The following is a 72,089-nucleotide window of genomic DNA, read 5'->3' as shown; positions in this document are numbered from 1 at the left end:
TGGTTCGCCACGGTGCTGCTTGGCTCATCAGGCGGGCAGGTGGCGAGAATGCGGCCTGCCCTTGGATCGCCCGTCAGATAACCCATCATGATTACATAATGTTGTATGTAATAAACCTGCAGCAACTTTTTCCCAACATAACACTTGTGTCTTGTGTGTTATATGCGGGATTGTGGTATGTTGTTGGGCGGGGGGGGGGCCTGTCGCCATGATGTAACTAAGAGACCTGCTACAACCACAAGCATCCATGGGTGATGCTGTAATGAATTCTCTAGTGGGCATATCGCCCATTCGGGGTGACACTGCGGGCCTGTACATCTCAGGCAATCACCGTGGCTGCCTCAATCCAGAAAGGACCGCAAGACCTGGGACAGCACATGACTAAGTCATATTTCTGGCAGCAACCCACAGGGGTAGACAGGTCCTGACAAGCTGTCCTCGCTAGATGTTAATGGTGATCTATGAGAGTGCGCCACAGTGGCCGGATTCCTCTCCTGGGGTTACTTCAGTACCTAAGCACCAAACCCGAGGGTGGACGTGCAGAAGGGCCACCAGGGTGACTGTGCTAGCCGCGCGCCCACTGGACAGCCAGCGACAGTTGCGGTGTCACACACAGCGGTGGCTGGTAAATTTAGACTGCTGTAAATTAACGGCAGAAGCGGAGGGAGGTGGCAGCTGCATGGCATGGAGAGGGGAAGGTGAGAAGGAGGCCCCGGCCACACCACTCGCAAGTGTAAGGGGAGGATGGCTCACTTCTCGTACAGCAGCACATAGCGTCCTGTGAGGAGCCACCCCCGGCTGTTTCCTGCAGCGAAAGGGGCGCGGGCTGGGGGGACCGTTGCAGGGCTACACTTGCACACTTGTCGCGTAACAAACCTCTGTATTTTGGAAAGGAAGCCTATGGGGTTTGCAGCATAATCCTCTGAGATGGATACATATTTGCGTGGTGGCCCCTGGCAGGGATTTGGTGGCCTCCGGCTCTGTTCCACTTCCAAACACCCTGCCTCCCCCCCGCCCTCTTCACTGGCCTCCGTGCTCCGCCCCGACCCCTTCTTCCGGGGCCCCCTACCTACGCTCCCTGCCCAGGGCCGCCATGAGCCTAAAGCCGCCCCTGTGTGCAGGCTGGTAGAAACAACCTTTATCATGCATTGTTTTTGTAAATTGCTAGAGCGAACAGTAGATGTCTCTAAGTAGTGATAGAACATGAGGGAGGGAGGAGGCAACAGGCAGTTTTAGCCATTATTCAAGTGCACAAGCTTGGCAGAAGAGATGAGTGTTATGGCAACCACCGAACTTTTAGATGGCCTACCTCCCTGCAAAATACGAGTGTTTGCCAAGGAGGAACCTTGGCTCTGCAAAGAGCTACTCCCATACCATTTGCATTTTGATGGGAACATTGTGAATAGGCAATTTAGCAGTATGATGCAAATAATGTGGAAATGCGTTTCAAGGCCTTGAGGAAAACACCTAGGGCCAAAGGTGTCTGCGTTGGGGGAATGATTGTGTATGTGCAGGAAGGTATCCCTTCCGGCTCATAAACAATCCAGAATGCCAATTTGAAAGTCCTATGTATTGAAGTTTCAAATAGTCATTTTTTAATGATTGTTTATGGGCAGGAAGGTGCCCGCTGCAACACCCATCGAACGCCCATTTCACTATGTATAAGGTGAAAGGGGCCCTTATTTACAAGGTGGAGCAGCACCCATTGCACGCCCCTTTCACTAAGTATAGGGTGAAAGGGGCCTCATTTACAAGGCGGCGTCAAGTGGCTTAACCCGTTGACCGCAGTGCGAATTCCGCCACGGTGCAGGTTAAATAATGAGTGGGCATGGTTCGGACGGCCCCTGGCTGTCCTCCTCACGCGCCCACCGTGACGTCGGATGAGCCGTCCGACGCATCGACTGGGTTAAACCCCACCTTGTAAATAAAGCGAAGAGTTTATCGCCACAGGAACATCATGAAAAGTGGCGTTTCTGTGGCGATAAGGGCTTGTAAATATGCCCCATTTTTTTAAAGTCCAGAATGAGTTCGGAAGCACAATTTTGCACTATTTAATGTTTTTCAAAGTTGTATACCACGTTATACTATTTTATAGTATATAGTGTAGTGTAAAGTGTGATGTTTCCTTTTGCAGTGGTCCGTTGTTTGTGTTGCTGTATGATACTGTACCTCAAGGTGCGATATGGTGAGATGTGATATGTTGTGATATGGTGCACTGCGTTGCAGTGTGGTGTATACTGTAGCATGGATCGATGTGTTATGATGATATGTTCTGGCATGTTCTCGCGCCTGTCAACCTCTTGATTCTAAGATGATGATGAAACCAGACGTTTAAGAAGAAGGTCCTTTTAAGGTGAATGGAGATTTTTTAGGTCTCGACTTAAAGCATTGCTTTTAGCAATGCTTGTTTAGGGTCTTATGGGTCTGATGAGAGGGTGACCCCGTTGAAGTCTGTGGAGGCATTCTACTTCTCAGAATGGGTTTTGTGAGTGAAAAGATGGTCACATCATCCAAATGAGAAGGGGCTGAACGGCATGTGTATGGTATGGCACCACAAACATACAAGTCTGCAACATGCCACAGGAACAGCCTCGGGCAGACATAAAAAGTGTAGTTAGTTCCACGAAAGAATTTATCATCATAGGTACACGGCTCCGTAGAAAAATGCCTGCGCGCTGAACTCTGCATTTCAAAGCACTTTAGCTGCTCGTGCGCGCCAGTGGAACTCTACAAAGCTGTGGCCTTGCGCCCCCTGGTGGCTGGAGGGGGCGGTGCACCGGTGAAGTCACAGATCTCCAGGAAGGTGGCCAGGGTGCTGTCCTGTCAGCAGGGCCTGCTCCACGGGGATTTACACCGTCACTACTACGAGGTTTTAACATTCTCGGGCCCTACTGCCTATCGGTAAGATAACTCTTGCTGACATTAAATTGACTCCATGCACCTTTTGGTGGCCTAGCTGTCTTTGCTGTGCATGATTTATTATTTCTGCTCTCAAAAGAGCAGCACCGCCTCTTTATTGAAGTATTTCGTAAAGCGCTGTGTGTGAGCCGTCTTGCACTAAATTTGCTGCCCTTCGTATAATATGAGTATGTGAAGAATTGATCGAAGAGATAGTGAGCCATCGGGTGAGTCCACAGAATGCATCCACAGTAGCTACTTCTATACATGTCTCCCCGGCACCGGCATTGTCCCAGTCTTGGACTTTTCATTGTTAGACTTGTGCACTCTGGGAGTTGTAATCCCGTGTTAAATCAATGGACCCAGTTGATTAGCACACTTAGGGCCATATGTATCAACATTCCGTGTTGCGATTCCTAAATAGCGATTTTTAAGGAATCGCTATTTAGAAATCGCAAAATGGTATGTATGTAGAAAATCGCTTCTTTTTAGCGATTCCTTAAAATTCCTTAATTGCGATTAGCAAATTGCTAATCGCAATTAAGGAATAATTTCCCATTCATTTCTATGGGCCAGGAGGCCCAAAGGAATGAAGGGGAAATGTGCGATTAGCAATTTGCTAATCGCAAATTGAGAATATTTTCAAGGGTGCAGGGGTGTCCAAAGGACACCCTGCTGCACCCCTGAAAATGACATGTGTGCGCATGTGGCGCACATACATGCCCTAAGGGCATGTATGAGCGTCACATGGCACCTTTGATTTAAAAAAAAATGCTTTTTTAAAAGAATTCGCAACTTATCACCAACTAGAAGTTGGTGGTAATTTGCGGTTCCTTAAGGGCATTTTGGATTCTTTTTTCCTTGATACATTGCATTTAAGGAATCGCAAAATTTGCAATTCCTTAAATGCAATCGCAAAATAAGGAATGGCAAATTTTGCGATTCCTTATTCTGCACCAAAACTGTTTCAAACATACAGGGCACAAGTCCTAAAAGAAGAAGTGGGGGGACGCTGACGTCACGACAGGAAGTGACGTCACAAAAGGTGGCTTGCACCATCAGACTCATTGCCTCCCCTGGCTCCCCCCTTAGATGCGATTGCATCAGAGAAGCCAGCGCGTGAGCAGGGTTCTGAATGAGCTCCGATCTCGACCCAGAGAGGCCAAAGAATGAATGTGTGGCTCTAGTTATCGCGCTCCCGGTACAATAAGTGGGGGGACGCCGCCCACCCGCGTGGTACCCCGACTCGAGCCCTGCATACATACCATTTAGCGAAAATGGGTTCGTAAACGCCAACATTCTGCGAATTTCAACGTTTGCGAACCCATTTGGCCTTGATACATATGGCCCTTAATAACAATCAATTAACATACACATGCCCAAGACCGTGTACATGGCGGCCTGTTCCTGACAACACAGAGAAAAGCCACAGCCCAAGTAATAATAAAAAAAATGGACTGTGCTGAAATTCGCTCTAACGTCGCACGACGAGTCTTCTGCACAGCGTGGACTATTGGGCATGACTGCTCAGGATGACTCGGGCGGTGATCAGACCACGAACGAGTTAAGGCTTATAGAACAACCCAGTCAAGGTTTATACATTATTGGTTGTTCAGTGGGTTATGTACAGAGGACGGGAGGCAGTAAATCCGCCCCCACAGGCAGGGGAATGCATTACCGCCCCTTGCTGCTCGCTGCTGCAGAGACAGGGGAAGGCTTGAAGGGTCTTCTTAACCGCAGACCTCCTCTCCTGCTGATCCACAGGTGTGGCGTCAGCTGCAGCAGCAGCGCACGAAGGGGCTTGGAGGGAGAGAGGAACGTGCCCTCCCTCCTCACTCATAGCTGCCAAGGTTTCAGATTGCCATGTGTGACTTTTTAAAATTTCAGTGAAATTATGAGTGACATTCGAACGACTATGAGTGACACTTTCCTCGCGAGCAAAAATCATGCAATGAAGACTAGGGAAACTTATAAATATCAGAAATTACAGCCATTTGAGCAACAAGAAACTCCAAGAACTTCTTGAAACTGCTGCAGAGTACCAGAAATGGAAGGACACTAGTGGCAAAACACGCACCGGCATCCATAGTCTAAAGATAATACCTCTGCCTCAAGTGAAGTACTCTAGTACCCAAGGATGACAAGACAGAGCAGCCCTGCGCCTTCTGATACTGTGTCTCAAATAAATAATGATCAGATCAATGCGTGGTGCGCTCCGCGCTGTTTAGTACTCATGTTACAACTGATTATAGCGGACAGAGGGCCTCTGAGGAATGATGACACAAATCGTAACCCCCCCCCCCGCCTGCAGATTTAGTGGGATTAAATTCGATCTGCTGATAAACCAGGCTCTGAAGGATGATGAAACAGAGCAGCCCTGCCTGCATATTTTAAACTAACTTGATTGCGTGTCAGACTGAAATAATTCATCATCAGAAATTATGAGAGACTTAGCACGCCGCGGCTCCGCGGCGGCGCTAATGTCACAAGCACTAATGGATTGAAACGGAGTAGTACGTTGGCAAGTAAACAACTTACTTAGAGTTCAGATTGCTGCTGTCTCTGCGTCCTGGCCCTTCCTGCGGCCGCGGCCTCGCATGACCCCACAGGGACCCGCGGCCTCACACTCAGCACACTGTATCATGCACTCTTCTCCCAGCAGTCTGCAGAGTGACTCAATGACTCGTCCCCCCGCCCGGCCACACTTTGCACCAGCGATGCCTTTGATGCGCGGCGGCGCGGGCGGCCATCTGTCCTGTTGGTCATGAGTTAACCTCTCTGCTCGGTCCGGCAACTCTGCCCGGTTTCATGGGATTTAAATTGCGGCACATTTAGCAGCGGCAGCGCACGGAGGACTAGACTCTTAGTTTGAGTCTCCCGCTACTTTTGACCACAGTTCCTTTTCCTCCTGCCCAGAACGTGACACTACAGTCACATCCGGTGATTAGGCCCCGCCCTGGTGTGCCACAGCGCTAGCGCAACCACTCCTGAACCTGCCTGGGCAGGCCCCGCTCCCCAGTCTCGGTAATTGGCAGTGTGTGTGTCAATCTGCGTCTGGTGCGGGTGGTTTGTCAGAAAGCCGCGCGGCGCCGGCTGCCGGGCAGATTTAATTTGTAACAATTGTAGCACTCTCAGCCACTCGACTCCAGAGCGGAGAGCAAACATGATTAACTATTAACTTACTGCCCAGTGCCTGCAGCAAGTCTGTGGAGGAGCAGGTAGGTGACGGCGGCTCGCGCTGGCACCCTCGTAGCCAGAGTTCAGAGTGGCAGAAATGCGTGACAATGCATGTCAGTGCGGTGATGCGGATCATCGCACTGATATGCGTGAGCGTCACGCCTGTTGCGTGACGCTTGGCAGGACTGCCTCACTGTGTCCACCTGAGAAGGACCCTTCCCCTCTTCCTGCTCTCTTTCTTTTCATAAACCAGCACTCTCTCACTCCTCCCCCTCTGAGGCTTTCTCCCTCCCCTCTCTTTCTCTCTTTTTTTGCGGCTCCCCATGCCTGCTGCAACTGGCCTCGAGGAGCTTGGGAAAGGCCCAGAAGCCGATAGGCTTTCAAAACTGGCCGCCGAGGGCTCATTTCAGGTGGAGAAAAAGGCCTGTCAGGCCCCGGACGGAGGGACCCCGCTCCACTTCCCGGCACCTCCAAGGCGACAGGTGGCAGCTGCCTGGGCTCCAGCCTAGAGCACTCGGGCGCAGGGCAGGGGAAGTGAAAGCAGAGCAGGTATGCCTGGGGTGGGGGGCTGCTAGAGCAACAGCCTGGCCCCTGACTATAACTACATCCAAGCTCTACAACATGGGTCTAGTTGTTAACAGTGCAGCTGGTACAGTGTCATTGGCCACAAGCCTGTAGGGGCCCTCTCTACTCCAATGATGGCTTCATATCGATTCACAGTCAGAAGACAGAGGGACCTACTTACCATTCTTGCCTGGGTGCAGGGTGCCAAGGCTGTGCCGCACGCAGCACTATGACCCAGCCCTGAGCAGCGAGCATCCTTTTGGCTCATTATGCAGCTGGAGTGTAGCTACTCTTGGTGCAGTAGGGGCAGTGGCACCGGGCCCAGAGGCCTAAGGGGCCCAAAAAACCCTGATTGTTATTGTTTTTTATCATTCAAATACCAGCCAGGGGTAATGTGGGGAGGGTGGCATTTCCTTCCTTGCTCTAGGGTCCACCACACATTGGCTACGCTACTGTTGTGCAGCCCTGTGGTATGGTAGTAGCGTTTTTTCTGGCTTTATATTTTTGTGGGAAAAAAAATAGCGGTGAATAATGATTTTTATGCAAGATCCAATACACACATGCTGAATTAATATGATGGCAGTTGAAACAACTTTAATAAGACATATGGGTGTATGTTTATTAGCATGAATTAGTTGTGCCACAGTTGTACACAAAACCCGATCTTGGATTAAATGGATGCTGCTCTGATGTTGTTTTCACTCCTGTATTCACCACCTTCCATCTGGTCCTGCTACGTATCTTCTCCCCCCACAGGTCTGCAGAACAAAGACAAGCTGATGTATTTTTCCTGTTGTACTCTGAATGAAATTTCTAGTTTTCCTAACAGTAAACTGTTTCCAAGGCCCTCCCACTGTAGTTACGTTGCTCAGCATAGTTATTTTCATGAGTGCAAAGCTTTATTGTCTGAATGTTCATATTAGTCTGAACATCTCCAGACAGCAATAAGATGAATGATGCTGGATGCTTTCTTAAAAGGGGATAATTCTTATGAACTTTTCTGGCTATTCTGATTTGCCAAGTTATTGTTACCTGCAATCAGGCCATGAGGAGTTTTGAAGGAAGTGACCTGATTAGGGTCACTCGCGACCACCTCTCAGCCTTCCTCACAAATGAAGAGTCGGTCAGACAATAGAGAATACAAAGCAAAGATATTTTATTAAGGTACACTCGAGTGGAGTCCGGTCTGACCAGCCTCCTTGGATTGCTGCAGAGGGACTGACTTCAACAAGCATAGCAACACATGAAATACAGTTCAGAACTAATAATAACACGTCCTCACTGGAAATTTCCAGTTGGTAGCTGGTGAACAAAGGTGGTACAGAAGGATGGGTCTAGGTCCTGAGGCCGGGTTCATGCTATCTCAACGCCAAGGTCACTCTGCCTGTGCCCGCCGCCCTAATGGTGGGAGCAGGCCTCTCTACAGGGAAAGGTATGCACTAGCAAAGACAGTGTATTCATTAGCACAGCGAAGCTCAGGCTTGGAGAAACAAAAAAAACCTTTCACAGCTGCTTTCAGCTGAAGCAGACAGAGAGTGAGACAGAAGTTAGTTTCCATCATGGCTCAAAACGGCAGCTAATACAAAATGGTGCAGCGAATACTTACTTAAGTCATACAATGCATAAAGAATTCAGCTAAAAACATTTCTATTCCAACGGACCCTCCTTTTAGCATTTGCTAAAGTGTTTTGTTACTGTCTAAGAACACATAACCTCATACAGAAGGTGTGTACTGCCACTACAAGCTGATATATGCATTGCCAATATTCAAAAATGCCTTCATCAATCAACATGAGATCATTGATATCTTTCATCATCAAGCTAGTACCATTAGTGTCATGTACTGTAATTTTAGCTTAGGCTTCAGAGTATTCACACAATAGGCACAACAAGCAGAGAGGCAGTGTATGCAAAGAAAACATGTGAAGATAATACCAGCAATTACCACCAGAATGATAATAATCTTCCAACCCCAGGCTGTGAATATACCCCAGAAACACCAAGAAAATGGTCCAAGTACCATTTTCTTGGTGTATGTCAGATAAAAGCTTATACAACTTCTGTGTGGCAGCATATACATTGGGAGCGTGATCTGGGATGTACACACAGCAGTTACTGCCAATAACGCGGCAGGCCCCTCCCCCTATCAGCAAGAATGACGTCTAACACCATCCTATTTTTTAAGGTGATGAGCCTCGTAGCCTGGAGCTCAGCAGTAATATTGGTCAGAATTCCTGCTGTTGTATTAATAACCCCTTCTACAACTCTCGTGAGCCGACAGATGTTAAGACGGTTGGACATGGGGCCCCAAAAGGATATAATACCCTTCATGGCATCTTCAAACTGTTGCAAAGTGGTATCTGTCTGATTTATATCTTCTGTGTTAATAACCCTTTTAACTCGGTGCAAGTGTACACTCCGACGCTGCAGCCAATGGTCTTTGTAGGAATTTGACGGAGCAATATCCATGGGGGTAGGAGGAAAGAGAGATAACACATGCCTGATCATCCCTCCGGGAGGCATACATACCTTTGGGACCCACCAACAAAATAGACATTAGGGTGTGGTATTAAGGGCAGACTATCAGTCGTTCTTAATCTATATATGTAATTGCATCTGCTGTCCCCCATCTTTATACTCCCAGTCCCCTGGACACAGTAACTAGCTGTTGTGTTGATCACTGACAGTGGTATTGGCTTATCCTCAGTAACATTTCGAGCCTGGAATAACTGGAAATACTCTGACGTGTTGAACCCCAGAAAATCAGCTATTTCCATTCGAGACCACGTTCCATTTCTCACCCCCTTGTATGCATGCATTCAGGAGCTTAAGAAAAATCTACCAAACGGCTCTTGGCCTGTTGAAGCACGGGGGAGCCTTGTGCTGGAACTGTACATTCTGTATCATGGTGCGAGGATCAGTATGTGTTCTATCTAAAGGATCGAATTGGGGATGGGGACGCACCATACTGAGCAATGCAAACCAACCCTCGCAACTGCTAATATAGGACAGTGGCAAGGACAATAAGTGCTCACTTTTATGGGTCACTGAGGGAAGTTGTTCGTACACCCAACAATTAGGTGTGTTAGACACATTATTAGCCTGATGCAACATTTGTATAAACACATTATCCTTATAAGACTTTTGGTGCTCTCCTTTGTGAGGGGCCACAGTGACAAACATGTGTTAGGGAGGAATTAGCGTTGTACCAACAAAGGAATGCACACAATACTTCTTGTTTAGAAAATAGGATATCCCTAATACAATGATTAGTGCAATGACAACGATTGATGCAAAAACTATTTTATTTTTTGTGGACCAACCCCACTCTGGGCACAGAGGTGCAAATAGCTCTTCTTCCTCAGAAATGGGTCGACCAAACGGATACATTGTGAAAAAGATAAAAGGGGAACGCAGTAAACTGATAGCAAAAAGGGGGGTGGCAAGTGTTCCCAGTGTCCGTCTAAGCCTCACTGGTAGACTCCTATTGCTCATCAACATTGGCGCTTTTGAGCAACGGCGGAGGAGCTGCTCAGTCCTAGCTTGTGATGAATCCCACGTCGTCCAGGATACTATACACTCCTCTAGGGAAGCATGTCTGGTCTATCCCATCCAATGTCCGAACAATGCACCAATCTCGCCTCACCCTATGCTAACACTGTTGGTACTATAGGTAGAGTACACCATAACGTGTGCAGTCCATCCCTACTAATCTGACTTCTCCTTTGGTGCACTGTTCTTCACTTGGGGGCGCAAATTATACCTTGTGAATATGGGCACAGAGGGATTGGTGAAAAGGGGCTTGGGCACAAAGGGTGCTAGTGGGAAGGGGCTCCTCAATTGCTTTTATCTCCGGGGGTGTTGCTGCATTTAGTACTTCATTGTTTTAGGCCTCCGTTTGGGTCCACATGAGCTTGGCATCGGAAAAAGGGATGAATTGTGGAACCCTCTCACACTCCGAGTCCACGATACCATCCCTCACCCACTGGTCGTAGAGTAAAGGCAGGGGCGCCCTACGGCAGTGGAGGGAATGGATCCAGTTCTTTCAGCCAGAGACCTTCACAGCTGTGCGTGTGAAAAGGAGGACCTGCTCTGGTCCCCACCACCTAGGCTCCAGGCTCCATTTCCTCTGGAAGTTCTTGATGAGGACCCAGTCCCCAGGCCGAATATCGTGTCCAGGCCCCTCAGGTACTGCGGAAAGTGTAATCTGATCTGTTGGTGAATAAAACACATATTTTCAGTTAACTGGTACAGGTAATCAATCAGTAAAGGATACTCCTTCTCAGAGAATTTACGAGGTTGCGGGAAGCCCCAAACATTCGCCGGGCGTCCGAACACGACCTCGTAGGGTGACAATCCTGTCCTAGAATAAGCTGTGTTCTTGTGGACAAAAGGGCTAACGGTAAAGCATCTGGCCACTGCAACCCTGTGGTCTCCTGAATCTTTGCCAATTTCAGTTTGAGAGTACCATTGTACTTCTCAACTAAACCGGCTGACTGGGGGTGATTCGCAGCATGAAACTTCTGCCCAATGTGAAGCCCTGAGCAAACTAGCTGGATAACCTTGGCATTGAAATTACTTCCGTTATCACTCCAGATCAAACGTGGCAAGCCGAAACGAGGAAAGAACACCTTCAGGAGTATCTTTGCAGACGCAATGCCTGTGTTTTTCTTAGTGGGATAAGCCTCAACCTATTTACTGAATGTATAAACAACCACCAACACATACTTCAAATTATTGACCCTGTCGATGTCAATGAAGTCCATCTGGAGGACCTCAAATGGAAAAGTGGGGGTGCAAAATTAACTGGTGGTGTGGGGGTACCCTTGCCAGGATTGTACATCATGCACACCATGCAATATTTCACCAAATGGGCAGCTGTCCTGGGGATATTATCATTCTGCCACACGGGGTATAACAACTACTTGCAAATACCCTTAGCACTGATGTGAGCTGGCTCATGTGCCATTGTCACTACAGGAAGAACATATACATCTGGCAACATCCATCTCTGCTCTCTGACTTATCAGTATAAAGTGGTTCTGTCGGGTAGCGAGAGATTGCTTTAAAGGATGGCAGGCTCAGCTCAATATACATGTAAAGTAAACCCTCTCAAAACAATCAAATCAAAATGAAGTCTTTATATTATTAGAAAATCCCGATACACAGGAATTACTTCATTCTGTGATGACATCGCTGGCAGTATTCGCGCACGGACGTACAGCCCATCACTTTGCGATTCCTGTTTCACATCATCCAGGGGTTGCACCTTTTGGCCACCCATCAGGCAGTGATATCTCCACCTGCCCTTCATACTGTCCCTGTCTTGATAAAGACCCGCCGGGACCACCAACTGGGGCGCTTTAGGGTCGAAACGTCGACGCTCACCACCGGTCAAGATAACTCCAGGAGCTTGCACATTTACCCCTTGTCTCCTTGGAGTACGAACTTAACATACTGGCCCAGTTCCCCTGTATAAATTGTATATATGTGTCACTGGATTTAATGCACTGATCACTTTGTTCACCAACAGTCACGTTCACCACATGTTTTTCGTAATGATTTTACCATTTATTGAAACTTGTGTCATCACAGAATGAAGTAATTCCTGTGTATCGTGATTTTCTAATAATATAAAGATTTCATTTTGATTTGATTGTTTTGAGAGGGTTTACTTTACATGTATATTGAGCTGAGCCAGCCATCCTTTAAAGCAATCTCTCGCTACCCGACAGAACCACTTTGTACTTAACCACGCTTACCCAGGTTCTGAGGGACACAGGGTCACCCCTTTTATGTAAACCAACCTCTGACTTATCAATTCAACATCCCTCATCGTTCAAGCTTCCTGTACTTTCTTGCCACACCGCTAACTCCTCCATCATGGCTTCACTCTGTATTTCCTTGACATTCTTGAGTGTATCCTCAAACATTGAAGCCTCAGGCACTCACCTAGCGGGACCTGCTACAAACATTCTTTTCATTATAGTGCAGGCTGTCTCCTTAGCTGTCTTATGCAAAAGTGTTTCCCTCCCTCACCTTGTCAGTAACTTTCCTATGAGCACTGCACTTCACAAACGCCAATTTCTTAGGGAGTGTCAGGGCGGACAGATGCCTATATAAGAGAAGACCATGCTGAATGCGGGTCCCATGTGAGGTAAGGAACCCGCGCTCTGCCTAGAGCTGTCCAAAATTATGGGCAACTCTGAAGGCGTACTGGCTGTCAGTATAAATATTGACAACCAGTCCCTCATTCAACTCACAGGCTCGAATAAGGGCGACTAGCTCAGCTGCCTGAGCGGACTGATAGGGAACTCACGATGTCTCAACTATCGTGTGCAGCATAGTAATTGCATATGCTGCAGTGGTGGTGCCATGTGGTAATTTGAAACAAGAGACATTGGCATGTAGTTCCCCTTGGCGGTCAGATAAGGAAAAATCAGTCCAGTCTACCCATCCCTTGATCTCTTCCTATGCCCGAAAAATGCAATAGTGTATGTCAAGTTCCTAATTCTCAGAAGGGAGGGGTAGTAACGTGGCTGGATTTAGAGTGGCACAGCGTTTGATCGTGATATGCTTTTGGAAGAGCGTTAGCTTGTAACCGGTCAGAAGTGCACTGGTGAGGTGCTGTGTCCTTGTCTTATTCAAAAGAGCATCCACAGCATGGGGTACCATAACTGTGAGGTCAGTATCATGTACGAGTCCTGCCGATTGTCTTATGGAGACTTCCACAGCTGCGACCACTTTTAGACAGCTCATGAGGGCTCGGGCGACAGGGTCAAGTACAGCAGAGAAACAAGCACACAGCCGTTGCTTATCCCCAAATCTTTGTGTTAAAACAGAAAGCACACAACCAGCCATCTCGTGTATGTACAGCACGAACGGCTTTGTATAGTACAAAGCACTGGAGCCAAACAAAGTGCAGATTTCAATTGCTCAAAAGACTGCAGACACTCTGGCGTTCAAGCACGTCTTTAGTGGTTAGTGCAAGCAGAGGTTTTGTTAGGAAGGAATAGTTTGGGATCCATTGACGACAATAATAAGTAATGCCAATAAAGCATGCACATCTTTCTGGGTTTGCGCGACAGGCCTTTTCACAATGACACTGATGTGCTCAGGGGTCAATTGCCTACCCTCCTTTGACAGTGGATGACCTAAATAGGTGACCTCCTTTCTACAATACTGAAATTTGGAAAGGGATACCTTATAGCCATGGTCATCTAGATGAAGCAACAATTTGACTGTACTGTCTCTGCAACCTTGTTCTGTGTTTGAGGTGATGGGCAGCTCGTTAACATATTGGAGTAAAACATTGCCTGCGAGAAGCGACAAAGAATCCAACTGACCTTTCAAACCTGACTACAGATACTCAGACTCTCTGTATAGCCTTGAGGAGCACAACAGAATCTAAAACTTCTACCAGCTAGGGTAAACCTGAACAAGTACCTGCTGTCAGGATGAATAGGGATGCTGAAAAAGGAATTTTTCAAATCAATGACGAATTTAGCAGAAGAAGGGATCATTGTCAATAGAGTCATAATGTCAGGGACCACCGTAAACTGGGGAATCACTATTTTTTGACTTCGTGCAAATCAATCACAAAGCGATACACATTTTCATGATGCTCAGAGGGACCTAAAGGTGTCAGTTTGAGGATCGGAAGAATGGGGCTGTTACAAACATTAGCATTCGTCTCCTCAACCACTTCTTTCTCAATCAAATCCTGCACAATTCTGATCAAAGCACGCTCATCTGCCTGCGCTATTTTATACTGAGGAATGCGGGGTAAAATTACACCTTCCTTGACACGGATCGAAACAGGCGATATGTGCAACAAACCCACATCTGTGTCGCCCGTTGCCCACAGTGTGGGTGGCAAATCTTTAAATTCAGCAGGAAGAGGCACATCTTTTGACAGGCACTGCATAGCACACACACCATTCAGGCCCACTGTCATGTAGACACCCCCCGGGGAGCAATAAATAGGGGCATGCTATTTCTTCAATAGATCCAAGCCCTTCAAATTCTCTCCACAGTTGGACGTCAGCAAGAACAGTGAATCCACAGTTAAAGTACCAAGAGTCAACACAAGAGGTTTGGAAATGGGCCTCACAACCGTCATACCAGAAAATCCTACCAAAATATTATTATGGCCAGACAGAGCCACCCCAGGGACCAGGGAAGGAGACATAGAACTGTTTGTCGCACCTGTAACCACCAAAAAATCCTTAGTCGAACCAAGCACGTCCGCACCAACATACGGACTGCTTTGGTCTACAGGTATCAAAACTGGTCCCTCACCCTGTCCTCGCTGTCCTAACTGTAAGACATCCCTGTTACTTCATCCGTATCATAGTCATCGTGGCAGTACTGTTTGCCCTGAGGGTAGTCAAAGTAGTTCTGGTCAGATCCTGCAAGGTCTTAACTGACTGAACCCTCTCCATGTCACCGTCTCCACGTCCCCGTCCTCAAGACCCTCATCCTCTTGGGGCCGCAACCTTCTGCAATAGCACAGGACACTCTCTATACCAGTGTCCCTCCTCCTTACAGTACGCACACTCGTTCGGTCCCAACGGCGTAGTATTCCTGCCTGTTCGAGGAAGCTGTCGGGCCATACCGCCACGTCCTCTACCATTCCCTCGAGAAGCCTGTAGCTACAACACCTTCATCTTCAATTCTTTATGCTTTTTCTCCACTTTCTCCTTATCTTCATTTTCCCTATGCTCATAATATTGCACCATATTCAAAATAACAGATGGAGACGATGTGGTCCAGGTACTCTCGGAAGCGCTGTAATCGCGTTGCAATCTCGGGTAGAAAATTAGAAACAAATCTACTAACTAACAAACGCACACCACCTTCAATCGTCAAGTCCTATCTACTATAATCCAGAAAAGCACTTTCAAACTGGGTGAAAAAATCAGCCACACTCTCATCTTTCTTCTGGAGGCAAGCTTATAACTTGTCCCAATCAATCTTTCGGGGTGGAATAAGAGAAAGCATATATGTGATAAATCGACCAGGCAAAGCTAGTATCTCTGACTAATGGCTTCTCACCAAGCTTCCTCTCCTGGTCCCATGCTTTAATCTGATCCCAGGTACCACCCAATTCTACAATGTGGTCCTGTGTGTGCACCTGTCTCCAAATATCAACGGGAACCATTAAACCAAAGAACATCTCAATATTCGCAAGCGTCATTACTGTTGAAGAAGCTGCCTCAATCAATTCCTTATAATATGTATGCAGTAGGATTTTTCTTAGGGTCAGGTAGCTGAGTCTTAAGGGACAAAACCTCACTCCTTTTCCATGGTGTATACCCCCATTGCTCTTGGAAACGGGCCTCTACCCTTGGTCTAGTAACATCATGCTGATCCCGTAGCTCCTGTATTTCAGGGTCATATATGGGGTGCACTTCTGGGACACCATCTTAGGGCTCCCTTCAAGCAGCCTACTCCAATAAGCAACCAACGTTGCAATATTACCAAAAACCTAACCAGGCACCATATCAGCTACATAAACATGATCCCTAATATCATAGATAACCTGCGGTGCTGCCCCATTGAAGCACTGCTCCCAAAGCCCAATCAGAGTAGCCAACATGTGTTTAAGGGCATGCTGCTGCACAAAAGGCTCTTAATCTTTCATCACATTCCACACATCTTCCACACAATAAATGGTATTCCGGGCCCACTGCGCAGCCTGATTAGCTACTACCTGTTTTTCAGCCTCTCTCACGTCAGATCGTATCAACGTTCGCCGTAATCGGTCCTTGAATCTAGTCCAGTCTCTAACCTCAGGGCCACATACTGGTGTCTCAGTATTCTGCAATGTCGGGGAATGGAGGTAAATAGTGGGAGAGGTAACAGAGCTAGTGAGCATTAACGTCGCCGCTGCCTGGGTCGTGGGTGTAAGAGCTGGTGAAAGAGATGCCGAAGCAATAGGTGTTGACGGAATGCTGACAGTCGTAGTTGCCACAGACGGCGAAGACAAAGAAAGAACAGAAGGTGCCTTGGCCAAGGCAGATGGAGCAACAGTAGCAGAGACAGGAACAGCAGAGACAAAAGAACCGGGCAGTTGGGTCTGCGGGGTAAGTACGGGATATGCCCTCTGCGTGTGGTCGAGCATCTAGCAAATCTTAAACAAAAGAGTCATTTTCCTCTCAAACTGCATAAGACTTATCAATGTTCAGTCGGAACTTCCTATCTTCATGTTCAATTCCTATCTCCTGCTTCTCTCTATTGTTTGCTGCAGCTTTCTGAGTCAATGTCTGCATCCTCCCCTTCCGGGCCTCTTTCTCTGCTTTCATTCGTCTCTGTTAGCCACCTTTTGCCATGTTCTGAGGGGATCAAACATCTACTGCCTACTCCTTTTCGCAAACAATTTCTCCTGAAGAAAATACATTTTCTGTTCATCAAAAGTGCTCGTCAACGGCCACTGCAACTTGGCATTGTCGCTCGTATATTTGTGCCATAATGTACTAAACATAATAGAGCTAATGCCTTGCTTTACGTACATATCAAAATTTGGAGTGCCTTCCGGAGGCACTGGCTGACTTTCTTCCAGTTGAGCATCAGCAGAACAACAACGACAACAAGAAACCAAGAAGCGACTTAGGCAGGGCATTTTCAAAAGTAGGCCAAATTCGTTATGTCACCTAATGAAGTGTTCAGAAAAACCTCGTATCCGAAGCGGTCCTCAGGCTCTACCAAAGACAATTCAAAATTGGTCCTCAGACCATACCAAACACAAACCAAAATGGTACTATATCCACAAAGAGCCAAAGCAAACTCACCTGGTGCACACGTTAAACGAAATTATTTTCCACTGCCGACTCTTTGGACCAAACGGTCAGATCCAAGGGTTTCGCCATTCAGGACCCCAGTTGGGATGACCATTGGGTGAGGCACCAACCGGTCAGACAGACGGGGCAGCTGCCAGTTCAGGACTCTCTCATGCAGGGATATCTGGTCCGCCCGTCCGACCCAACCTCCCCACCCGTCCGCGGGCGAGGATGAGCCACCCGATGGAGTCCCTGTTCAGGCACCAACTAAAGGAAGTGACCTGATTAGGGTCACTCGCGACCACCTCTCAGCCTTTCTCACAAATGAAGAGTCGATCAGACAGTAGACAATACAAGCCAAAAGTATTTTATTTCAGGAGTCCGGTCTGACCAGGTTCCTTGGATTGCTGCAGAGGGACTAACTTCAGCAAGCATAGCAACACATGAAATACAGTTCAGAATCAATAATGACACGCCCTCACTGAACATTTCCAGTTGCTAGCAGGTGAACAAAGGAGGTACAGAAGGATGGGTCTAGGTTCTGAACCGGGTACATGCTATTTCAACGCCAAGGCCACTATGCCTGCGCCCGCCGCTCTAAGGTTGGGAGCAGGCCTATCTACAGGGAAAGATATGCACTAGCAAAGACAGTGTATTCATTAGCACAGCTAAGCTCGGCCTTGGGAAAACAAAATAAACTATCACAGCTGCTTTCAGCTGAATCAGACAGAGAGCGAGATAGAGGTTAATTTTGATCATGGCTCAAAATGTTGGCAGAATACAAAATGGAGAAGCAAATGCTAACTCAAGTCGTACAATGCATAGAGAATGTGGCTAAAAACATTTCATATCCAACAGTTTGCTGTTTTATTAATTTGTTAAAGACCATGAAAACAAGGAGAGGGGCCACCCTACTCAAAAGGGACAGGGCACCAACAGACTGAATAGTCAAAATCAATTCTCCCTTTAGAGTTTCTTTATCACCACACATTCATATACAGATATCCACTATTGTTTTATACAATCAGCAACACCTCATCAAGGGAACACACCAACTCAGGATGTCAAAGCACTTATATGATTATTTAATAAAACAATCCAACAATAATTTGATAAAAATATACAATAAAGTATTCCAAAGTACATACAATATACCATAAATAAAAACATGATGTATTACACTTTTAGAATTATAAAAATTCAAACAACCCCATGGAAAGGAATATAATAAGACACTCTAATTTCTCATTAAGTTGTTAATTTGCAATAATAGACAGCACACCACAGAGGGATTAAATCTCTGTCCTCGTTTGTTTCTGTCTTTTACAAATCTAACTGAAACTCCGGCATGTGGTCCCTTGATGAGGTGTTGCTGATTGTATATGAAAATAGTGGATATCTGTATATGAATGTCTGGCTGACGAAGTATCTCTAAAAGGAAAATTGTGTGTATGAATCCCTCGATTTTGGGGTGAGCATGGGACTTTTGATATTTGTTTTTTTACAGTTCGTTTCTTTTCCTGAATTTTGATGCTCACTTGGGACTTAAACTTATTTCAGATTTTGACTACTCTGTACAGCTCTGCTTTTGAGCCTTCTTGGCATTTATTCTGTACCACTTGATTTTGAGAGTTTTGTAGTAAAACCCTTGAACTTTCTGCTGATCAAGAACTCAATTATTGAGTGGCCCCAATGATTTATTTTGCTATTCTACTAAATTGATGTTGGTGAGTTTGCCTTTTTGCACAAGATCAACTTGGAGTTGAACTGCCTGAGGTAAAATTATGGGGTGATCTGAATTTTGCGATGTCCTAAATATTGGGGTACGGGGTTCTGCTTCCATAATACAAGAAACCATCACCAACAGAGTGCCCTGTGCTACGCATTGTAAGGAGCAATGTGTCACAGTAGACATGCCTCTGCACAAAAAACATCCCTCTGGCACAACGAGAATGCTCCCTGGTACACTGAGCATCCACTGGCACAATGAGCACAACCTGGACACAGCGATAAGCCCGTGGCAAACGAGCAGCTCCCTTACACTTGTAGAAGTTATCAGAAAATCACACAATTGCGGCGATCATGGAGAGCTTGGTTGCCAGTGCTTCCTAACAAATTATTGTAGGTGGAGATTCACTACAGTTAGGCAAGATTATGTCTTGGGCCAAATATGGAAGCTGTGGTCAAATATTAATGCTGTGCTCCATAGATGTAGAGTAGTGCATAATCTCAAGCCAGTGGTTTCCGGTGCGCAGCACAGTCACTTAATCATCAACACCGGCTCTATAGTTTCATAAGCACCAGTTAACCCTTTCATTGCGTCGGACAGCCGGGAGCCGTCCAACTTCATGGTGTGCGTGAGCGTTGGATGGCTCCCAGCCATCCTAGCACCCATCCACGGGGGAAGCCCTGGCGCTCCCCCCGTGGGCCACTCTTCATGCTGCCCCCCCCACGTCGTTAGATGCAATTGGATGAACTGGAAGATATTTGCTTCCAGTGCGTCCAAGGAGAAGCTGTGAGTTTCTCCTCGGGGAGGGGGGTAGGATTTAAAAAAGAGGCATCTGAGGAAAGGAAAGGGTTTTACTTTCCTCCGATGTCTCTTTTCAGCATTCCTGCTATACAATAGCGCATGGGGCGTGATTGAGCAGCAGGAATGCCCACTAGACCCCAGGGATTATTATTTTTTATCTTAAAATGGCTTGTGTTTCGGGGAGCGGCCCCCTGGGCAAGGGTCCTCCCCTTTGGAGAGCAATGTGTTTGGCTGTTTCTGCCCCACTGGGGGGACGGATCGGCCCCCAAAAATTTACTTGTGTGCCCACTAGGCAACCAGGGATTTTTTGGGGGGAAAATATGTTTTTGGGGAGTGGCACATTAGTCAAAAAATACTTATTTTACAAAGTGTTTGTTGTGGTTGACTTGTTTGACAAGTTTCCTTTATTAGTAAGAAATATGACTAGCCACAGAATTATTGCTCAGCAGGTGGTTGGTATGCTTTCTGAATCTTCCTCGGACCATGATTATGAGACAGACAATGCGTCTGAGGGATAAGAGGGAGTGCAAGATATTCTTTTAAAATTATTATTTAGAAGTTTATAGAGTGCACAGCTACCTCCCACGGAGGTGACCGGGCGCTGAGGCAGTCGAATCACACAGCGGCACTCAGAGGATTAGAAACGGTTGAAGAGCCAGGTTTTTAGAGCTCCCCTGAAGGCTGATTCTGGTTCTGACAATCGGAGAGGGAGAGGAATGGCATTCCAGAGTTTTGCAGTCCTGACTGCAAATGCTCTGCTGCCTACCCTAGCCTTATGAAAGCAGGGAATAGTGAGACACTTCAAATGGTTCGATCTCAAGGCCCTTTTGTGTTGGTAGTGTTGTAGTCTGGTTCTCAGGTATGCCGGGCCCGACACCTAGTGGCTCTGTAAGCCAGGGTGAGTGCCTTAAATTCAATTCGCCTACTGACAGGGAGCCAGTGGAGGCTTTTCAGTTGGGGAGAAATGGAATGACGGTAGGGCACCTTACAGATCAGTCTGGCCGCAGCTTTCTGAATCATTTGCAGTCTGCAGATCAGATATGCTGGAAGTCCCAAATAGAGACCATATGCGTAGTCCAGACCAGAGGTGACCAAGGCATGAACTACCGTCCTCCTACAGTCCAACAGGAGGAAATAGAGGAACTTCCTCCAAGCTTGCAGTTTCCAGAAGCAAGAGGAGGAGACTTGCCGAATCCGGGACTTACAGGAAAAATTATTATCAAATCTAAACCCCAGATTTCTCACCGAGTCAACTGGCTCAGGTGGGGGGATTAAGTTCTTGTGGCCACCAGAGATTAGAAGGTGGTGGTGCCCGTTGATTGTAGAAGAGCAACTCAGCTTTCTCCGAATTCAACTTTAGGCAATTTGGGGTCATCCAGGCCGAGATGTTACCCAGACACCTTCTAAAGTTGACAAAGACTGCCTCCGTTTGTTCTTTGAAAGAGAACAAAAGATGAGTGCCATCAGCCTTTGGAGATCACCTTCACCCCAAGAGACTCGACTGAGGCTGAGAGAGGGGCAAGGTTTACATTGAAGAGGAGAAGACTCAATGTCGATCCCTGGATGACCTCACATACAAGGGGCTTCTGGGAGGAGACAAAGAGGCACAGAAAAACTTGTTGTGAACGGTTCTCTAGGAAGGACCGGATCCAGGATGGGGCCATGCCCAGAATTCCCAGGTGTCTAAGTCTCTCTAGAGGAATCTGATGGGCAACAGTGTCGAAAGCCGCAGGCAGGTCCAACAGCACTAGCATTGCTGTGTTGCCCTGGCCAATGGTCTCACAAACACTCTCCACCACTTGTAGGAGTGCGGTTTCCATGCTATTGCCTGCCCTAAAGCCAGATTGGGAATCATGGAATCAATTGTTAGATTCCAGGAATTCTGAGAGTTGCCTGTGGACTAATTGTTCAAGAATTTTCCTCGTAGCCGGCAGAAGGGAGATAGGTCTAAAGTTTTTATATTCTGCAGGATCTGCATCAGGTTTTTGAGATTTGGCAGTAGGAAAGCTTGTTTCAATGCTGCTGGGTAAATGCCTGAACTCAGAAGAGTGCCAAATCTAGTTCAGGGGGGCATTAAGACAGGGGGCCAGAAGTTTAAAGAACTGTGCCTGGCAGGGATCACCCGGCGAGCCAGATTTACATTCCAGTAATTTTTTTACGGAAACATCAAGTGGAAGTGGACGGAATTGGGACCATGACTCAAGATCATCCAGGATAGCGTATTGCTCAAGCAGAGACATATTGGACGGAAAAGAGGAGTAAATAGATTGAATCTTGTCTGGAAAAAAATTTGACAGTCCAGCACAGAGGGAGGGGATGGGAAACACGGTGCTATCATAAGCCGCAGGTTTGGTGAACATTGAACAATTTTGAATAATGCTTTTGCTGACTTATCGGCTAATTTGATCCTTTGAGTGAAATAGTCTCTCATAGTATTATGCTTAAGTTTATGGACGTTTTTTAGGGCTTTACTATAGGAGATCTTGGCTGCGGGGACGTACGAGTGTCTTCAGACGCCCTCTAATTTTTTACCTAAACTTTTCTTAGCCCGAAGCTCAGAGGAAAGCGAGGATGCTGACGGTCTCTTCCTGGAGGAGGTGACTGGTCTAGGAGGAGCAACTATGGCTAGGGCATTGTCAACCCATCTATTAAAGGTTGCTGTATCTACATTAGGGTTCCCTGACAAATTAAGGGGGACCGTTTGGAGTATAGGTGTCATAGTATCAATGGTAGCCTCACTCTAATTTCCCCTTCTCTTGGGACAGTGCTGGGCTCCAGTGCTGAGGTGCGTAGGTTTAAAACTAAACGGTATTAGTAGATGGACCGACCAGGTTAGAGGTAGGGGGGCATCTACCGTAAGGTTGGGGTCATTGGAAAAGATAAGGTCCAGTGTGTGACCAGCAGCATGTGCAGTGGCAGTGACTTGTTGCGTCAAGTTGAGTCCATCCAAACTTTCAATCAACTGGGTAGCTTTCGTACATTTTTCACTGTCCATATGTATGTTACAGTCACCCAGAATAGTGAAGCTGGCATGTTTTAAGGAGAGGTCAGTTGCTCTGTCACAGAATTCTGCTAGATGGCAAACCTGAGTGTTGGGGGGTCTATATACTGGAATCCCGGCCACCGATAGGGCGGACGAGATCTTCACACAGAAAGACATGGTATCCAGGATCCCTATTTGTTCAATCCTTCTATAGGAGATTTCCCAACCCTCTTTCAGAATGATAACCACCCCTCCTCCCAACTTGTTACCATCTCTATTGACACATGCCATCCGGAAACCAGCCGGTATAGCTAGCATCAGGTCTGGATTTGAGCACCCTCTAAGCCATGTTTCAGTAAGAAACATTAGATACCATGAGTTAGAATCTAGGGAGAGCCAGATGTCTTCAGCTTGCTTGGGGAGGGATCTACAGTTCATCAGTCAGGCCCTGATGGGGGAAGCTTCTCCCTTAGCAAGAACTGCGGGGGAGTGGAAGGAGAGGAGTCGCACTTGTGTTTCACGGCTCCTTCCCCTAATATAAAAGGACAAGAGCTGCAGACAGCTTGATGGTTAGTATCAATGGGGTCTAGCTTTAATTTATTTATATTCACAGGCCTTATTATTCATCCATTACTCTCTGGACCAGACAATGCACCTACCTGAGGAGCAATGGTCAGCGTGGCTGATGCAGGCCGCGGTCTGAACGCAGCCCCTGCTCAGCTTCTCCCATCAGGGCCAGACTGATCAACTGTTGCTTCCCTCCCCAAGCAAGCTGAAGACATCTGACTCTCCCTAGATTCTAACTCATGGGATGGTCACCCATAAACAAGAAGCTAGAGCGCTGCCCCAACTATGCGCTCCTTACAGTACCACATGGTGAGTTCCTGGCATGCAGGAACCCACTCTGGGAATGGTGGTTGCCCCCTCCTGTAGCCTCACAAGCACAAGGTGAGTCACGTAGTTGGTAAAAAAAGAGCAATTTCAAATTCAATCAGTATAATTTAAAAAAATAAAAGGTTTCAAGGTTAAAAGTTTAAAAATTTGACAGTGTCAGCCGGCAGCCTTACGTGATCTGCGCCACGGGCCCGTTTTTATGGTCACCCATGAGCAAGAAACTAGAGTGCTGTCCCAACTATGCGTTGCTTCCAGTGCCTCACAGTGACTTCCTGGTGTGCAGGAACCAACTCTGGGATTGGTGGTTTGCCCCCTCCTGTAGCCTCGCAAGCACAAGGTGAGTCAAGTGCAAATTTAAATTCAATCAGTCCTAGGTAAAAACAAAAGTTTTCAAGGTTAAAAGTAAAAAAATGGAACCGTGTCAGTCAGCAGCCTTGATTCTGGCAGTCAGTTTTCTGTCCACGATGATGAAGCTACTCTCAGTGCGGATGAAGTGCCTGTTCTAGAGGAGGACACTGATGTGTCGATGGTGCAGCAAGAGGCATCTGGATTGCATCCTGGGGCTGCAAGGCTTCCCATTGGAAGTGCTGGACTCTGGATTGATCCAAACATGGTGCAGCCACTGTTGCCTGCCTTTAGTGGTGATGCAGGGTGGAGGGGGAATTGTGTAAATGTTTTGCCTATACCCTTTTTTCAGTAGTTTATGGATGGTGTATTTTTGGCTGAGATTGTTGAGCAGACTAATTTCTATGCTGACCAGTATTTGAGGGACACCAGTGCCAGTCTTAGGCCACACTCTGGAGCTACCTGTCGGACTCCCACAAATCTGGATGAGAGGACTTTTTGGGTTTGACTGTTTTGATGGGCTTGATAAGGAAGCCGTCCCTGGCTTCATATTGGTCTACCAGTCCATTGATGTTGACAATGCTTTGACGTTGCCACAAGATCACCCTGCCTGTGACCGTCGTATTAAGATTCAACCTGTTCTTGATCACTTTGTAGATCTTTTTTTAGAGTTCTATACTCCAGGGAAAGAAATAGCTGTTGATGAGTCTTTTTTCCTGTTCAAGGGTAATTTGGTTTTTAGGCAGTACATTCCTAGTAAGAGGGCACGTTATGGAATGTCTATAATTTCTGGGTGTACGCTGGTAGTATTTCCACTATTGACCCCCCCTGGTTGTCCGTCCACTTTAGGAGTTTCAGAGAAAATTGTGTGGGAACTTGTTAGATGACTGTTTAACAAAGGTCACTATTTGTACCTAGATAACTTCTACACTGCTGTGCAATTGTTTAAGGAATTGTTCAAAGGGGACACTTTTGCTTGTGGCACAATCCTCTCTAACAGTAAAGGTTACCAAAAAGAGCTTGTTTGCAAAAAACTTCAGAGGGGACAGTGCAGTGCCTTTTGTAGTGATGAACTGCTAGCTGTGAAATTTGTGGACTGGAGCAATGTGTACATGCTGACTACCGTCCATGATGACAGTACTTCACCTGTGACTGACTGGGGTCAGGTTGCTGAAGTGCGTAAACCTGTGTGCATTGTAGACTACATTAAGCACATGGGTGGTGTCGATAGAGTAGATCAGAGGTTGGAATTTTACTTGCTGTTCGTAAGGCTTACATTTGGTATAAGAAGTTGGCCATCCATCTTTTCAATTTACCAACTTTAAATGCTTTTGTTGTGTTCAAGGAGTATTCTCCAGCGTCAAAGATGACTTTTGTTCAGTTTCAGGAGTCTGTGCTAAGCCTTGTTGTAGTGGAACAGGCAAGTGTTCCTAGAGTTGGAGTGGTGGAGGATGTGGCTAGATTGAAAGATCGCCACCTTCCCTATTTAGTTCCTCCCAGGCCCCTCCCCAAAAAATCCCTGTAAGACATGTAGAGATGGTTTGCGAAGAGGTATGCAGAAGTAAAGTTATGTTATGTTATGTTATGTTACATAGTTTTTATATAGCGTACGGCTACTCGAGAGGAGTGTCCCGACGCTTTTCCACCAGTGGCTCATAAAAAGTAACACAACACAGCTAAAAACAAAGTTGAAAATAAAGTTGAATGCACTGTGTTGATTGTCCTTCTAATCCTGGGCTGTGTGTACCCACATGTTTCAGATTGTATCACACTGAAAAGAGTTTTTGGGAGCTACCGTGAGTCTAATAGTGTACTGCCTGGTCTGTATAGTTTTATATTTGTTGTCTAGTTACACGGTTGGCATTAGAATGATGTCTTTAGTTACAGCTGTTGTGTTTGTAGTTATTGTTTTGCGTCTAGTTCCAATTGGCTTGTGTTTACTTTCTTGTTAAAAAAAGTTTGATGTTGGTGTGTGTGTACTGTTCCTTGGCTGGTGGTGTGCGTGGGCTGGTGCTTGGCTGGCAGTGTTTGTGGACTGATGCTTGGCTGGTGCTTGGCTGGTGGTGTGCGTGGGCTGGAACTTGGATGGCAGTGTGGGGGGGCTGGTGCTTGGCTGGTGGTATGGATGGACTGGTGTGCGGCTGGCGGTGTAGGTGGAGTGGTGTTTGGCTGGAGGTGTGGATGAACTGGCGTTCGGCTGGTGGTGTGCGTGGATTGGCGTTTGGCTAGCAGTGTGCGTGGAATGGCGCTTGACTGGCGGTGTGCGTGGGCTGGCATTTGGTTGACAGTGTGTGAGTAGCGACTTGCTGCTGGTCATTACACACTCTGCTAGCCACACTCCACTGCACACACTATGTCAACCACAAGCCAATGTGATTGCTGTGTCAGTCATGTGGGGGTATGAAAGTGATGGGCCCTTGAATGGCGCTGTCTGTTGATGTGAATATTGTAATGTGCTGGGCCTGTGGCTGGTGGTGTGAACGGTCTTGTGTCAAGTATGAAAGGTGTGTGAATGACCTGTAAAGAGGTTGGTGCCTTGCTGTGGCTTTACAGCTCACGAGCTGTGAGTCATTGGTTCAGGTTTTTAACTGTTTAATTATTAATAGTGAATTTCCTTTTTGTGAAATCTCTTGTTAATTACATATACATTTTGAACATTTCACTCGCCCTGGTGCCAGATCCAACCAGTATGTGTATGTACTTTAGGAGCAGATGGATAGGCAGTCGCATTTGTCTTTTGTGTCTTTCTGTGCTAAGGTGTTGTTTGTTTCTAGGGAACATTTAACGACTTTAGATATTTTTATAAACAAAAAAACTGGGGAGGACCGGGTGGTGTGCCTCTCATGGGTCCCAACAAGTGTTTCCACTCACAATGCCATGCAAACCTCAAAATGTAACTATAGTCACACATTTTTCATATCTTACTGTGTCATAATTGTCTGGTATCAGAAAAACCACAATGTTCCTACCATCCAGCATTCCCACCATTTCTCCTGATAAAATGGTACCTCACTTGGGTGGGTGGGCCAAAACGTATTGTGGAGACATCAAAAATACCTATCACGGGGGGGCGTGGCCAAGATGGCGGACTGACAAGACGCTCTTGCCGTGAGCTCCTGAGACCCCGGAGCCCCTGAACCGCCCTACGCCGCTGATCTCCCCCAGATTCGGCGGAGGGGAAGCCCGGCACGGCTGCGAGAACGGTGGAAGCTGCTTGGAGCCTCCGGTAGCGCCGCTAGCACAGCGCGGCGCCTCACCACACCAGTCCCTGGCGCAGGCGGGGACCGCAGCTCAGACGCGGACGCGTGAGGAGGAGGCCGCGTTCCGCCCTCGGCGCCTTTGGGCCGGAGTGCTTCTACGTGCCCCATCGACCATTGGAGGTTGGGGGGTATACCCCTCCCGCACCGCCGGCGCACTCTGAGGGCGGAGGTGTCGGGCGCGGCGAGGTCGCGTCTCCCGGAGCGGACCGGGGGAGGAGCCGGCGAAGAGCCACTACGCGACCCCGGGGATTGGGAGGGCCAGGAGGCCTAGCTTGCCGGGGAAGCCGACGGACCCCTTCCCGAGACCCCGGCTGGAAGGTGAGCCGAGTGGAGTCCCGGGAGAAGTATCAGAGTGCCCACCCGGTCCCATTTGCAGTGGGGAGGACCCGCGCGCCGGGACTAAGAAGCACCCGCACTGGGCCTGGGTGGAGGAGCCGCCGCGCGGTTCGGCGGTCCTGCCTGCCGCCGCGCCATTGGTCCCCCGGCTTGTCCCACGACGGCGCCGGGCCTGCGCGGTGGACCCGCATTCACGAGAGGACTCATCGAGCCCGAGGGCCGCCCCCGGGGCCCACCGGGCAATTGACCGGCTGACAGCGGAGGCACGATCCGGCCAGGAGGGGGCCTAGCCCACACTGCCTCTCCCTGTGCAGTGAAGGTGCCCGCCCCGGGCCCTTGCGGAGGAGCTGCGTCCCGGCCATCAGCCCAGAGCCGGCGTAGTGGTCCACTCCTGACGGGGGGAGAGAGCGCTCAACGATTGTCGCTGTTGGACACTGCTCGATACCCCTCTGCCGGTTGACCTGCGGCTGTGTGCTGGCTGCTGCGCCCCTACTTGGGGCGCCACTCCGGGGCCCCGGAATTCAGCTGATCTGACCTGCAACGAAGGCGCGCTGAGCGAGGAACGCAATTCCAGCACCATACCGACGGCCCTCCCCCCCGCACCAACGTGCCCCCACCTCTGAGATGTCTGGCAACAGAGGGGGCAAAAAAGGAGAGCGCACCCTGCCCGAAATGCTGGGCAGAAACGCTCCGCGACAGGACAGGTCCCAGCCAGCCCCGAGCCCTCCAACTGGCTCTCGGGGAGCAGAAGGGGGTGAGCCTCCGGTCACCAGGTCTTTTCTGGAGTCGCTGTTTGGCACCCTCAGGGAGGACTTTCAGACGCTGAAGCAGGAGGTGGCTGGAGAGGTCCGAGAGGTGAGGAGAGAAGTCGATTCACTTGGAGAACGTGTCTCCACCATGGAGGACGCTAATCACTCCCGGGACGAAGAGATCGCGCACCTACAGCAGGAGGTATTGCGGCTTAGGGACCAACAGATTGACCTCCAGGCCCACGCCGAAGATCTCGAGAATAGGTCCAGGCGCAACAACATCAGGGTCAGAGGCGTTCCATCTAAAGAAGAGGGGGAAGATACAGCAGCCTACCTGAGGGACCTGTTTCGCGACATATTGGGAGAACCCGGAGACTTCCCGGTGAGAATCGACAGGGCACATAGAGTGGGTCTTCCGCGCCGAGCCTCGGCGCCGCCCCTGGACATCTTGGCCTTCCTACCAGATTTTCCTCTGAAGGAACGAATCTTGCGCGAGGCACGACAAAAGCACCCGGTGAGCTTCCGAGGTCATCAAATAGCCTTGTTTCAGGACTTATCCACGGTCACGTTGCAGAAACGTAAGTCCTTCAAGATTGCCACGGACTTTCTACGAGAGCACGACACGCAGTACTCATGGGGCCACCCCTTCAGGCTTATTTTCCGCTGCAACGGAACGCTGCATCAACTGCGGTCCCTCCAGGACACGTGCGGAGTGTTGGGTATCACCGCGGCGGATGACGACGTGCCGACGCCTCGCCTCCGTAACTCCAGGGAGGGATGGCAGACGGTTCGACGGCGAAGGCCCACGCTCCCGCCTCCTCGCCCGGATTCCCCCACGATCAGAGCGGAAATGGTCAGCGCTATACGGGAGGCGTCCAGAGACACGTCGTCTGGTGATACGGCCTTGACGGCCTGAGCAACCTCCAGGGGGAGATCGTCTTGGCATCATCAACACTGCAGGTTCGAGGGTTCTGGGGGGAGGGGGGGCTCCGGGAGGGCAGAGGTGGTGGCTGGACGTCCATTCGAATACTTCTCCACGGACTTGTCCGTTAGGGACTGGACTGGGACAATGGGGTTTTCAGAACAGTTGGGGTTGGGGCTGCAGGGGGAGTGGGGGGGAGGGTAGGGCACTGGAAGGGGGGTGGGGACACGGGGAGTTGGGAAGTTCAGGGACTGTTCGAGGAGTTGGGGTGGGAGGGGTACGGGGTTTCTGCTGTGCTGCATTTGCTTACTGCCGCGCTTGCTATGTCCTCATGTCACTTATTTGGGGCTGGTTGAGGACTGCTCAGGGGGGGATCCAGACTTTGCGTTGGATTGTTGTCATTGTTCTTTGCTGCTGCTCTTGCCTTGTCCTTACTCCGCAGGAATGGAGTACAGAGTGTTGTGTTAGCTGTCTATTGCATTTGTTCCGACCCACATTGCTGACTTGTACTGGACTCCCTGTTACTTCAGGCCCATTTAACGCTACTTTTACACTGTTTATTCATGGCTCTTAGGATTGTCACTCTTAATGTGAAGGGGTTAAATAACTCGGTCAAGCGCAGGGCGATACTGTCCCTCCTCGAGAGCACCCAGGCGGACATCTGCCTCTTGCAAGAAACTCACCTACTGGCCCGAGACTGTCCCAGGATGCGGTCTCCAAAATTCCCGGTGCAGCTCTTTTCCTCTGGGACTACCAAGACGGCGGGGGTTGCTATCTTGGTGTCGGGGAGGTTTAGAGGGGAGGTACTGCAAAAGGTCGCAGAGCAAAAGGGGAGGCTCCTGGCTTACAGGGTTAAGATAGGGGGATTTCTGTTCACAGTGGGTTCCATATACAGCACCAATGATCGCCAGGATCTGTTTTTACAAACTGCTCTAGCAGACATCGCGACTACCCCAGACAGACACATAATCATTGGAGGCGACCTGAATATGGTCTTTAACTCATCCTTAGATAGATCTGCGCAGCGCCACCCACACACCGGGGAATTCTCACAGTTGAGTAACTCCCACCTGGGGGAACTGGACATGCTTGATCTCTGGAGATGCCTACACCCCACTACGCGGGCCTATTCCTACTACTCCCACGCACATAGGACATATGCGAGGTTGGATTATCTCCTGGTTACGGGGCCGATGGTCGAATTGGCGACTGCTTCTGATATAGGGGTCCTCGCGTTGTCCGATCACGCTCCGGTGTCGGGATCCTTCCAGCTGCCGCCGGTGACTCCGTCGCGCGGAGTCTGGCGCCTCCGGGATACCCTGTTACATAGACCAGCGGTACTGAAACAGGTGCGCGCCGCGATTGCTGAGTTTCGGGAACACAATGAGAACGGAGATACCGCCCGGGCGACGCAGTGGGCAGCCCTGAAAGCAGTGCTCCGGGGTGAGTTTATCGCCATCTCCTCAGCGGAGAATAGGGGCCGACAACGGAAAAGGGACGAACTTACTGATACGGTGCGGGAGCTGGAACAGGTGCATCAGCGGACGGGGGCCCCCAGAGTCTGGAGGCAAATCAAGGCGGCCCGGAAGCTCCTTTCCGCGCTCGACATGGATAGGGCGGAATATGCAGCGCTCCGCCTGAAACATGCGTATTACACTGGCGGTGACCGATGCGGCCGACTGCTTGCGAATAAACTTCGGGTGCAGCATCAGCGCCAACGGGTCAAGGAGTTGTCCACCCCCGGTGGTTCATTGGCCACGGAGGACCACCGGATCGCGGACGGATTCCGTCGCTATTACGCCGACCTGTACACGGGTGAGCCCCCCTCGGCCTCGGCTGAGGCCGATTACCTCGCGTCGGTCGACCTTCCTGTTCTCACACCAGAACAAGCGGGACACCTAGAGCGGGACATTCGACCGGAGGAGGTGATAGCGGCCATCTCCCGCCTCAAACATGGGAAGGCCCCGGGACCCGACGGTTACACCCCACTTTTCTACAAAACATTCTGCTCAGAGCTGGTGCCGCTGTTGACACGGCTCTTTAACTCCTTTGCCGAGCCTGGGGCTATCCCTCCGGATCTCCTGCGGGCCACGGTGTTGGTTATCCCTAAGCCAGGGAAAGACCGGACCGAATGTGCCTCCTATCGGCCGATCTCGCTACTCAATGTGGACCTCAAGCTCTACACTGGGATTCTGGCGGCGCGTCTGGCACCACATTTGCCGGGACTTGTGGACCCGGATCAGGCCGGGTTTGTCCCGGGCCGACAAACGGTGGACAACACTAAGAGGGTGGTCCACATCCTGGAGAAGGCCTCCCGTATCCCCGGAGAGCGCATGCTACTCTCGGTTGACGCGGAGAAGGCGTTCGATCGGGTGCATTGGCCTTACCTTGAGAAGGTGCTTTGCAAACTGGGTATAGGGGAGAAGTTCCGCACCCTCATATTTAACTGTTATAGGTCTCCTACTGCGGTAGTGAGAGTGAATGGCTGCACCTCCGACCGATTCGCGATAGAGCGGGGGACCAGGCAGGGGTGCCCACTATCCCCACTGCTTTTCGCTCTTTACATGGAACCTTTTGCTCAGAGGATTCGGCGGAACCCGGAAGTGACTGGCGTCCGGATGGGGGGGTTCACTCACACCATCAGTTTGTATGCGGATGATGTGATTTTAATGTTTGACAACCCGAGGGAGTCGCTCCCCGCTTGCATTGCCGAGATGGACGCCTTCGCCGCGGTGGCGGGTTTTAAAATGAACATGAGGAAGTCAGCGGCCCTTGACATCTCGCTCGCCTCTGCTACACGGCTTGAGCTACAGGGACGATTCCCCATGCGATGGTCTGGTGATCTGATCCCGTACCTGGGGGTACTGCTGGCGCCCTCCCCGCCTGCCATGGTTATTGCTAACTACGCAGCCCTGGGCAGGAAACTGAAGGAGGAACTGCTCCGTTGGAGCAAAGGTACGTTATCATTGTTGGGGCGAGTCGCCGCGGTGAAAATGACCCTCTTACCGCAAGTATTGTATTTGTTCCGGGCCTTGCCGCTCCAGCCACCGAAAGGGTGGATACGACAGGCTCAGGCCGATATCGCACGATTTGTCTGGCAGGGCCGTAAACCCAGACTCAGGAGAGCCCTGTCCACGCTAGCACCCGAGTCCGGGGGACTTGGCATTCCGGATCTCCACAAGTATTTTCAGGCAGCGCAGCTGCGGTACTTGGTGGAATGGAGCAAATGGGAATCTGACAGGCACTGGCTGTTCCAGGACCAAGCGGTGGCGGGCAGGACCCTACAGGAGATACCCTTCCTGCGCAAAAGTCACCGGCCCCCCAATCTCTATGCGTCCTTTGTCACACAGGTCCCGCTCCGTGTTTGGGATACAGTGAATATTAAGCATGACCTTACCACCTTCCCGTCACCGCTTACACCACTGGTGGGGAACCCCGACTTTCGACCCGGGATGGAACCCGGAGCGTTCTCGCTCTGGCAGGCAGCCAGATGCTGCGCACTGTTCCATATCTATGGCCCGGAAGACGCTGTGTCATTCGAAGACCTTCGCCGGGAATACCACTTGCCCGAGACTGAGCGTATGTGGTACATGCAAGTACGCCATTGGGCGCTTCAGCCGCAGGTGAGAGATCTGGCCGATAGGAAACTTACTCCATACGAGATGTGGCTAGCGGCGCGTTCCTCGGACGCCAAGCTCATCTCAGACATCTATCGACTCTTGCAACCCCCCCTTACCACATCCATAACCCCGGGAGGGCTCGCTGGGAACGAGAGCTGGGGAGAGAACTGAGTCATAGGGAATGGGATGACATCTCCTACCGAGCGCGTCATTCCGCATACCACACTGGGCTCACAGAGACCTTTACTAAGATATCTACATACTGGTACTACACGCCTCAGAGGTTGCACGAAATGAACCATCACATTCCGGACACTTGTTGGCGCGAATGTGGGCAGGCAGGCACACTTACGCACATTTTATGGGATTGTCCGTTGCTGGGTCCGTACTGGAAGGAGGTCATAGACGAGATAGACCAGTGCTTTAACATCGAATTGCCTCGCCTCCCTGCCTATGTTCTATTAGGGTTACCCAACGGATTGATGTACCCTCTGCGATCCAGGAGGGGCAGACAGATAGCGATCGCTTTAGGCTCGGCGATCCAGAACATACTCATATATTGGCGTACCACCACCCTTCCTACCAACATAGGCTGGTTGCATAGGTTATGGCACGTTCTGGGAATGGAGAAGCTGTCCCTCACAGTGGCGGGGGAGGTGGATAGGTTTGATGACCTGTGGCAGCCTTTTAATATCTTGCTGCAGTCGGAGTTCAAAGAGATTACCTGTCCACGATATCTTAGGCTGATGCGACTGACAACCCCGATTACATTGTCGGCATAGAGGGAGGGCGACCTGGAGGGTGTGGCTCCTTTAAGGAAGGGCAGGTGGGGTAGGGCATTTGCACAGGCACAGAGGGAAGGGGGCGGGGGGTTCGGGAGGGAGGGCGAGGGAGGGGAGAGTTGAGGGGTGTTGTTGGTTCTGGAATCTGTCGTCACGACTCTTATGCCTAAACTACGCTCTGCGACTGCGTGGATAGTAATATGTGGATTTCAGAAGGTGCTCCAGGAGGAGAGTCTTTGCTGTACTTTATCACGACAACTGTATTCCTTGTATGTACTGTTTTTTTCCTTGTTTCTGAAAATGCAATAAAATACTTTAAACCTAAAAATACCTATCACAAAATGACCTGGATTTGCAAGGAGGGGCACCTGGGTTTTTGGCCCCAGGCTCGACCGCCATATAGGGAAACATATCAAACTCACACATTTCTGAAAACTAGAGACCTGAGGGAGCCCAGGAAGGTACAGCTTGTGTGGACCCCTCAAAGTTTCCCTACCCAGAATTCCCTGCAAACCTCAAATGTAGCTGAAAGTATCACATTTTTCTCAAATTTCTGTGTGGGAAAGTTGTGAGATCACCGAGCCGACACACATTTTTTACCACCCAGCGGTCCCCCAGGTTTCCTGATGAAAATTGTACCCCACTCGTATGGGTGGGTCAAGTTCATGCTACAGGCAAGGGCCCAAAACGTATTGAGGAGACATCAAAATTACCTATCATAAAATGACCTGGTTTTGCAAGGGGGATCACCCACACATTTTTTAAAACTAGACATCTGGGGGAGTCGAGGGAGCTATGGCGGGTGTGGATCCCCCAAAGTTTTCCTACCCCAAATCCATTGCAAACCTCAAATTTAGCTGGAAAAATCACTGGGCCTGCTCAAACGAGTGAGGTACCATTTGGGCCTGGGGAAAGACTGGGGAATGCAGGGTGGATGGAATTTTATGGATCCACACAGATTCCAGAACTTTCCATCACAGAAATGTGAGAAAAATTTGGGTTTCTTTTTTACAAAGGTTGAAGTTTGCAAGGGATTCTGGGTAACAGAACCTGGTGAAAGCCTCACAAATCACCCCATCCTGGATTCCCCTGGGTGTCTAGTTTTCAAAAATGTATAGGTTTGCCTAGGTACTGGTAGAACTAGATTTCAAGATCCACCGCTAGGCACTTTGCAAAAAAAGGGTCAGTTTTCGCTGTAAAAATGTGGTGTGTTCACGTTGCGTTTTGGCCCGTTTCCTGTTGCAGGCACTGGGCCTACACGCACAAATGAGATACAATTTTTATCAGTTCACTTTGGGGAATGCGGGATGGGTGGAATTTTATGGATCCACGCAGATTTCAGAAATTTCCGTCACAGAAATGTGAGGAAAATGTTTTTTTTTTACAATGTTTGAGGGTTGCCAGGGATTCTGAGTAACAGAACCTGATGAGAGCCACACAGTCACCTCCTCCTGGATTCCCGTGGGTGTCTAGTTTTCAAAAATATATAGGTTTGCTCGGTTTCCCTAGGTGCCAGCAGAGCTAGGGTTCAAAATCCACAGGTATGCACTTTGCAGTTTTCACTGTAAAAATGTGGTGCATTTTGGTCCGTTTCGTGACGCGGGTGCTAGGCCTACCCACACAAGTGAGGTACCGTAAGGTACCATTTTTATCAGGATACTTTGGTGAATACGGGGTTTGTGGAATTGTGGGGATCCACACAGATTCCAGGACTTTCCATCACAGAAAAGTGAAGAAAATGTTTTTTGACAAAGTTTGAGATTTGAAAGGGATTCTGGGTAACAGAACCTAGCGACAGCAACTCAAGTCACCCCATCCAGGTTTCCTATGGGTGTCTAGTTTAAAAAAATGCATAGGTTTGCTAGCTCTCCTTAGGTCTCCCTAGGTAGCTGCTGAGCTAGGGTTCAAAACCCACAGCTAGGCACACTGCAAAAAAAGGATCAGTTTTCACTGGAAGAATTTGATGTGTCTATGTTGCGTTTTGGGCCATTTCCACACAAGTGAGGTAGCATTTTTATGAGGAGACTTAGGCAAACACAGAATAGATTCAGCACCAGAATCCCTTTGTTGATGTTATTTGCAGGGAAAAAACTGACGCTTTTTTTGTGGCTATTTTTTCCCATTTGTTCCCAAAAACTAAATTTAGCTGTATTTCGGATAATTTCTGGGCCCACAAATGCTGGGTACCTTTAGAATCCTCAGGGTGTTGGAAAAAAGGGTGTACATTTGACATTGATACCCTATGTGGACAAAAATTTACAGGGACCTCAGTGCAAACTACCCCAAATAACAGCCAAAAAAGGCTTAGCATGGGGGGGGGGGGGAGGCCTAGCAGCGAAGGGATTAAGGACACACTTATTTTTGGTAGCCATGGGCAGTTTAAGTGAATCACAGGATGTTGAGGCAATGGCAAGACTCGAACCTGGTTCCCCAGCTCTGAAGTCAGCAGCTCTTGCCATTAGGCCACATCCTCTCCCCACTTACTAATTAGGAGTTGGCTATTTTTTAGGCTGCACTAACAGGAGAAATGGGCTGGTGCAGCCTGATGAAAGCCCCGGCACTTATGTTATTTTTTTCAAATTATCCACTGATGTAAAGTGTGTACAGCAGAACAGTACAGTCAATAAATCAGTGAGTACAGCAGAAAAGTACAGTCAATAAATCAGAAATGTCCAAACGAGAAGTTTACCTAAGATGAACAGACTTTTATTGCTTGTTTTTTAGTGCACACAGACTCCAAGGTGGTGCAGTTTGGAAAACGGTGCCCTTAAATTTGTCACTAAGAATATGACATCTGAGTGGATAATAAGCAGGAAGGAGAGTGGAAAGGCACGATAATGCAGCAGCAAGGGAATGACTAGCCTAATTATGTTTTTTTTAAAAACAAATATTTATTTAATGCGATTTTATATAGCGCAAACTTTACCCAAACTTGTCAGAGTGCTTTACAAAAGGTCCAGTTATATCACATAAGGACTTAGGAGTACATGAGTTACATAAAAGATACAAACAGAAACACTCTAAATTCACAAAAGAATGGTAGTAAGTACATACGTCTATTACAGATACTAATGGTTAGATTTGTATATATACAAGTTGAACATTCACTCAAGGAAAATATACAAACAGGAAAACTCTAAATTCACAAAAGAATGGTAGTAAGTACATACGTCTACCACAGATACTAGTGGTTAGAGTTACATGCATACAAGTTGCAAATCACTCAAGATTACATTTAAAAAGCCATTAGGGGTGGACAATTATATATTACATAGTTACAGAGCATGACATTCTTGCCGTCGTTCAGCCAGGAGAATAAAGGTGGCCCGATAGCGCCCAGGAATTCAGGGTAATGTCTGCAGGAGCACAGGATAGTGACAGATTTCACTAGGTGGAGGATCGTGCTCAGGTCGACACTTACGTTCCTGCCTCCATGTGACCCTGGAAAGTTACTTTCATCAGTAAAAATAGCACACAGGAAAAGTATGTACAAGGGTGAAAAGAACGCTATTCAAGTACACTTAACTGTGGTGTGTGGCCTCGCCGCAGGACAACCCCCTCTAGGGCTCGAAGTGATGCCTTCTCAAACACAAACACACACACAGGTCTCTCGGAGGGGCTTCTCACACTGGGGCATGAGCGCGCCTTTTATTACCTACGCTGGCCAAGCCCTGCCATCGGGTGCGTGCTTGACCTTCTACGTCATTACGTCATAACTACTGCTCCGCCCCACTCATGAACAACATTTAAAGTGTAAAATAAACATGATCAGTTCACAACTCTTGGCCAGCAGAGAAAGCTTCTGAGTCATTGGGCGACATGCCGCAGAAATAAACAGGCCAGTTTAAAAGTAAAAAGTCGCTTTAAATTCAACAGTACAGAATAAGCAACTCCACCTCACCAATACAAAAATCAAACTATCTCCTTCCACTCTTAAACCTTCCCAAACATTACACAACGCCCCTACAAAACGCCCAACCATTCAGCACCATCCGCACTTAATTTCCCATCCTTTCACATCTGACCTAAAGGTCAGTTCCCTGCTCTCCGCCTGCCAACGAGCCCCATCAAGGCTCCAACCCTTTCAGCCTAGTGTGTGACTCCCATGTTTATTTTTTTGTATTTCTTTTTTTTTTGCAGATGTATATAGAGTGAACTCGACTGGAAGGTATTGGAGGGCTTTACATGAGCACCAGTTACGTTACACGAGGACACCATTTTCCATCTATCCTAAGCGACAACTCCGAATCCTGCCACACACCTGTTTGACTAATAAAGTGCACCCAGCAACAGCAAAAACAATTGCCTGCCCAAAAAGGAAAAAATAGGGAGGGAGGGTGGTGTTGTATGGCGTTTTAGGATCCGAGCGAATTTTCCCGATTCATGCCCTTATATAGGTACAATTCACACTGCCCTAATATAGGCATAGAAATCATACTGTCACAATGCAGGTTAACACTAACCTGATCAGCAGGATACAGCGTGAGCAATGTGCGAGGCTAGCTTACCCTTCCCCCTATATGGAACCACCTGTGAGTACTAGAACACTCATCAGATAACACAACAATCGGGGAAGGGGAAAAAGGGACAAAGAAAACAAAAACATTGCAGCAGTCAAGAAAGTCAGATGTGCACTGATGAGGAGTAGTGCTGACCTCTCTCTCCTGTGGTAACTCAGTGTCTCCTGTATAACGATAAAACATATCACACATAAATATGCACGCAATGCCAGCAGACTCTATCAATGTGAGATGTGTTGTATTTCACTCACTTTAACAAGCTGCTGCATTACTTCACTCTAAAAAGGCAGGAAAGGAAAAAATAAAGAAAGAAAAAAGAAACCAAGAAGGATTCATATCACTTCAAGTATCAGTGATATCGGATTATTACTCCACATATTCAATTCTCCAGTCAGTCATCAGATAAATAGAGACTTATCTGTTACCAGATCGTCTACTGGTATGAACTTAGTTCCTCAGGTTAAGTATCGACGTATCGCAAATTCAGTTGTGGAATGAAGACTACTCATTAATCGAATCCGAGCCTCTCAACAGCTCTAGGGCTAATTACATCTGTCTGAGTATTGCTTCATTGCGATGCTCCCAGGATTCATAATGCGCTCCTGCGCAATAATAATTAACATCCAAACGCTGTGTGCACCTCTAAGGAAAGAATCTAACTATCACAGCAGTGAAAAAAGAAAAGCAGGCGCCTCCTGTAATGATTCTTACAGGTAACGCTAATTAACACAAGTGTCAGCAGCGCCCCAGCGCGAAGAGGATTCAAGCTTCGGAAATGCTCCGAAATAACTCAGGCATAGGGAAAGCGTCCATCAGCTCCCAAGCATAATGTTTTCTAAAGAAACTCGCAAATGCCTTTCAGGTTTCCTGGGAAACTGGAGACAGGCGTCCTTCAGCACACAAGCTGAATGGGCGTCTCTGTGTCTCGCGGGAAGGACGAGCGAAAGACAGTCAAAGAATAAAAGCACGAAGCTCTTCATGAAAACCCTGGAAAAGAACAGTTCCACGAAGGCAACCCAAGAGAGATCACAGTTGCTTGCTGGACGAAGTCGTAATGCTCTCACAATTCAGGTGACAAGCACCGGCTGCCATGGTTGAAAGGAATATGTAGCCAGGAAGACAGACATAAAGACAGGACTTCTTTGTCCCTGAGAATTATGGGAGATGTAGTGCACCCTTTCATACCATCTTACACTCCTACTTGGCCCTTGATCTATGCTTGATCGTGACACATACCCTTATTTAGACATAGCCCATGTAGTCCAAATACAGGCATGGCTACTTCCACCTGTACCAAAACGTCACAACGATTTCTTGGAAAATCGGCTTAAGCAGTCAGGGACCTCCCCTTGCTTGAATATTGATTTGTCCAAGAACTCATGTACTTTACAAAGAACTACTATTCACTTAGGGTTATTTACTGACGTTATTATGCCCGACTTTACGTCAAACTAGGCACCTTCAAGGTATAAATATGCATTCACTTGCTCTAGCAAGACACGGTGGTTCGGAGCAGTTCGAATATCTACTTGCCCGATGCAGCTTGCTACAGCAAGTGCCGAAGGAAGCCGACCCTCCAGCTGACGCACTGATCGAGAAGCTGTCCTCTCTCTCGCTGAGAATCCAGCTCCAGTGTTTCCAAGCTCCCCTTGTGGGGTGTTGGGAAATCGAGTCCCGAGACAGAGATACCAGACCTCCTTCATTCTAAACCAAGGTATGGAGCTGATTAGAACCTAAGAGAAATCTTGGATAGATTCTTGGCAAAGAAAACCAAACCTATGCTACACACTACTTACTCCCTCCCGCATACTAGACTTAGGTTAGGTACATTGGGGTAGGTGTATTTTAGAATCACCAGTTGAGTATTTTAGCCTGTGTATTTATGTATGTATTTTTATATGGCTTAGAAACCATACCATGCTTTTAAAGTATTATTCTATAATACTATTCTCGCTGTACGCATTATACTTTGCAGCCTGCATTACGATTGTAGCAAATCATTTTACTTTCATGAGAAAGAAGACTGTTCAATAAAACCTTTTATTGAAAACGCCCGTCTTTCTAGTTCTCTGCACCTCTGTTGAAACGAAGCATGCACGATTGACCGAGTGAAATATTTACCTATTGTTTTCGCAACTCTAGAGATACAATTCTTATTCTTGGGAAACAAAGTTGTAATGTTTATGCGGTTTTCAGAAACTAATCCCTTCTTGTGTATTCGAGAAAGTTTCTAGTGACCTCTGAGTTAGCTGGCACACTCACTATTAAGTTTAATTAATTAGATAGAGACCTAGTCGACCTCAGTCCTCCGTCTAAACTATAGGATATATTATTCCAATGCGCAGAGCCTATTAGGAATATAGGAACTACACTACATGGCGCCCAACGTTTGGTAAGGCACTAATTTAACGCTAGATACTAAAGTAACTCAGTCGTGCTTTTCACAGAGACCCCTTTTTCCCGTAAAATACTCTAATAGACGTCTGGAGTGGGTGAAGAGATAAAATATCCACCATAACAGAGTAGGACGAAAATCCTATGTATTATCAGGGGCGGCTGGTGACATTTGAAAGTGGTGGGGCGAATCAGCAGCAGCAATTGTCAGGGCTAACGGGAAGAGCCCCATATTCCTGTACCCCGTGTCTCTGCATTTCACTGCTACACAGATCAAAATTTAAGCAAGCACAGGTTGCAACAAGAAATGGGTCAGGAAAAATGGCACACACAAGCCAATATCCCCATCTCATTACATTCTCAACCTTCCTACCAGACGTATGAGACACAAGGTCCTTGATATGTGGCATCAAAAGCTGGCAAACACTGAACACAAAAGCTAACACAACAAAGCAGGTGTTACTACAAACTGCAATCCAATGCTCAAAAGTGAAATTTATGAAAGATATTCCAGCAGATTCAGCCGAGACGTAATTGTGAAAGGGAGCTGGCCCTGGGCTAAATTATTTCTCTCAATGGCCCCGTTGCCTTATGTACTCAGTGCATCCACTACTGCCCCTCCTCCCCAAGCTGAAGTAAGTTCCGCAAGGTCACACAAAGTGAAGAGGAGAAAATTACACTACAATAATGGTGTCTTGATTTGAAGGCAACAACCAGACCTATAGACTGCCTTCCCAGCTTTGCTGTGTGGCTTCAAAAACATAAATGATAAGAAAATGTGCAAACTTCTCCAACAATATCAAATGTACCCTCCTATGTGTCGTGTCTAAAGGACAACATGAGGCCTCCTCGGTAAGAAATACTAATGCAAAACACTCAGAATACATATTTCCGGTGCTTGGTTCCCGTCACCATAAAAAGCAGTGAAAAAGAAAAAAGATCAGCGTTTAACATAAGAAACAAAAACACTTCTTGGTGTAATGAAAACAAAGCCCGATTGCTGGTAACAAAGCCCAATTGCTGGTCCGTCTAATGCTCACGGTAGGAAGAGCATATTCATATTTTCAGGAAGAACGGTGACTCTGTGGTCCCCGCAGTCGAAGGGGCCTGTTTATTCAGCATGCATTACACATATGAAAACATCACTTGTGCCCCTTTCCAGTCCCATTCCATTCTAAGCACATTCTCCTTTCGACTCTGTCTGGGTGTCACAAAGTCACACTGAACCAAACCGCTTATCAAACCCTGAATGAATTGTGACTAATTGATGCCATTTATTTGTGCGGATGGGCCTGAGATGGGAGGCTGCCTCCCTCTGCTTGATTTTAATATCTAGGCAAACGTTCTGAGCAGGTACAGATATCATCTGCACCAGCACGTCCTTTCAAACATATTTAGAGGCACATGCAGTTTGAACAAAATGAGTTTTGAAAGTTTCCATCTTGTAGTGCAAAAGAGGTTTTTTTTTCGTTTTTCTTTTCTCTGCATTTTATATAGTGCTAACTTGACTCAAAGGCAAAGCTATCGGAGCGCTTGCACCAGTGGCATTACAGACGGACACACACATTAATTTTGTTAGGCACGGTGGTTTAAGCACTAGCCGACAGCCGCATATTCGAAGGCATACCATAGAAACATTCACTTAAGCATAGAGAGCTCCTGTGTGGTAAAATAACCCCTTTTCAGCCCCCTGTTTTAACCCCTCTGTTACAGCCCAATAAACGTTTGTATCTTAGTATGATGTGTGGGCAGAGACAAGGGCAGTGTGCGGCGTGGTGCGGGCACCTGTGTGAGGGACGTGTGGTCTCGTGAATGCCCAGACGTAATGGGAGACAACAAACAAGCATTGGCCGTGGCTTCAGAGTGCTCACACAAAGAAGCATATATTGTATTTGCATGCACACAGTCAACACATAACACGGCCGACATGACCCAGGGGTACGCACGGGGGGCCTCGGGGGGCTAATTCAATGAATAAAATAACTTACGAGGCATCTCCTTCGGCTCCTGCAACGTGGTGGAAGGAACTTCTCCCTGCTCTTTTCTTTTGCCAATTAGGAGACTGGATACGACGGGGGGCCGGGCGGCTGAACCTTGTTCACTCTGTCGCTGAACCTTGTTTACTCTGTCCCGGGATTTGATAGGGCATGGGGCGACTTTGCGCAAAACGCATCACCGCCCTAGCAGGAGCCTATCTTCAAACTCCTGCACCACACTGGGCATGCGTAGCATACCGTCATGGTTTGTGAATGTGAGTGAGGGGCAACACTCCTCTCTCACATGCGCAGACCATCTTCTAAACTCCTGCTCGTCTCTGCCTGCGTGCACTGTGCGTGACGTGCACTTTCACCAGTGAAGGCACAGGCGGGCCGGAAATGTAAACAGACAAATTGTAAACTGTCAATTCGTCTGCTTACATTTCTGTTCTGTTGCCCGATTCTTTTGTGTGGCGCTGCCCCTGTGTATTAGTTTTTGGTTTGTTCAACGTTGAAGGATACAGTGTTCCAAAAATATTGTGCACCTTACCTTTGTTTCCTTGAAACTTGCTCTGCAAACTTTCAGCCAACAAAATGAATGAAAATGAGACCGGTGGGGCTGCAGCAGCTGCAGTCCAACCAGGCTTAGACGTTACAGGTTTCCAAGAGACCGATGCGGATGCTATAATCATCCCGGAAAATTTAAGGAAAAACATCACTATAAAACTTACAACAAATGGCCTATCATAAAGAGGTGGTAGGGTAATTTTTGTCATAGAGGCACATGAATCACGACAGACAGAGGTATTCTATTCATGGATTATCTTCCCTGAAGCAAATCCAGTGACACATGTGTTTCACTTCTACAAAGAAGAGGAACCTCCAACGGAATACACTCCTTTCGAGGATGTTGAAATTCCACTAACATACCAAGAGCATGCGCTCTGGTTTAAAGGTGCCCTACAACATCAAAATCACATTGCAAGGATCGGTCCACTAGGTAGACCAGAGCAACCAGTGGCGGCTGGTGACATTTGAAAGTGGCGGGGCGGAAACTGATAATCATACTGCACCGTAGCGAGCGAGCGTAGCGAGCGAGGCCGAACCCCCTAAGGAGGGTTCGGGGGGATTTCGCCCCGAGAAAAGTTTGAAAAAATAGTGGAAAAATGGTGCATTTTCAAGCAAATTTGAGAAAGCAGGAAGGTTAATAAAGCAATTGTGAAAGTGCAGGTATTACATTATTAAAGAGCTGTCATATAACATAGGTAGCTGCTTATTCAGTATAACCACAGCCACAGAGCTTTCTAACAGCCTTCTGTGCTACCTTTCCATGAATCAAAACTTCAATTAGACAAAAAACTCTGATCTCTCTCTCTCGCTTGTGCAACTTAAATGTGGCATTCATCAGTGGTAAAAGCAAGAGCGTGAGGGCTGCACTGGTTTCTCTTAGGCCTAACACTGAAGGATTGGAGTTCCTCATTTAATGCAACTGGTGCTATGTAAAGCGCATTGATACCCTATATAAAACTCTATAAAAAAAGAAAAATACAGACCAAATAAATAAGAGATCCAGAAACGAAGACCCCTCAACAGAATCACACACAGTGTGAACCTAATCTGCTTCTGGGCACGCAGCACGGTGCCCACAGTAACACCATAAACTGGGGCGTGGCAAGAAGAGCACGGTGGATGCACATGGAGGAGTGGCTCTTGACTGTGGTATATTAATATAAATTAAGTAAACATTTTACTTGAGAGCAGAAGCCGCAAAGCTGTCAGAAATAAATGAGCACGTGGGCGGGACTGCACATAAACCACAGACCCAAACTGACAGCGTAAATCAAATTTATTTGGACAACAAATCTGCAGCTTTAGTTCAAGAACATACAGTATGGCAGCCAAGCCTCACTATTACAACAACATACCCTAACTAATAACTCCCCCTGCTTTGAGTCACCCCAGAGTGCGAACAGTGACCATAAAATTAAAAATACCCCAAGACATTATTTCTACATCGTCATCTTCCATCTCACAACCATGCTTCACTAACCCACCCCTCACGAGCCACAAACATATCAAAATAACACAAAAACATGCTCCGCTGTGCTTGCAGTGTATCTAGAAGTGGACAATCGGCCAGAATGTTACTTTGCAATAATGTTCATGCTAAGAGCATTCACTGAATTTTGGTGCAAGGATTCCACACTCAGGACACCTGCCCGTAGCTGTCCATACGCAGGAGGCTGCCTAAAGGAACCAGATGCTTCCTTCCCTCCAACCGGCACTAAATGTGGATGTGTGGCTGTAGGAAAACTGCCTTCCTCTCTCTCTATTTCCACACTCTTTTGCTCTCCTAAACATAGATGTCCCACTCTACCTGTGCTGCTTCCCCTCATCCCTGTATCCTGTAGCGTACCAAGGGTTCAGTGAACCACAATGCAGGAAGGAAATCGGACCCTCACCCCACTGACCACTGTACCATAGTAAAAAACACAACCACTAACCGTGGTGAACATTCCCGTTCCCTCACCCCTGGCGCCGCTGCACCTGCAGCACGTAAGGAATAGCCCTCTGAGTCCGCAGTTGAATGATGCATTCAAAAATCTCTCCTTTGATAACTTGGCATCGACTTCCACTCTAGATCACTCTTAGCATAGGAGCAGAGAAATATAGGTACAGGGGTATGCAAGGAGAGTAAGACACAGACATGATGGAGGCACGCGGACGTAGAGGCACACATGAGGGAGGCACAGGGACGCGGAGACACTGTGAAACAGAGGCACGGGCACTGAGAGTTGTGGGTACTGGAGGAATGGACATAGGGTGGAATAGAATTTCAGGCATAGCCGGCCATGCATTAATCCTGGCAGGCATGGGTCATTCCTGTTACAGACGCTGTGGGTAGGTAGACACAGGCTTTGTGAAGACACTGACACTGTAGGCCACCGTTAGTAGTTTATTAGCAGTGGATCACAGATAACTTTTACACTGTACCCTCTTCAAATCTGCACATAACTTTGCATTTTTTATAAAAAATGACAGTGTTGTTATTTTATTCTTTGTCAGCAAGCCTGCACTGTTCAGATTTTAAAACCTGGGGTTGTTTTTCATCCCAGGACAGTGAGACTCGGAGACGGACAGTCACAGGGAGATACAGGGAGATGCAGGGATCTTGGCATATGGGGAGATGCTCAGATGGGGGATTTGTGAATGAGATTGCTTGGATAATGATTCACGAAGGCATACAGGGGCAAAGGAGATGTGAGATTTTGTAATGTTAGGAGAGTGTGGATGGGCAAACGTGTGGATGGGAGGTACGGAGGTAAGAATTCATTTGAATGAGGAGGCATGTCAATGAAGATGATCACTGATCTGAGAAGTGCATTATTGAGGCATGGGGTGCATGCAAAAGAAGCCACTGACGCAGGTTGGCACAGAACCTGCACACTGAAGAATGTGAGTTATAGAGACACAGGGTAAGTGGAGGATTAAATGACCCATCTCACTCGAACAACACACTGCAAATGTCTGTCGCGATCCGAAATGCCTCTACCTGATAGAAGTACTACGAGCAAGAAGACAAACAACCTGTACATGGCACTGACCACAATCATTTGGGTCAGGTCTGTGGAAGGTCAAAAGACCTCAAGGATAGAATGCAGAGTGCAAACGCAAGTCAGCCATCGCAGATACACAACAGCATGGAGGGCCCATAGAACTGGAAAACACGAATCTATACACAAATTGTTCATTAGTATTAGTATTGCAAGGGTTCGTCATGATTAAATGTGGAAAATGTCCCTATTACAGTGCTCAGGAAGGAGACTGAAGTGGAAGGAGGAACAAAGAAGAGAATGACGGTAGGTAGGCAAGTAGGAAAGGAATCTCAAAAGGAAAAACAGCTAAAATATGAAATACAAAAATAATAAAAAAGGTAGAAGAGTGCAAGAAAATGGAAAATACGACAAAAGAGAAGAGAGGAAGGAAGGAGGTCCCTGAATACTCCTCTCGCTCGACAAATAGCCAAAAATCTACCAGTTCTGTGATCAAATTAGTGGACTAACTCATGTTTTTAATTGCGTGCATAGAATTACTGGCATATTGAAGTTCATACTGTGCTGCCCCACAGGTTAGCGGCATTGATGAGTATACAGTAGGAAATTCGCTTTGCTGTGACTTAAATGGCCATCTGCAGTATACCATCGACATACGTTTTAAACTTGCAACTTGCAAGGGTCATGAAAGCCTGCTTGGAAAGTCTGCTTAGAAGCTACTAATTACAACAAATCGTGGCATTTTCAAGCATATTGTGATACAAGCTGTCATCCCATCAGAACAGCCACTATTTACTTGTTTTTAATGTGCATTGATGGCTCTAGTGAGAGCAGTTCTCATACTAAATAGGAGCTGCTTCTCTCATCCATTGCATCAAGGTTTGTAACTGAAGTCTGTCTAGACTGCTTTGGGTTGGCATCTGCATAAAGTAACTGACAATGGGTGCACAGTAATCTGCGATAGTAACACATTTTCCATATGAAGCCACCCATTGCGCTTTTTCGACTGTGCGTCAGAGTAGATTTGAATACCTGATTGGGACAACATTACACAAACCTTGGACCGATGGAGTTGGACTTTGTACACCAATTGGCATGCTAAGCCCAATCAATTAAAAAATAAATTTTTGCATTTACTCGGCAACGTACATATTACTTTTCGGTTAGAAATTGCCCAGTTCCGGTAATTTGCATTTTTTTTCTATACTTCATAACCATCAATTACAGGTTTGTTAGTCACTCGCTTTAATAGTGTCAATACTGGTAGCACGAGATGGCGCCTTCCTGTGCTGACTAATACATTTGGCCTGGACCTGTCCTATGCAGCGATCAAAGTGTATAAAAAAAGTAGTGGAAGTATGATCCTGTGCGCAATGATAGTGGGGTTAATGCGTGAGGGACAGGGTCAGACACATAACTAAAAAGAACGAAATAATATGTATCTAGGCTGTTGGACTTTCATTTAGAGAGAACTGCATTATGACGCACACACCTGAAATTAAAAACAAGTGCACACAAAGGTAAATTAAACTAATATTTTCAGTGCAGCAAACCCCCTCATTACAACCTGAGGAAACGAACGAAAAGTCGCAATTAACCGTAGTGGAATGACTATTCTTCCGCCAAATCTATGGGAACTATTTTGGCCAGATAAAATAAAAAATCTTAAATGCATCGATCGTTCCCCATGGATACCTGCCCCCCCCTACCTTTGATTCTATGATGCTATGTTAGTGGTCGGAGTCGGACTTCTTGGTGGAACAGCCTGTAATTAGTCACAGACTCGGGCTCTGTTCTAAAGTACATTCCTGTCTTTGCTGCTTCCTCAGAGAACAGCAATCTCCTCGAGTCTGCAAAGTTTGTCTTCGGAAGTTCGAAGCTTCCCGCCTGCCTGCAGCCTCTACCCCACCCCTTCTCAACTCGTCATAGGGCAGGTACCACCCCCTGTGACGAATTGGGAAAGGGTGGGGTAGAGGCTGCAGGCAGGTGGGAAGCTTCCTTGACTGACGTGGATCCCCGGTGCTACAGGGCTTCAACCTGAAGCACCCGGGGCAAACTCTATTCACACGTCATCAGGGGGTGGAGACTGGAGCTCGAGTCTATGTATTTGCCGAGCTGATGACCTCACAGGCCTCAGGGCTGTGAGCTCTTCCGCCGGCAAATACATTAGACTCAAGCTCCCGGGCCCGCCCTCAGGCAGAAAGTTAAGGAATGTATCGGACTCGCTGCCAGTGTCAGCACATCGACAGCCCTGCTCCCAACAAACGTGTGTAAATTATTTTTATAATAATAGATTTACAGAGTTTTTTTTTTACTTTAGCAATGCCGACGCTGGGGGGATGAAAATAAAGGGGGCGGAGCCCCGACGCCCTTTATCAGAAACCGCCCCTGAGAGCAACATGGCCAGCTATACACCACATCCTGCCATTGAAGAAATGTCAGATGCGTAACTATTAGTTCAACTAAAACAACTAATAAAAATACATAGACAATTGTTTTAATATGTCATGCGGACTCTAACAGTCCAACCTCCTATAAGGATACCACAACACACCCCTTACCAGGGGAACACAAATAAAATTACACCACAGACTATACAATCAGTCATTGGTAAACTGCCCGCAAAACGGTAACAAATTCCATTCTGGATTGCTCAAAAAATTACTCAGATCGAGGCAGTATTTCCCGATACTACCCCTCATGAGAAACAGGATTTTTAACAATCTGTTTACCAATGGGGATCGCACCACACCTGGAGGACTGTGACATTTGGGGTACAGTCTTTGCTGCAAACTACACAAAAACACATGGTGTTCCGTCTATGGCGGTAATACCAGACGTCCTGAAACAGATTCAAAATGAATACGGGACAGAGCCTGCTTTAAATCTGGGTATGAAACTACTGAAAGATTTCAAACAGGTCTCAACAATAATATTAGCTAATATTAAAGGTGAGGTAGCATCTGTGGTAATCCGCTAAAATTTAATAGAATTTGATGTAACTGAGCAACCATATGAACTGGCCAGAATAATTGAAAAATCCTATGAAGAACTAGGTAGAGATAGTTTGGGTGGGAAACCAGTTAAGCCCTGAAAAGGTCTTTATTAAAAACACTCTCACTGTTCCTAAAAAGAAGTGGGGGAACACTAAACAAACTTCTAAAGAGAAGCGTTCTCAATCTCGAGGTAGGTCACCTCAAAAGGAGCCCTCGGAAAAGAGGTATAACCTGAGGAACAGGGATAATTTGAGAAAACCTTATAGATATCAAGATACTGATACACTTTCCTCCCGTACCTTTCAGACTTCCTCACAGAAATCGGAAAGAAGAGGACGGTCAGAACACAAGGAAGAACACGTGAAGTCCAAAGACGATCAACACGTTCCAAAAAATAAGAAAACCCAATTCACCAAAAAGAAGGTAGCAGGTCTAAAAATCAGACATGCCCAGGATCTTGAGGACACAACTCAAGAACGGTGAGTGGGCTCAGACAATGCTGGACAGCGCAGCAGAAGTAACCGTAGCTCGCAAGATCTTGAAGGATCATCTGGAGACAGTGGACTTGATTTCCAATTCATTTAAAATACACCTATGCCTGAAAATGGGCTGTAGCCCAGGCTCCAGCATTATATAAAAATCATGTAGGATGGGATGAGGATTCCCCTCACCATAAAATCCAGTTAAAAACTCAACCAACTGCGCAAAGGCAGTACCCAGTTAAGCAAGAAACTAAAAAACAAGTCAGGGAGATATTAGATCAACTTAAATATAAAGGGATGATCGTCAATGAACAATCCTTTGTTTCCTGTCTCCAAACCAGACAATACATATTGTCTAGTTTTGGACTACAGACATTTAAACTCTTGTTGCAAAACCTTTGGAGTACAAAATGCACATAGTGCAGCCCTAATGAATAACATTGTGTGTAAAAAATAGAAAACCACATTAGATATTTCTAACGGTTTCTTTTGTCAAAACATTGCACCAGAAAGTAGGTTCTTGACCGCTTTCTCAATTATGGGGACACGGCATCACTTCTGTCGTCTCCCCCAGGGATTCAAGAATAGTCCGGGGTTATTTTCAGCTAGAGTAACAGAGTTACTACAAACGTTTGATGATGAAGCATTATCTTATGTCGATGACATCTATCTAAAAGACGATGACTTGGACAGGCACTTGAACAGAGTGAATACCATTATACTTGGATTCGCCTCTGAAGGGTATAAATTCAATTTTAAGAAATCACGAATTGCCCACCTCAACGTCTTTTTCCTAGGATACGAGTTATCAAGTGAAGGAAAAAGCCTGGCAGCCAACTTTTTAGAAAAGTGAGCGCTGCTCCAAACTACAAAAACTCTAAAAAACTTACAGTCAATTTTAGGTTTCCTAAATTTCGGAAGAACTTACATTCTAAACTACACAGAAAGGGTAAAACCTCTTTACGAATTAATCAAACCTGATTACAAAACAGTTAATTGGACTCAAAAACACGCAAAATGTTTGCGTTCAGTACAAACAGACATGTTAGCAACAACACATTTACAGACACGCGTAAATGTACGCAACCTTATAATCTCAATCATTCCAGGAAGATGCAGATTCACATACTTAACCTTTAATGAAGGAGAAAAAGTACCAATAGCTTATAAATCCCAATTGTACACACATGCTGAAATGAAATTCACCTCTACAGAAAAAATTCTGACAGCGGTTCAAACTGCAGTAGCAAAAGAGAGAGCCCTCGCACAGGGAAAACGCATTATGGTCGTTACTCCTGTACCTGCTTTAGAGGCAGTGACAAATGCAAAGGCTTTACATCCGAGATGGATACAATGGGTTAACTCTCTTGCTGCAACAGACGTTGAATACGTTTTTGACCCATACTTGAAAACACTAGAATTTCTACAATACGAACAAGAATGTTCTCTGCTCACTGAGATTCAGCCTCTAGAACAGTACAAATGTATAATTTATACAGACGGATCATTACAGCCCGCATTTCGGGTAAACAAGCTTATAGTGCTGCGTGCGCTATCGTTAAACTACAAACTACTTTTTGTGTACTTCTCCCCTGAGGCGGAAGCCGGGGGTTCTTTGCTTTACCTTCTGCGTGGATTTGATGCACATTATTGAATAAAAATAGCGTATTTTAAAACATTGTAGATATTTTAAATAGCACTTTTTTAAATATCGCCCCTACCTCGGCGCGAGATTAGCGTCGCTCCGAGGCTGTTTACAGGCTCTCCCTGCCAACAGCGCTGCCGTTTTCCAGGCGCTGACACTTCACTCGACCCACCTCAGCCGCCATCTTGAGGGGAGGTAAGGGTTGCGGTGTAGTGGTTGGACCCCTCCCGCCCTCCCAGAATACTTAAGGGCGTGCGCATTTGACTGTGTAGACAGAAGCCTACTCTGGGCTGCTTTGCTGAGAATGGGTGTAGAGAGTAACCTTGTCTACTTCCTCGCTGATCTGCATACAGACACTAGAGCGAACGTCCGTTACTCTCAAGATCTTAATGTAACGGACGAATTTAAAATAAATCGTGGTGTCCGACAGGGCTGCATCTTGGCCCCATTTTTATTTAACCTGTACATTAACGAACTGGAGGATTTTCTCCTTAACGTAGAAGCAGATTACCCCTTAGTTGAGCGTAGAGGGGTACCCGTATTACTCTACGCAGACGATGCTGTTCTTATTTCAAGAACAGCAATCGGTCTCCAGAAACTTTTAAACTCCTTCCACAAATTCATGGAGTCACGTGGTTTAAGCATAAACAACGCCAAGTCCTTCGTCATGAAAGTAGGCAAGGGTGGCTTGAAAACTGACCATTTTAGTATAAATGGTGAGAAAATTCCATCAACCGATTCCTTTTCTTACCTTGGGGTCCTGCTTGATCATAAATTGTCATGGGGCCCTGCAGTCTCCAAGAAGAAGGGAGAAACAGTAAGGGTTAATGCGGCCATTCTCGGCTTTGCAAAAAAAATCGGCAACTGCCCGACGGCCGCATTGCTTAAACTGTACCAGGCAAAAAGCGTGGCTGGTGCCTGCTATGGGAGTGAGCTCTGGGGCTATCGTAAGAGTAAAGACCTAGAGGTCACAGAAAATAACTTCCTAAAAAAGATTCTAAGACTCCCCAGGGGTACTGGGAACTACTCGGTTCACGAGGAGCTGGGGATCCCCCACCTAGGTGACAGAATAGCAGTAAGTCCTGTTATATGTTGGCTGAATTGCTGGCTGAACAATGACATCCCATTAACACATGCTATAATGAAAGAAGCCTTACAGCTAGATGGGAGGTTTAAAATACCGTGGGTGAAGTACATAAAGGACAGCCTAACGGCAATCGATCGACAGGATCTGTTTTATGCCCCAAATTTAATAACAAAATCAGATGTGAGCTTGGTTAAGAATGCTATACTACTGTTAAGAGGTACCGACAGAGAAGAGGCTGAGATACAGAAGGTCAGTGTTAGGAAACATCTTTTATTAAAAACCTGCTTGCAAATGGAACCTTACCTGACATGGCCTATGACTAGCTATGAAAGATTTCTGTTAACAAGGTTCCGCTTTGACCTCTTCCATCTTCTACTGGCAGTCCCCAGTGGGGTTCAACGGGGAGAAGTGTTGCCAGCTTGTGGCTGCGACGGAAAGTCTCCACAAGACCTGGCACACTTCCTTTTTATTTGCCCCTATTATTCTATCCCACGGAAATTATACCTCAAACCATGCCTCAAAAAGCTGAGTTTTACACAAATTAAACCTGCACTTTATTATTTACAACTACTGAATAGCGATTGCACTTTATTTGTATGTAATTTTCTTAAAAAAGCCATCTGCTTTAGGAAAAGCATGGATGGCTAATTACACTGCAAAATTTTTTAGGTGATTTTAATATTACAGTTATTTATATTTTTAATCATATGTTGCCCATGCTCATACTGTCTAATATATTGTACTGTACACTGTGTCTTTATTTGCCAATTGAAGTGAATTGTTTGTAATGTTATTTTTATTGTGTGCCTATAAATTGTACTTTTATGATTGTAAATCCTACAATCGAATAAAGATTTTGAATACTGAATACTTAAGGGCGTGTTTTTCATTCACCGTGACTTTTGTGTACTTCTCCCCTGAGGCGGAAGCCGGGGGATCTTTGCTTTACCTTCTGCGTGGATTTGATGCACGTTATTGAATAAAAATAGCGTATTTTAAAACATTGTAGATATTTTAAATAGCACTTTTTAAAATATTGCCCCTACCTCGGCGCGAGATTAGCGTCGCTCCGAGGCTGTTTACAGGCTCTCCCTGCCCACAGCGCTGCCGTTTTCCAGGTGCTGACACTTCACTGGACCCACCTCAGCCGCCATCTTGAGGGGAGGTAAGGGTTGCGGTGTAGTGGTTGGACCCCTCCCGCCCTCCTCCAACCCGTCTTGCACATGTACAAAAATACGAGACATTCCCGTCCGCGCAGCGAGCGGGCGCAGCGGGCGCGCCGGCGGCGCGCCGAAGTCGCGCCTAAGGCAAACCCGTCTGTGCCCGTCCGCGCCGGGACCGGGCCTAGGGCCCCAACCCCTGGCCGTCCTCTAACCGACCATATTCTGGTTTACTCCCATACTTTTTTAATGGAACTCCGACCATCGTCTGTACCTGGTTGTATAAGGTTGGACCCTACACTGGCATTACATGAACCAACCACGCACTGTCCACACTGTACCAGTTTCATACCAATAAATAACTTCACAACTCACGCCAAGCAACAAACTAACCTTAAGGACGACACCATTGTTATGGCTCTCATTAATGCGCGCTCACTGTGCAAGCACAGTCAGGAAATAGCTGACTTTATCATCGATTATAATTTAGATATTCTTTTCATCACAGAAACATGGACCGATGATTCTTCGGATCCAGACTTAGTGATTGCAGTACCAAATGGATATAAAGTCTATCGACAGGACAGAGTACGTAAAAGAGGAGGTGGCTTGGCTATAATAGCGAGAGAACGGTTCATAGCTAGAACTGCACCTATTCCATCCACCTCATGCGAAGCGATGCAGTTTGGAATTAAGCTCACCGCTCTTTGTAATTTCAAGGGGGTACTGTTATACCGACCTCCAGGGACAAGGACTGGTTTCCTTGCCAATCTAAGTACCATATTGGAATCATTAGCCACAGAAGAGTCTTTTACGGTACTAGGCGACTTAAACTTTCATCTAGAACAATCTAACCATAGTGACACGTCTGCCCTTATTGCAGACTTGGAGACATTGGGGCTAAGACAATTAGTTGCCTCTGCCACTCACTTGGCGGGGCACACCTTGGATGGTATATTCTCTAATGTTGAGGGTTTGCATATATCAGATATCCTACCGATGCCTTGGACTGATCATTACGCTATATTTAGTAAAATGACAATTAAGGCACACTCAAGCAAGCAAGTTATCTCCACCGACTTATGCTCTTTCAAAGATTGGAAGAACATAAACCAGTCAGATTAAAAATACAGTTGGACCGCACTCGTCCACTGGTGTCCACCGATTCTAACAGGGCTACACAACAGTTCCAGGACTGGCTTGGCCACGCCACCAATCTTTTAGTTCCTATCAAGTCCCTATCCAGGAACAGATCCAAACCGACTGCTCCATGGTATACTGATGAATTGAGAATACAAAAACAATGCAACAGGAATAAGGAAAGGCTTTGAAGGAAAACGTACGATACAGAGAGCAAGACCTGCTATAAAGATTCATTGGCACTCTACAAAGCAATGATTGTAAAGGCGAAAAAATCATTCTATTCAGAACAAATCAATAAAGCTAAAAACTCAAACAAGCAATTATATGAGATCACTAAAACACTGTCAGGCAATATTCCCGATCTTATTCCTCCCCCATCACAAGTATTGTGCGATGCCTTGGCCAAATTCTTTTTCTCTAAAGTGGACGACATATACCAAGCCTTTACTTCCAAACCTACCACGACGAATGCTCCTTCTTCTAGTACTCCCTTGGTAAATGCCTTTACTGGCTTTAAAGTACTTACAATTGATCATATAAGGAACATTGTCTCTACAATTAAAACAGGATCCGCTCTCGATCCCTGTCCTTTTTCAGTCCTTCCTCCAGTGATGGACTCTATTATTCCAGTTATCACACAAGTTTGTAACTCCATACTGAGTTCCGGGATATATCCTACTTGCTAAAAAACACTTTACTAAAACCCCTACTAAAGAAACCTAGCCTGGACAAAAATTAATTAAAAAACTACAGGCCTATTGCAAGCCTCCCTTTCATAGCCAAAGTGGCCGAAAAGGCCATGCATCTTCAATTATCGGAGCATATTGAGAAATACCGATTGCTGGACGATACTCAATTCGGCTTCCGAAAGTATCACGGGACCGAAACTGCCCTGATTAAAGCCGCGGACGATGTCAGAGCAATACGGGACCAAGGTGGGACAGCAGTTCTAGTACTTCTGGACCTATCAGCAGCTTTCGACACGGTCGACCACAAGATCTTGGTCGACCGTGTCGGAAAGATGGGTATCTGTCACTCTGCTAGAGATTTGCTTGCATCTTTCTTGGCAGACAGAACACAAGCGGTCACCTTGGGACCTTACCAATCTGCACAGCTCTCGCTGCCGTGCGGGGTTCCTCAAGGCTCATCCCTCAGTCCGACACTATTTAACATCTATGTGTCGGACCTTGCTAATGTTATCAAAGCACATGGGATGAGCCTAACCTCTTACGCGGATGACACGCAATTGGTACTGGCCATCAAGGGTGACGGAGGCGAGGTGGCACAACGCTTCCAAAATGGAATGCGGGAAATTGTAGAGTGGATTGCTACAAATTGCCTCAAGCTAAACTCTGAAAAAACATAGGTAATTTTTTTTTTTACCACTCTCACCAGCTTGGTCATCATGCTGGTGGCCATCGGCCTTTGGAGCACCTCCCAGTCCGACAGCTAAGGTTAGGAACTTGGGAGTCATTTTTGACGATGGTCTTAACTTTATGGATCACGCAAACAAAGTAGCAACCACAGCTCACTACAAGCTTAGAATGATTAGGAAAATCAGCCCGTTCCTGCCAGAAGCAGCGACTAAGACACTGGTTAGCTCTTTGGTCTTATTGTCCCTTGATTATTGTAACGGCCTATTCCTTAATGCTCAGGTTAGGGTCACGACGAAGCTACAGGCAATACAGAATGCCGCAGCACGTCTGCTTTCTGGAACACCTAAATTCGCGGCCATATCAGATACCATTAAAAAATACCACTGGCTGACGATCCGGAACAGAATTAAGTTTAAATCACTATGTATAGTGTACAAGGCACTCAACGATCAAGGACCTCACTTCCTGAAGGAACAATTGGAACCCTACACACCTTCTAGACAGCTTCGTTCCACCACCCTTAACCAGCTAGTGATCCCACGGTCCAAAACAGTGTCCTGGGGTAACCGCCGCTTTTTAGTAGCGGCACCCAAACTATGGAACACTCTGCCTCAAAACATTAGGCTAAGCCCCTCACTTCTCCAGTTCCGCAAGCATTTAAAAACATGGCTTTTTGATCAATAACTCTCACCAAATTCCTCTGGAGCTTTTAATACTGACCTGAAGTTATGCAAATTGTTTAGCGCCGAGACGCCTACAGGTATTCGTTCGCGCTTTATAAATGGCAAAAATAAATAAATAAATAAATAAAGGTCGCTGGCGCGATGTTAAATTCCGACCTATGGTCACAAAAACCCAATCTCTCGGAGATTGTACATCTCAGCGAGCTGAACTACAAGCATTCAAGATGGTGCTTGAAAATACCGATTGTGAATTCCCCACACTCATAGTGTGCGATTCTTATTACTGCGTTCAATCTTACAATTATTACTTGCAGAACTGGATTAAAAACGATTTCAAAGATGCAAAAGGTGGCACAATCAAGCATAAGTTGCTTTGGGAACAAGTAGTTCAATTACAACAAGAACTACAAAAAACTCACGTGAGTCATCAACGTGATGGCGTTCACGTTGCAGGGAATTCATTGGCTGATGAAGCCGCGAAGGCAGCTGTGCAAACGGCTTCCGTAGCTGCAATCACTCGTTCAAAAATGAAAATATACAGCGAAATAATACAAGCTGTCAATACTTCCAGCAAAGACAGAGGTAAAACATTACCAAAAGGCTTTCCACTCAAATACTTGTCTATAACTGATGCAAATTATGTTCAGTTTGCTCGAATCCCTGGAGTGGGGGATAGAGTAATTCCAAACATGGAACATAGATTAGGGCTAATTTTAGCAGCACATGAAGGGCTTGCCTCTGCACATGCAGGTGTTTTCTCCACAGTGTCATTGTTAAAACTGAGATACTGGTGGCTGCGCATGAGGAAACAGACCAGAAACTATGTTTTGGAATGTGAAATCTGCCAAAAGATGAAAGTCTCTACAGTGAGACGTCCTGCTCAGACGCCGCTTTTAATTTCAGATAAACCATTAGCTTGCGTTTACCTGGACCACTGCGGTCCCTTACAGTGGGATGTTACTACAAATATATAATGGTCGCAGTGGATTCGTGCTCAAGATTAATTTGGATTTGACCTCAGCGCTCAGCTGATGCCCGAACTGTTATAAAAGATTTGCGAGTCTTTATTCGCACATACGCAGTCGGCACGCTACATTCTGACCAGCGTCCTGCGTTTAGCTCAAAGGCTTACAAGGAGGCCATGGCCAATCTGGGTGTTGCATTGCGTTATTCTAGTCCATTCCATCCTGAGGGAAATTCGGTTGTGGAGAGAAAAAACCGGGACATAAAGCAATCTATAACAGCTAGGGTATTAGGCACGGGTGACGGGTGGGTCAAACATCTAATAAGTGTCCAACGTAGTCTTAGCAATCTGCCAAGAAGTTCTCTGGGTGGAATCACTCCATATGAAATCCTTTTTGGAGCTAGAATGATTGTCCAGGACCTTGATCGTCACACTTCAGTGGTAGAACAGAAACCTTTTGATATCAAAGACTGTTTGGCTGTTTTGCAGGACTTCAATGAAACAAGGAGAAGTCAAAGCAACACATTGCAGAAGCCAACAACCACTGAAGGGGAACCACCCGTCGCAGCAAGGCCTGCCTTTATTCCAAAGATTGGGGATCTAGTCAGAGAAAAGATCGCGGACAAGAAGGAATTTGGGCCTTCTTACAGACAACCAGTACCTGTGCTAGCAATCCACGGACCAAGAACAGTGTTACTGCCGCCCCTTGCTGGAAGAAAGGAGAACAGGTTCGTATCTATCGACCTGGTAAAAGCACATCATGTGGCCAATCATAAATAGTAGGCCAAGTGGACTCCAAAGATTTAGCAGATGACCAAATCTGGCTACTATCCAAGAGGTACAAACTGAGAGACTCATCACTTTTGAAGAATCTGCAGTGCAAAACGAAGGACTAAGCAACAAAGCCATGGAACTTGTGCCTCTTGAGACCCAAATAACAGTTTGTCAAGAAACGCCTGTCTACAATGATATAGCATCTGACTATACTAATATGACAAGGGATCAAGTAGCTCCAGTGATTTCAAGTAATCCTGATGCAATACCTACAATTGACAGAACTGCCTCTGGCTATTTTATTTAAGCATGGGCGTAAAATCCGTTCCGCTCGCGGAATTTGCGGATTTTCGGCAAATTTGCAATCCGCGAACTCTCGCGAATTTGCCGAAAATTCGTAAATTCGCACGCAGCGGATTTTTTTTGCTTGGTGATACAATTTTGCGGCGCGCGGCGTTCACTTACCGTCATTCAGCGTTTGCAGAGTTGTTTTTCTCCATATTTTGCGTGTGCTGCGCCATTTTGGATCTTGCTGCGGGATCCCGCGGGAGTTTGGCGACCGCGATTACGTCATCGCGGCTTGCCACCTTGCACAGCACGCATCGCGAGAGTTCGCAATTGCGAACACGTAGATGCGGCGGGCAGCAACAATCTCGCACTCGCGAAATTGCAAAATTTGCAATTCTGCACAAGAAATCCACCAGCAAGCAGCATAAACCTTCTGGAAATGATGATTTTTATCAGAATAACTCCTCAGGTTGACATTTGCCTGCACTTTTTTTTGCAAGGAGTCCATTTTGGGGGGGAGGAAGGAAGTGCCCCACAGTCTCCAACTTCCTGTTCCTGTCCAGCAGGCTCCTCCCAGTGCTTTCTTCATGTGCTGGTCACTTTCATTTGGATCTTGACCTGTTTGTTTGGGGCATTACAGTTGCTGCAACTACAATTTTGGAACTTTTTCAGAACATTAAATAAAATATATTGTGGGTAGCCACCGTATCCAGTAGGATCAGGGTTAGTTATGGGTGCATGATACAACTGTTTTGTTGAATTTAAACATCATTGAGGGCATGGATGGCCTGGGATTGTGCTGAATTTTGTGGGGTTTTTTGATTTTTTTGGGCTGCTGTTGGGGCCTTTTGCCCAGGGGTAGTGAGTGGTGCATGGACTGAGTCTGCCTGTGGGGTCTCTTTAATGTAAACATCCTGGATGGTATTGGATTGTGGTGATTTTTGTGTGTTTTTCATTTTTCTGGGGTGTACTGTTGATGTGGACTGGCCATGTGGGTGGTGGTGGCCATCTCGAGTGCTGGTACAGGCAGGCCCTGCACATGTGCTTGGGGTGCAAGGGGCCATTTTGAAGACAGGCAGTGTCTGAGGCCTGCACCCATTTTGCCTAGCTTTCATCCATTATGCCCAGGGGTAGTGAGTGGTGCATGGGCCTAGTCTTTCTGTGGGGTGTCTTCTTGAATTTAAACATCATTGAGGGCATGGATGGCCTGGGATTGTGCTGAATTTTGTGTTTTTTTTTCGATTTTTTGGGCTGCTGTTGGGGCCTTTTGCCCAGGGGTAGTGAGTGGTGCATGGACTGAGTCTGCCTGTGGGGTCTCTTTAATGTAAACATCCTGGATGGCATTGGATTGTGGTGATTTATGTGTGTTTTACGTTTTTTTGGGGTGTACTGTTGATGGGGACTAAGGGGCCATTTTGAAGACAGGCAGTGTCTGAGGCCTGCACCCATTTTGCCTAGCTTTCATCCATTATGCCCAGGGGTAGTGAGTGGTGCATGGGCCTAGTCTTTCTGTGGGGTGTCTTCTTGAATTTAAACATCATTGAGGGCATGGATGGCCTGGGATTGTGCTGAATTTTGTGTTTTTTTTCGATTTGTTTGGGCTGCTGTTGGGGCCTTTTGCCCAGGGGTAGTGAGTGGTGCATGGACTGAGTCTGCCTGTGGGGTCTCTTTAATGTAAACATCCTGGATGGCATTGGATTGTGGTGATTTTTGTGTGTTTTTCTTTTTTTGGGGTGTACTGTTGATGTGGACTGGCCATGTGGGTGGTGGTGGCCATCTTGAGTGCTGGTACAGGCAGGCCCTGCACATGTGCTTGGGGTGCAAGGGGCCATTTTGAATACAGGCAGTGTCTGAGGCCTGCACCCATTTTGCCTAGCTTTCATCCATTATGCCCAGGGGTAGTGAGTGGTGCATGGGCCTAGTCTTTCTGTGGGGTGTCTCCTTGAATTTAAACATCATTGAGGGCATGGATGGCCTGGGATTGTGCTGAATTTTGTGGGGGGGTTTTCGATTTTTTTGGGCTGCTGTTGGGGCCTTTTGCCCAGGGGTAGTGAGTGGTGCATGGACTGAGTCTGCCTGTGGGGTCTCTTTAATGTAAACATCCTGGATGGCATTGGATTGTGGTGATTTTTGTGTGTTTTTCGTTTTTTTGGGGTGTACTGTTGAAGGGGACTAAGGGGCCATTTTGAAGACAGGCAGTGTCTGAGGCCTGCTCCCATTTTGCCTAGCTTTCATCCATTATGCCCAGGGGTAGTGAGTGGTGCATGGGCCTAGTCTTTCTGTGGGGTGTCTTCTTGAATTTAAACATCATTGAGGGCATGGATGGCCAGGGATTGTGCTGAATTTTGTGTTTTTTTTCGGTTTTCTTGGGCTGCTGTTGGGGCCTTTTGCCCAGGGGTAGTGAGTGGTGCATGGACTGAGTCTGCCTGTGGGGTCTCTTTAATCTAAACATCCTGGATGGCATTGGATTGTGGTGATTTTTGTGTGTTTTTCGTTTTTTTGGGGTGTACTGTTGATGTGGACTGGCCATGTGGGTGGTGGTGGCCATCTTGAGTGCTGGTACAGGCAGGCCCTGCACATGTGCTTGGGGTGCAAGGGGCCATTTTGAAGACAGGCAGTGTCTGAGGCCTGCACCCATTTTGCCTAGCTTTCATCCATTATGCCCAGGGGTAGTGAGTGGTGCATGGGCTTAGTCTTTCTGTGGGGTGTCTTCTTGAATTTAAACATCATTGAGGGCATGGATGGCCTGGGATTGTGCTGATTTTTGTGTGTTTTTCGACTTTTTTGGGTGTATAACTGATGTTCCTCTGTCTTCCATTGCTTTTAGGTGCACAAGAGAACCACCAGTGCCAGGAAGAAGTCCTGCTGCGGTGTGTGCAGCACAACATCACGTGTGGCCACAGATAACTCTGCAACTTGTGCAACTGCGGCCTGCTGTTCTGAGTGACATCTGAAGAAGATGGCCCCAAAAAAAGTTGCCCGTAGCTCCTCTAGCAAGAAAGTTGCCAGTAAGGAGCAGAAGAAGCAAGTGGCGCCACTTACCAAGGAGACTGGTGTGACGACCTCCACATTTTTTGGGATAAAAAAAAGTACGCCTGCAGCAGCAGCGGGGTCTGCTGGGGACCAAGCTGGGAGCAGCACCTCCGCTCCATTGGGCTCAGTGCCACCACGCCAACTTAGGTCCAAGCCCTTGAGTGCTGCAGAGGCAGCCAGTATAGTTGTTCAATCACCATCGACCAGTGATGTTGGCTCATTGCAAGAAAGTAGCAGCATCCCTCAATCAACACAGGTTGTTGTAACTCATCTGACGAGTGTTGAACAACCACAGCCGCAACAACAACCACATGTGCAAGTACAAGCCCAAGTACATGTGGAAGGAGAGGCAGTGCAAGGAGAGGAGCAAGCAGAGGTGCATGGAGCGGCACAAGTTCCCACAATAGTTGTTCCTCCCGAAGTAGGGACACATCAGGAAATCAACATTCAAGCCGAGGTATCACATGAGGAAGCCACTCCTCCTGATGATTCATTGTCTTCCAGATCCCCAGCAAGGAAAAGATCAAGGATGGTGTCTACTTTTTCTTCAAGCCCCCTTCCTTCTGATGATATGGATCAAACTTGGGAACCACCACGGCCGTCTGAGAGTGAGGCACACCATGATCTGACAAAGGTAGCTAAGCGTAAAAGGAAGGTCCCCGAAAGTCTCAGAGTCATGGAGTGTGATGATGACGCTGAACAAGAAGGGGCGTATACTGCTCCTGCTGATGAAGACTCTCACTACGACGACGCAGTCATCATAGGCGTCACTCCAGCCTCAGCGGACATGCAGCACACAGACATTTTCACCCTAGCCCAAAATGCTGCTGAGCGTGATGATGATAATGGTGACGTGGGAATGGGTCCACCAGGAATGCAGTTAACTAGTACACCAACACCACCACCTACAGCTTCCATATTTTCTCGCCGGAAGGGACCTCCATCCACCTCGACCTCCATGTCCTCAATTAGTGGTGCTGTAAGTGCACAACGTACTAAATTTCGGCAACACACATCCTCCAGTTCATCTGACATTAGCAGCATTCCCAGTATCGCCTCCTCCGCTCCCCACAGACATTTGAAGTCCGCAGTTTGGGACTTCTTTAGTGTTAGCCCAACAAGGGAAAACATAGCCATTTATACCATTTGTAAGGTTTGAGTTAGTCGTGGTAAGCTTGGTACCAACTATGGTACCGGAGGCCAGAGAGGTCATCTTGAGAGACAGCACACTGTCAAATGGCTGGCGCACCTAAGGGAGATCAAGGATGGCCGAATTGCAAGTCAACAAATAGTATCCGTTGATGTTTCATCTGCTGATGACGAGGAGGAAGAAGAAGCGTCAGACATTTCTTCACTTACACCTAGTACCCCTGTCAGCAGCAGATCTATGAGCCACACTAAGAGTGTGGGAGAGAGTGAGACACCAACGCGAAAAAGTTCATCACGGAGCGTAACTGGGTCGCAGAAGTCATCATCATCCCGTAAATTGGTCCAGCCCACCATTAGAAGCATGTTGGTTTCAGAAGAACGCAACCACCCAATGGCGCGTTGAACGCAACCATATGAACGCAACCACCCAATGGCGCGTCTGTATAACAGTAAGCTGGCTAAATGCTAGCGCTGGACCTTCTCCCTTTTTCTTTTGTGGAAGGGGTGGGTTTTCTTGAAATGGTGGCAACGCTCTGCCCTAAATGGAAGGTTCCTAGCCGGTTCTATTTTGCCAGAGTTGCGATTCCAGCACTACATGAAGATGTGCTCGAGGTGATTGGGGCAGCTTTGCAGAAGAGTGCTGTTCACACTATACATCTGACAACAGACATGTGGAGCAGTTGTGCAGCCACTGATTACATGTGCATCACTGCACACTGGGTCTCTTTTTCAGGGGTTAAAGGCAAGACAAACGCAGGTGTTGATGAGGACAAAGTTTATAAAGCTGCTCGGAAACATGCAACAATAGTCATGTTTGCCATGGAGAAAAGTCATACAGCAGAAAACATTTTGCATGAGTTTAACACAAAGGTCTTTCAATGGCTGTCCCCAAGAAAACGCATGATTGGTTATGTTTCCACAGATAATGGCGCCAATGTAGTTAAGGCCATGGATATGGGTAACTATTTCAGAGTGCCGTGTCTGGCGCACTGTATAAACCTGGTTGTTAAAAAATTCTTGAGTGAAGAAAGTCCAGTCTCCGAGTTACTGACCACCTGCCGAAGAATGTGCACACATTTCAACCATTCTTTTAAGGCCCGGAAGCAGCTGAGGTGCCTGCAATATGAACGTAAATTGCCAGTGAAAGCACTCATCCAGGAGGTGGCAACACGTTGGAACTCAACCTTCTACATGCTTTAGCGTCTGTATGAGCAGTATGCGGTAGTCGATCAGTATTTCTTTAAACTGGGTACACCTATGAAGGACATGAGGATACAGGTGGAGCAATGGCACCTAGTTAAAAGCCTGACAGACATGCTTCGTCCTTTTGAGGTCTTCACGCGTGCAGTCAGCAGGGAGGACTGTAATTTGGGAAAAGCTATCCCATTGTTGAGCATGCTAGAGCACCGACTGAAGGCGGTGTGTTCTAAGTTTGAAAAAGATGGAAAGGAAGAAGCATTAGAGTTGGCGGAGAAGTTATTACACCGCCTACTTGGCGATGATCGTCTTGAAATGATCAAGACAGAACAGCATTACATTTGTGCTACTATTCTGGATCCACGGTACAAAAAGGCAGTGGCAGGCAGAGTATTCTTTCCTTTTGATGACGCAGATGTTACAAAGTACAAACATTGGCTAGCTGTGTCAGCCACTCGATTTGAAAGAGAACGGCAGGAAATTGAAGGAAAAGGCAGTACATCAGCATCAGCAGGCCGTCCGCAGTCAAAAAAATCCCCTTCTGCATTTGTGGCTGTGGCAGAAGTGAGTGATTTGCCCTATCAGCCACTAACGACACCAGCAACCGTATCATCTGCACCAGACACAACAGTAATATCGGGTGATGAAGAGGATTGGCTAACTGAGCTTGGGTTTGCTTCTGAAATGGTCCCAGAAAAAAGTAAGCAAAGTGGAGGAACCCGGGAGAACCTGGAGTTGATGGTGCAGGCCTAACTGAATGACTCAACAGAGGTCCATCTTTCTCATGACCCATTGGCGTATTGGCATGGGAAAACAGTTGCTTGGCCAGAGATCACCAACCTGGCTATAAATTACTTGTCTTGCCCACTTGCAAGTGTTTCTTCTGAACGTGTTTTCAGTGCTGCTGGTGGCATTGTAACTTCCAAAAGGACCCGCCTCTCGCCCAAAAATGTGGAGAGGTTAACAATGATCAAGATGAATCAGCACCTCATACCACCAGATTACAAAATACGAGAATGCACGCCGGAAGAAGACGAGGAGGACACCAACTTAGATGAGGGAAGTTCTTCTCTGTTAAGTGACCTACTCCCGTATGAATTCGCAGAGTTTGAGGACGAGCTCTTCTTCCCTGACACCGAGGCTTGAAAATAAATGAGTCAATGAATCACTAGCTTTCTGTTTCGTCCTTATTCACTTTTATTCCTGTGTGTCTCTTTCTTTGTTTTGCAAAATCTATAGAACAAAAACTTTAATCACCTAATCACAAAAAACAAGCCCATCAGCAGAACTGTCTTCACTTATTTGCTTATTGATTTGAAGGTGCCGCAGTCTGCATTCCTCAGGTTCACAAGTTCACAAGAACATGCTCCTCTATCCTCCTCCTCCAGACTCCTATTTCCCTCAAAGCAGATGGCTGGATTACGCCCAATGAAGAAAGACTCTGCACTTGGGGTGTTCTACTTCTTTGCAGGTGAGTAGACGGCTCTGGGGCCATTGCTGGGAAGGTCTAGTACCAGATAAAAGTGGTTTGGAGAAAATCGGAGCAAAACATGTTTTTGCCTTTTTGCTCACTATCATGTTTTCGGTGGCCTGTTTGGGGGGGTTCATGGTGTTTGTGGGTGGGTTTGGGGGTCTGGGAGCAACGCTGGCACAGTCTAATTTTGATTGCATTTGTTTTCCAGGACATCCATGGTGGAAAAGTAGAGTTATGACCTGGCTGCACAGCGCGTTTGGACAGAATTGAAAGAAGGCCGAAAAATATTCTAAGTATGAGATTTTCCATTTTTGCTTTTTGCCTGTTTGGGGGTGTTGTGCTTTTTTGCGGGTGGGTTGGCGGGTCTTGGGGCATTGCTGGGAAGGTGTAATACCGGATAATAGTGTTTTGTAGAAAATCCATGAGGAAAAGCGTTTTTGCATTTTCTGACATTTCGCTCACTACAACGTTTTTGGGGGCCAGTTTGGGGGGCTTCCTGGTGTTTGTGGGTGGGTTTCGGGGTCTGGGAGCACTGCTGGGTATGGATAGTTTTGATAGCAAGAGGTTTGAAGAAAATCCATGGAGGCAGAGGGGAGTTAGGGCTTAGCTGCAGAGCGCGCGCGGAGTGATTTTGGAAATTTCCCCAAAAATGACCAAGTCCCCATTTTTGTACTTTTGCTTTTTGGCCGTTTGGGGGTCTTCTACTTGTTTTCGCCTGGGTAGACGGCTCTGTGGCCATTTCTGGGAAGCTCTAATACCGGATAAAACTGGTTTGGACAAACTCCATGACGAAAAAGTTTTTGCTTTTTCTGACATTTCGCTCAATGTAGCGTTTTCGGGGGCCGGTTTGGGGGGCTTCCTGGTGTTTGGGGTGGGTTTCGGGGTCTGGGAGCATTGCTGGGTATGGATAGTTTTGATAGCAAGACGTTTGAAGAAAATCCATGGAGGCAGAGGGGAGTTAGGGCCTAGCTGCAGAGCGCGCGCGGAGTGATTTTGGAAATTTCCCCAAAAATGACTGTCCCCTATTTTGTACTTTTGCTTTTTGGCTGTTTGGGGGTCTTCTACTTGTTTCCACCTGGGTTGACGGCTCTGGGGCCATTGCTGGGAAGGTCTAGTACCGGATAAAAGTGTTTTGGAGAAAATCGGAGCACAAAAAGTTTTTGCCTTTTTGCTCACTATCATGTTTTCCGTGGCCTGTTTGGGGGGGTTCATGGTGTTTGTGGGTGGGTTTTGGGGTCTGGGAGCAACGCTGGCACAGTCTAATTTTGATTGCATTTGTTTTCCAGGACATCCATGGTGGAAAAGTAGAGTTATGACCTGGCTGCACAGCGCGTTTGGACAGAATTGAAAGAAGGCCGAAAAATATTCTAAGTATGAGTTTTTCCATTTTTGCCTGTTTGGGGGTGTTGTGCTTTTTTGCGGGTGGGTTGGCGGGTCTTGGGGCATTGCTGGGAAGGTGTAATACCGGATAAAAGTGTTTTGTAGAAAATCCATGAGGAAAAGTGTTTTTGCATTTTCTGATATTTCGCTCACTACAGCGTTTTTGGGGGCCTGTTAGGGGGGCTTCCTGGTGTTTGTGGGTGGGTTTCGGGGTCTGGGAGCACTGCTGGGTATGGATAGTTTTGATAGCAAGAGGGTTGAAGAAAATCCATGGAGGCAGAGGTGAGTTAGGGCCTAGCTGCAGAGCGCGCACGGAGTGATTTTGGAAATTTCCCCAAAAGTGACAAAGTCCCCATTTTTGTAGTTTTGCTTTTTGGCTGTTTGGGGGTCTTCTACTTGTTTTCACCTGGGTTGACAGCTCTGGGGCCATTGCTGGGAAGCTCTAATACCGGATAAAACTGGTTTGGACAAAACCCATGAGGAAAAAGTTTTTGCTTTTTCTGACATTTCGCTCAATGTAGCGTTTTCGGGAGCATGTTTGGGGGCTTCCTGGTGTTGTGGGTGGGTTTCGGGGTCTGGGAGCACTGCTGGGTATGGATAGTTTTGATAGCAAGAGGTTTGAAGGAAATCCATGGAGGCAGAGGGGAGTTAGGGCCTAGCTGCAGAGCGCGCGCTGAGTGATTTTGGAAATTTCCCTAAAAGTGACAAAGTCCCCATTTTTGTACTTTTGCTTTTTGGCTGTTGGGGGTCTTCTACTAGTTTTTGCCTGGGTTGACGGCTCTGGGGCCATTGCTGGGAAGCTCTAATACCGGATAAAAGTGGTTTGGACCAAATCGGAGGCGAAATATTTTTTTTGTGTTTTTGCTGACTTGCTTGTCTTTGAGGTGCTCTTTGGGGTGGTTCCCGGTGTTTGTGGGTGGGTTTTGAGGTCTGGGAGCACTGCTGGCACATCTAGTTTTGATTGCATTTGCTTTTCAGGGAATCCATGGTGGAAAACGGGAGTTATGACCTAGCTGCACAGCGCGTTTGGACAGAAGGCAGAAAAATATTGTAAGTAATATGAGATTTTCCATTTTGGCGTTTTGGCTGTTTGGGGGTGTTGTGCTTTTTTGCGGGTGGGTTGGCGGGTCTTGGGGCATTGCTGGGAAGGTCTAATACTGGATAAAACTGGTTTGGAGAAAATCCATGCGGAAAAGCCTTTTGGCACTTTTTGTAACTTAGGGTTCGTTAGGGTTAGCCCTAGCAGCAGGATTGCATGTGTTTCGGGGTGTTCTAGATTTTTGCAACTGAGTTCTGGGGTCTTAGAGCACTCGTGGGAATGTGTAATTTTGGTTGCAAGTGATTTGAAGAAAATCCATGGTGGGAAAGGGGGGATTTGGCATAGTTAAAGAAAGCGTTTGCCACTATTCTTAACTTAGGGCTCGTTAGGGTTAGCAGTATTTGTATTGCATGTGTTTGGGTGGGGGGCTGTTTGTGGGGGGGTTTGCGAGTCTTGGAGCGATGCTGGGTATGGATACTTTTGCTTGCTTGCAAGTGCTTTGAATACAATCCACGGTGGGTAAGGGGGGATTTGGGCCTACTTTTACTTTCAAAGTACGTTTTGTCACCAGTTTTCTACTAGGCCTCGTTTTTTGAGATCTGATTGGGGGTCTTCTAAATTTTTGCGACTGGCTTTAGTGAGGGTCTGGTGGGAGCACTGCTGGGAAGGTCTAATTTTGTTCTAAAACACAGTTTACAGTACACCTAGCTTGAGGGGAAAGATCCGCTAAATTAATTTGCCCATACTTATTTATCCTTCAAAAGGAGACTCAGACAGAGTACGCACTTTCAAAAATATTGTACTTTCTATTAGGAAACTCAAAGTGTGACTTTTTGCACCACACAGCTTACATACCTTATATTTATTTGTCAGTGGTGTTCTAATATCACTTCCTGTTTTTCCATCAATAATTACAGGCCGGGTTTCAGTCTGTGCAATGGGAAAAAAGGATGAAGTCAGGCTTCACATTAGCGAGCCGCAATTCAGCATCCGCCAGGCTGGCAGTGGACAGGGTGTCTTCTGGTCACCAACATTGATGGACGGAGCGTCAGCTGGAATGGAGGAGTCCCGCTAATAAGAGGAATGGTTTGATGCATGCACCTTACCAAATTCAACAGGACAACCACAACAACATACAGATACAGTATCCGTTCTTTTCTAATTATCTTTAAAGTAATGTTATTGCTGTGAACTTCTATGAGTGTGACTCTGCATTTCTTGGATCTCCATTCTCTGCTTCTAAATTCATCCCTACAGCCATTCTATAGGTTTTACTTCTGCTATTTTTTAAACCTAATTTAATGTAAGAAGTGTTTCTCTGAGTGCAGAGATAGGCAAGTGAAAACGCTGCAGCCCTGTACTGTCGCATTCTGTCATTCACGGTTGTCGAAAATAGTACTTACTTTTCAGTAACCATGCATGCAGTCGTGCATGCAATTCCTTTATGTCACTTAAAAGATTTATGGTTAGCTTTGTACCCAAAGATTTCTTTATCTTCAATTATTGTTTGTCCATGCTGTGCTTTTTTTTTCTTCTCTCAACAAAACGTACCCAAAAAAAAAAAACATTCCCATCCATTTTCCAAACCCTAACCCTCTTCCCCCGGGCTGTGTGGTTTTGATTGATGTGTGACTAAATGACAGCAATAATTCCACACACTTGCTGGGGAGGATAAGGTCATAGCAACAGGCTGGTGAAGGAATCCCAGGATATATATTCTATTCTTACTCAGCTTGACACTCAGTCACTATTGGCAAATGAAAGCAGATTTTCATGTGCGCCATCAACTTGATAGGTCATCAATATTAGAACATCCTCCTCCTAGACGTGGCAAATTATTACGCTGCTGTGTCCTTCACCTTCGGTACTATTTCTTGTAGTAGTAGCCAATGTCAAATAAATTCAACGCAAGTACTAGTTATACTTTCAATACTTTACCATTTGTTAGGCTACATTGTGGCACTGTTCTAGTGTACTGTCACCTGCTATATTCTCTATCGTACCGTTCTAATGCTACGGTAAGGACAAACAAGGTTTCATTTTCTTTTTTTTCAGATACTGCAACTGCCACTGTGTAACACCACTAGTACCAACGCAATGATGACATTTCATCCGCCCAGGATTGCCAACCTTAATCGTCATTTGCCGTGCAGCCAGCCCTGTGCCTAGCCCTATTTCAAAACACAAATTACAGGTAAGATAAGCGTTTGGGGGAGGAAGTATAATGGAGTATTAGGAGAGACGAGAGACTGACGCTAGTACTAGTAAAGTCCTAGGACTATTGAATTCACTTACTCTGTGAGAGGCACTTAGTTTTGAAAACATTTGGGCAATTAATTACACAACTTGAAACAAGATGCCACTTCAGTTTCACGAAAACAAAGTTACTGTTAAACCCCCACCCACCAGCCTCAAAAGCAGTAAAAAAACATGTATGCTAAGATAAAGTTTAAAGTATATTTATATCCCTGACAAAAATAATCTCCCACAAGACCCAACCCACCCCCACTCCCTAACCCCAACGAATGTCCTTGAAAAGTCCAAAAAAGTGAAAAAACCCAACTCCCAATTCCCACCCCCCAGAAGTCTTTAAAAAAGGGGCAAGGGACAGTCTCTCCTCCTACTGCTGGCTACTGCTGTTGACTTTCCGGGCCAGGTCGGAATGCTCCTTGCGGAGGGTCTCAACCAGGGTTTTCGTGTTGAGCAGTTCCTGCTCGAGGTAGGAAACCCTCAGGGAAAGGCGGTGCATACGTTTTTTGCAACTGCTGTGGGGGGCAGCTGATTTCTTTGCTGCTCGGCGGTGGCGGGTGGCTGCGGCAGCGTTACCCCGGCTCCGTACCGCTGGAGACCTTCTGCGCTGACTGGGTGACCCAGGGAGCGCGGAGGAGGATGCATCTGTGCCGGTAGATGTTGTTGTAGACTGCGTGTCCCCCTCCTCCTGGGCCACCAGCCGCCGATATTCAGCGACAGTGGCCTCCAGCCTCCGTTGCCAGGCCCGTGAAGCCAGCTCCTTCCGGGTGGATTTGGAAGGAGCATCTATATGAAGAAAGAAAGACATAGTCTGTAACCAATGCTCTTTAAGATTAACACAAAATGATTCAGCAGAAAGTTGTGTCACAGTAGAAGTAGCAACTTGCAAGCGCAGTACATAACTATTGTGTCCAGTATCTATCTAACCTCCCACTTCTTCATCCTTGCTCTAACATTAGTGGGAGTTTAAGGAATCAATTCTACGAGCACTATGGACTCACTCCATTAGAGTCGACTATGACAGTACACCAGTCTTCTTCTTCTTCTTCTCTCTTGTTTAGCAAAATTGGTACGTTAACTTCTGCAAGCAGGCATAATGCCAGCGCAGTCAACTTGCACCCAAGAACAACAGACCCCCGCCATGATGAGTGAGACAGACTTGCGTTACTGTACCAGTCCACTACATGCAGGTGGTGATGCTCTTACTTTTCTATTACGGGTGGCACTGAGAATACTCTGTTACAAGGGCTACTGCTTAATTAATTTAATTTTCACCCTACAGTGCCAATGAATAGGTACTAGAAAAGGAAAATGAAGAAGATAAATAATCTGTTTATCTATCACTGCACATGGTATGTACTTCCTTACATATGGGATGACTTTAGGTGCTTCGCTTTTTATTGAGTGAAGAGTGATACATCCACACAAGAATGACCGAGTTCTACTAAACTTATTAACAGAGGTAGTGAGTGGCCATCGTAATAGCCGGATATATGCTGTGCTTGCAATACAAACTACTGCTGCTATTCATGGTAGTATTCTGACAAAATTACAACTTCTTTTCCTTGCCTTTCCTACACTGGGACGGACGTGCGGGTGCGGTGTTACATGCTCTTCAAAGTAACACTTAGTTCATCCAGTGACCGTGTACTCTCTCGAGATACACATATGCTATCTAAGAGTC

Source organism: Lissotriton helveticus, chromosome 1_1, assembly GCF_964261635.1.
Source record: "Lissotriton helveticus chromosome 1_1, aLisHel1.1, whole genome shotgun sequence".
NCBI classification, from domain to species: domain Eukaryota; kingdom Metazoa; phylum Chordata; class Amphibia; order Caudata; family Salamandridae; genus Lissotriton; species Lissotriton helveticus.
This window is presented reverse-complemented; position numbering follows the sequence as displayed.